At 40.2% G+C, this 72089-nt stretch overlaps 1 protein-coding gene across 1 annotated transcript; it reads right to left on the reverse strand.

Moving 5' to 3' along the window:
- Positions 1-32923: 32923 nt before the first annotated feature.
- Positions 32924-50502, reverse strand: Gabre (gamma-aminobutyric acid type A receptor subunit epsilon). The gene is made up of 9 exons (XM_036175100.1): positions 50375-50502; positions 45447-46627; positions 45053-45120; positions 40432-40652; positions 39654-39736; positions 38242-38379; positions 34378-34530; positions 34046-34245; positions 32924-33794 (listed from the first exon to the last, which is right to left on the reverse strand). Exons 1-9 carry the CDS (start codon positions 50428-50430, stop codon positions 33399-33401), a joined length of 2496 nt encoding a protein of 831 aa, XP_036030993.1. The 5' UTR covers positions 50431-50502; the 3' UTR covers positions 32924-33398.
- Between the last annotated feature and the right edge of the window lie 21587 nt (positions 50503-72089).

Genomic DNA, 72089 nt, shown 5'->3' on the forward strand with positions numbered 1-72089 from the left:
TTTAGGAGAATTTTATTAGTATTTGATAGACAAACAAAAACAGGGCAGGTAAGCAATAAATCTCAACAGCTCCTGGGAAAGGGGAGATGGAGGAAAGGATAAAAGGCCTTTTGCAATCGGTCAGCAAACAGTAGCATGGCAGAAAGGGGATGGGCTTCACAAAATTAGTAAAAGAATCCCAGAGGCTCCAGAAAGTATGCTCAGACTTTGGCCAGTATAGAAAAAGGAAAAAAGGGGGGCATGCTTCTCTGAGTAGGACTCAGTGGGCAGACCACATGATGGAGGATCTAAGGTGCCACCTAATGAGGGCTCTGCAAGCTGCTGCAAAGGGAAAAAAGTACATTATTCCATTAAAGGGATAATTAATCCTCCCCTCTTCTTAGCATATACTTTAGTGATCAGCTTTTCTAGGCACTGGACTCTAGGCCAGTGACTGACAGGCCCATGTGCATTAACTATAAATAGGAGAAGGCAATAGTATATAACATTTTGAGTAGCTTAGAATATCAGGTCTCTGGTCAGACCAGACATAGAACTTATATTGTATTCAGGTAAATTTATGATGATTTTAACTTTTTTCAAAATATACTATTTAAAATAAAACATGAATACTACTATTACTAATAATAATAATATTACTGCATGAGTCAAACATAATTTGGGGATTGTAAATGTCTGGGTCCTGGATAGCTGAATGTCCAGAGGTGGGCTTTTCTGTCCAAGTCCCAACAATTACCTTCTTTGATGCCCCTTTCCTGGTCATGTCTCTTGTGCCTGCTGGTCCATCTATGCTGCTTTTTGTAGCAGAAATCTTAAAATTTCTTATTAATAAAATCAAACTTGAGGCCAGTTATTGCGGTGAATGCTGGAAGATCAGAGAGACAGAACAGGCCACAGATTCCTCACCTCGCCAATTCCTCAGCTGATTCTGTTTCCTCAGACTGGAAGCATCTGAGTCCTTATCCAAATGGATCTCAGTTGAATTGTGCTGCTCAAAGCCTGAGTGCTTAACCAGCCAAAAGCTTAACCAGCCAAATGCTGCTAGTTTCTGGTCTCCACGCCTTATATATCTTTCAGCTTTGTGCCATCACTCTCTGGAATTAAAGTTACCATGCTTGGATGTTTCCTTGAACACACAGAGATTCAGGTAAATCTCTGCCTCTGGAATGCTAGGATTAAAGGCGTGTACTACCCCTGCCTATCCTCTATGTTTAATATTTTGGCCGTCCTGTTCTCTGACCCCAGATAAGTTTATTAGGGTGCACAATATTTCGGGGGACACAATACCACCACAGCTTTTCCTCTTGTCTGACCTTTCTGCTGCCGCTGGAAACTAGAAAGATTGCCCTGCCTTCCTTGCAACACTGGGCATTGCTGCTCCCTGCAGAAGTTTCTGGCCCCACCCACAGGTCACCATCACACCCCTGAGTGCACCATAGTCAGAGATACTAATACTGGACTGAGTTTTAGATACCTCAGAGCCCACACATTCTATCTCCCTGGTGAGCTAGGAATACACACTGACTTGGTAGATAATTTGCTGCTTCCAGATCTGTTACCCTGATAGTGGGAGACTGTTTTTGTTGGCTGAAGGAGGACTTTTGTCTCCCTGGAGAGACTTGTAATTTATCAGACTTTGAAGGAGAGATTGGAACTGATACAATGGTGGTTTGAGGAACTATACTGTGCTGGCTTGTTTTATGTCAACTCGACACAAGCTACAGTTATCTGAGAGAAAGGAACCTCAATTAAGAAAATGCCTCCATAAGATCAGTCCACAGGCAAGCCTGTAGAGCATTTTCTTAATGTTTGATGGGGGAAGGCCCAGCCCATTGTGGGTGGTTCCATCCCTGGGCTGGTGGTCCTAGGTTCTATAACAAAGCAGGCTGAACAAGCCACAAGGAAGCAAGCCAGTAAGCAGCATCCCTCCATAGCCTCTGCATCAGCTCTTGCCTCCAGGTACCTGTAGCATGAATCTTAAAAGTTCTTATTAATAAAATCAAACCCAAGGCCAGTTATTGGGGTGAGTGCTGGAGGATCAGAGAAGCAGAACAAGCCACAGCTACCTCACCTCACCAATTCCTCAGATGATCCTGTTTCCTCAGACTGGAAGCTTCTGTGTCTTCATCCCAATCTCTGCTGAACTATGCTGCTCAAAGCCTAAAAGCTTAACCAGCCAAATACTTCTAGTTCCTGGTCCTCACGCCTTATATATCTTTCTGGTTTATGCCATCACTCTCTGGGATTAAAGGCTCACTTTCTGGGATTAAAGGTGTGAGTCACCAGGCTTGGCTGTATCCTTGAACAGATGGATTTCTGCCTCTGGAATGCTAGGATTAAAGGTGTGAGTGCCACTGTCTATGTTTAATATTGTGGCTGTTCTGTCTCTGACCCCAGATAAGTTTATTATGGTGCACAATATTTTGGGGAACACAATACCACCACAGGTTCCTGCCCTATTTGAGTTCCTGCCCTGACTTCCCTCAGTGATAAACAGTAATATGGAAGTATAAGCAAAATAGACCCTTTCTTCCCAACTTGATTTTTGGTCATGGTGTTTCATCTCAGCAATAGAAACCCTAACTAAGACACATACCTAGACACAACTGATTAGTTACACAGACTTTTGCTTTCTATTAAAACCTTACTCTCATTTTAGAATTGTGAAAACAGACTTGGAGATGTAGTCACTGGATCTCTTTGACTGTCTTTCCAATAGCCACAATGAGTAAATATCCTTGCTCTCCTTTTAACTATTAAGTTTTCTCATTAAATGCCCTATTGAGGATGAATGTCAAATCTCACTTGGACATGCTAAAACACAAGCTTTGATACTAATAACTCTGGTAACATTATTTATATGCCTTCTGGCCTCCACACTAGTCACACTTGGCTTTTGAGAGGTCTTGGGAATCTTCCAGGCTCCCATTTCACCCAAACATCCATGACTGTCTTGATTTACACCATTAGGTTAATAAAAAAAAAAAAAGCTCTGTAACAGTTGTAGGCAAAGTGTGTTGCAACAGTATGCATGTCCCCATAGGTTTCCTTGCAGGCAAGAAATGTATACTCTCAGAGGGGATGACTACTGACCTCTAGGACTAGCTTACCCTTTCTGCTTACACATCAACTGTCACCCATTGTTCCTGGAGTTTTCTGGGTTGTTGTAGATTAATATAGCTCCACTATCTATCAAAGCCAAATGTTTTCACATGGGCAAAGCATCAATGAATCTACTCTGGTTGCCCTGTGTTATCTTCAACTGCATGCAACTTTGACCATGCAGTTAGGGGAGGAGCAGGAGTAGGTTGTAACTCATGAAAGCTCCTTCCTCCAAAGCAGGGGTGTAGCATGAATCTTTAAAAGTCTTATTCATAAAATCAAACCTGAGGCCAGTTATTGTGGTGAATTCTGGAAGATCAGAGAAGCAGAACAAGCCACAACTAACCTCACCTGGCTAATTCCTCAGCTGATCTTGTTTCCTCAGACTGGAAGCCTCTGTGTCCTCATGCAAATGGGTCTCAGCTGAACTGCTGCTCAAAAGCCTAAAAGCCTAGTTCCTGGTTTTCACGCCTTATACATCTTTCTGCTTTTTGCCATCACTTCCTGGGATTAAAGGCATGTGTCACCATGCCTGGCTGTTTCCAGTGTAGCCTTGAACTCACAGAGATTCAGAGGGATTTCTGCCTCTGGAATGCTAGGATTAAAGGCATGAGTGCCACCATGATCTCTGTGCGTTCAAGGATACAGCCAGCATGGAGAAACATGCCTTTAATCTCAATACCAACCATAGAAGACCTGGAGGTCTATATAGACAGGCAGTGATGAGGAGGTCATGTGGTTGGGTTTACAACCAATGAGAAGGCAGAACAAAAAGTCAATAAAAAGACAGATACACAGGAAGTAGGTCTCTCTGGGAGTGGGAAGGATGATAGCAGCAGCAAAGGTTAAGAAAGGTTTTTTTGTATCAGCTCTTAGCTAGTGCTCTGACCTCTTGGGCTTTTAACTCTGCATTTGGCTCTGTGTTTCTTATTTAATAAGACTGTTATATCTACACAGGGGTGCAATGGGCATCAGTCTTTTTCCCTTTTATTCATGCCTCTAGTGAACTATTGTTCTGGATTCAAAGCCTTCCAGAGACTCAGAAGTACAGCATTAGATTTGTCTGTTTGTGTTTCTAGGAATTGTGGTTTCATGTAAATCTTGCCACATATGCATTTGTTTCACCTGAAGGGCTCCTTTGTCTGTTTTTCTTTATGTTCCTCACTTTGAAAGTCAGAAACATTGGTAACTTCCAGATCGTTCTCCTTCTTTATGCATTTTTTATGTTGTATCAGATGTAAACAAGGAGGATTACTTCCCGTGTCTATTTCCTATTGTAGTTCTCATTAAGTAACTTCAACTTTAGTAGATAGTAGCTCAAAGTCAACTGCATAACATAATCTGTAGCAGAGGCCACACAATTACTAACATAACTAGGAGATATGCCATTCCATACCATAGAAAAGAGACTGAGCATGCTTTCAACTTATCTTTAATTGTATCAATCACTGATTAGTCCCTTGTATCACATGATTTTTTGCTGAAAAGATGAGAAGAAAGGATTTTCACCCCAGATATAGAGGACACTGATAGACAAAAGGAATATTTCCACCTGCTCAACTGTTTGAACCAATGAGTTTATTGAGGTCACTGCAGAACCATAGATGACTCAAGGTAGCTACACTCCTAGGCAGTACCCTGACTAACCAAGGAACAGGCATATCCCTGAAGCATATTATTCCTATCATGGATGAGCCCCCAAGGAGTTAAAGCAGAATATCACCCAAGAGCTTTGGACACACAAAAAGCCACACAATGACGAGTCCTCTTGGGAACAGAGAAATAGATGAGATCTACATGAGCAAACTGTGGGGGCAGGGTGCTCAGCTTTTTAATAAACTTATCAAAAGGACACATCTTCACAGTGTACAAAAAGATTATTCCACAACAGTCTCCCCTAACAAACACTAGAACTGAGTGGCCACTATTTGTTGGGCATTCATAGTAGAAGCAAAGGCAGCTCAGACATTCTTGCGGGATGTTTAGTGGCCTGAAATCCAGAATATGCCTGATGGCCAATCAGGGTATGAGTGTGGACTATGCCACCGAGTTGTACCTACCTGTTGGGCAAGAGCCAGGAAGAGAGACCTCGTCTAATTCTTCTTCTGAGACATGGATGCATTCAAGAGAAAGTTTGTTGAGGTAAGGTGACTGAGTCGGGACACATGGTCGAGCTGTCCAAGAGAGCCTCAAGCCTCAAGACCAAAGCCAATGTACAGCCAACAAGGAAGATAACACCAACCTCCTCAGTTCTCCATTTGCCAGGAAGCTAAGGACCATAGCACAGAATGAGGTCTTCCAGTTTGTGAACTGTAGTGATGATGGAGACAGCATCATGGTTGAGGTAGACCCATTTCAGAGAGAGGTCCTTAACCACAGGGGCACAGAAAAGATTTTTCAAATGGAAAGCTTGAAGAGTTATTCACCAGCTCAACCTATATGGGTTCGAAAAGATTCACCCAGAGGATTCTGCCCTCATTTCTGGAGAGAACAGGAAAATGATGATAAAGTACAAAGTTATTCTTTGTCTCCTGTGGATATTACTCTGTATAAATAAAGTGCTGATTGGCCAGTAGCCAGGCAGGAAGTATAGGCAGGACAAGCAGAGAGGAGAATTCTGGGAAGTTGAAGGCTGAGGCAGAGAGACACTGCCAGCTGCTGCCATGAAATGTGAGATGTAAGGTACCATTAAGCCATGAGCCATGTGGCAACTTATAGACTAATAGAAATGGGTTAATTTAAGATAGAAGATAACAAGAAGCCTGCTATGGCCATATAGTTTGTAAGCAATATAAGTCTCTGTGTGTTTACTTGGTTGGGTCTGAGCGGCTGTGGGACTGTGGGTGAGGGAGTTTTGTCCTGACTGTGGGCCAGGCAGGAAAACTCTAGCTACAGTCTCCCACTTTTTGTGATGAGAACATCTTCCTATCTTCATAACGCAAGAGCAATTTGCTTTAAGCTCCTCATTTATCAGGGGATGTTGTTTACTGAATGGTAAAAGTAATAGACTTTGACATTAAACTCTGGCTGCCCCTTAGATGCCGGCAAGCAGGCAGCCCCGGAAAAGCCAGTTAGTGTCACATACATTAGTCACCACCTTCACCTATGAAAAATTTCTCTTTACTGGGGTCTTATTGCAGCACATAACACCTCTTGCCAGCCACTTTAGTCATTCTATTTATCACAAAAATGACCAGTATAATGTGGTGGGGGGTCAGTGTAGCTGTTTTTCCAAATGGCTAACCTAGTTCATTTTGTTTCAGATCTATCGCAACTTCAGCTTTCAGAGAAACAAGCCAGAGCTCCTAGAGACTATTGGGAGAAACAAATTGAGAAACCAGCTCTGGCAAGTGAGGCATAATCTCTTGTCACAAGTGCTGCTGAGCAAGGGCCAAGTCCAAAGAAGGTGAAGCTTTTACACAAGACAGAGGAAGAGGATGTGAAGTCCCAGCAGGGGGTTCCCAACAACCAGACACCTGCAGGCAACCTTTCCACTGTGCCATCTAGTGCATTAGAAAAGATCAGCATCCCTATAAGTGCCCCAGTCAACTGTCCACCTCAGGAGAAAAGTGGCCCACATAGAGAGGGCACAACTGATAAAGATACAGTTTCTCCTTTGACTACTGTTAAAATGGAAGAGGCTGGGCATGTGCCCAGTAGCTCCTTGGGGTACCTCAGATATGGGTATGTGATGTCTGTGTACAACACTTGCCATTCCATCCTGAAAGCTGCCCTCTCAGCCATATCCCTAAGTGTATCTGCTAAGGAGGAAGAGGAGCAGGAACAGAAAGAGGAGGAAGAGGAAGGAATCATAGTCTTCATCCAGTAACTGATGAAAACAGATGCATAGATCCACAACTAAGCACCAGTCTAAGCTCCAGGAGTCCAGTTGAAGAGAAGGAAGAGGGATTCTATGAGCAAGGGAAGTCAGTATCATGATGGGGAAAGCTACAGAGACAACTGAATCAAGCTCAAAGGAAACTCACAAACTTTAGTCCAATAGATATAGAACCTGCATGGGACCAGACTAGACCCTCTGCATACAGGAGACAGTTGTGTAGCTGGGTCTGTTTAAGGGGCCCCTGGCCATATGATAAGGATCTATCCAGCATGAGCTGGCTGGATTCCATTACCTATGGTTGGACACATTTCCACCCTTGATTCAGCAGGGAGGGGCTTGGTAATACCTCAACTGAATGGACCAGGCTTAGCGGTCCCCACATGGGAGAACTTATCTTGTTGGAGTAGGGGACAAGGGAGAAGCTGTGGGGAAGGATCTAGAGGGTGGATGAGGGGGGATCTGTGGTTGATATGTAAAATTAATTTAAAATTGTTTTTAAAAGGAAAAATCCACCAAGATGAAGTCTCAATCCTAAACATCTATGACCCAAATACAAAGGCACCCACATTTGTAAAAGAAAGATTACAAAAGCTTAAATTGCACATCAAACCCCACACACTAGTTGTGGGAGACTTCAACACCCCACTTTCAGCAATGGACAGGTCTGTCAGATAGAAACTTAACAGAGAAACAAGAAAACCAACAGATACTATTATTCAAATGGACTTAATAGCTATCCACAGAACATTACACCCTAACAAAAAAGAATATACCTTCTTTTCAGCACCCCATGGAACCTTATCCAAAATTGACCACATGCTTGGTCACAAAGCAAATCTCAACAGATACAAAAAAAAATGGAATAATCCCTTGTATCCTGTTGGACCACCATGGGATAAAGTTAGAATTCAACAACAACACAAACTACAGAAAGCCTACAATCTCATGGAAACTGAACAACCCTCAAATGAACCACCTCTGGGTCAAGGAAGAAAGAAGTTAAAGACTTCCTAAAATTCAATAAAATGAATCCACAATATACCCAAACTTAATGAGACACAATGAAAGCAATGCTAAGAGGAAAGTTCATAGCACTAAGTGCCTGTATAAAGAATTTGGAGAGATCTCACACTAGAGGCTTAACAGCACACCTTAAAGCTCAAGAACAAAAAGAAGCAAACTCACCAGGAGGAGTAGATAACAGGAAATAATCAAACTCAGGGCTGAAATCAATAAAATTGAAACAGAACAATACAAAGAATCAATGAAACAAAGAGTTGGTTCCTTGGGAAAATCAACAAGATATAAAAACCCTTATCCAAACTAACCAAAAGGCAGAAAGAGAATATCCAAATTAACAAAATCAGAAATGAAAAGGAGGACATAACAACAGACTCTGAGGAAATTCAGAGAATTATCAGGTCATACTTCAAAAACCTGTCTCCACAGAATTGGAAAACCTAAAAGAAATGAACAAATTTCTGGATAGGTATCACTTACCAAAATTATATCAAGACCAGATAAGTTATTTAAATATATCAATAGACCCTGACTTCAAGCTATACTATAGAGCTGCAGTAATAAAAATACCTGGTATTGGCATAAAAGCAGATACATGAAGTTGAATCGAGGACACTGACATTAATCCACGCACCTATGAATACCTGATTTTTGACAAAGAAGCTAAAACTCATCTTTTCTTCCACTGTTATGGCTTTTATCTGTGCCTGTTTTTACAGTTGCTGTGTTTTGCATATGTTGCTATGTAGTCTTCTGGATTTGTGGGGGAGTGCTAGCCATTGGGAGAGTCCTGATGATAATTCTTCTATGCTACCAATGTTATGCGTTCATCTCACACTAACTTTCTGAAACCAAAATACCTTTCTTTTAAATATTTTTATTTCACAGCATCCCCAAATATTGTTAATAGTGATTTAGCTCCATGCTTTTTTTGTGCCTCATGAAATTAGTTATTACTATATTAAATTTAAATTTTCCTTCATAAAATATATATCCTTTTTGTGAACACTTAATTTTACACATAGGTTTTTCTCTTAAATCCATGATTCCCTAGATTTCACGAAATTATTTGATCCAGAATTGTTTCCATAAATTTTCTTATATCAATTGCATGCACAAAGCTTATCTCTTTTATCTCTTTAAAATGTAATAATTATTATTTTTATTGTTTTATTAAAACATGGATTGAATCATCATTTTATATTCATGAAAATTTTTCTCCTTGTGAAATAAAATTGATTTCTTATTGTTTCATGTTCTTGTTATTTTGATGTGTATTTTCTCTAATGTAAATGATTTTCTGGATATTCCATACTTTTAAATAACTGAACATTACTAGGAGATAAATTTATTGACTGTATGGTTAACATTACATGATTAACTCTTTAAGAAAACTCCTGTGCCATGTATACTTTTCTCTGTAAATGCACTCTCCTATATTTTGAACTCTGTTCTACAGCCATTACTTCTAAATGGCCCTCTTTGTAAAACTTCTCAGGCTAGCATTGGATAATTCACCTTCTCCAATCTTTTCAAAGAACGCAGTTTTGGTTCCACAAGTATTAATTTCATTTATAATTTTAAATTTTTAAATTTTTGCTCTCATCTCTCCTTATACATATCTTTTCCTGTTTTATCCTTAGCCTTACCTTACATTTCTTTCTATGAAAAAAAAGAAGCTTAAATTGTTGATCTATTATTTCTAATATAAGCATGTAATGAGACAAATTTCCCTGTAATTATGAGTTTTGTGTAACCCACAAATTCTGATATGCTGTATTATTTATGTGTTTATAGAAAGGGGCTCATGTATCCCAATGTTGACTGCTAACTCTCTATGTAGTTGAGAACGATCTTGAACTTTCGGTTCTCCCTGCCTCTTCCTCTGTACTAATGGCATTATAGGCTCCTGCAATCCCACTTAGTCATTTCTGAGATGTGAACCCAGGACTTTGTCCATGCAAGGCAGGCACTCTATAAACCAAGATACACCTTCTGCTCCTGACAAATATGCTGTATTTTAAATTTAATTTAATTAAAAATATTTTCTAATATCCTGAATTTTGAAAGATGGATTCAGTAAAATGTATTGGATAGTTTCTGTGTTACCTAGCATCATGTCATTGTGACAAAATACCTGAGCAAAACAAATGAAAGAGTTGGTAGACCTTCTAAGTCTCTTAGGTGTACTTTTCTAACATTCTTGGTGATTCTAAATCCAGTTGGGTAAAATTGATCAGCAAAGATTTAAAATATTTGAGGAGTTATAAATTTGCTGTATTATTTATAAATTTAACTCAATTGTGGCTAGACGGTATATTGATTTAGTATGTTTTACGTTAAGATAGCATAACAAAACCAATTGCCTAATTTAAAGTGAATTTTTAAAAATTATTCTTGTTTCATAAAATACATCCTGACTACAACCACCCCTCCCTCCTCTCCTCCCAGTCACCCCCACCACCTGCCCCTCTCTCATATCCACTTCTTCTTCAATTTCCTTCAGAAAAGAGCAGGCCTCCCAGGAATATCAACCAAACATGGCATAACAAGTTATAATAAGACTAGGCACAAACCCTCATACCAAGATTGGAGGAGGTAACCCAGTAGGAGTCAAAAGGTCCAAAGAGTCAGAGACAACAGCAACAACAACAACAAATAACTGTCTGGTTTGTTCTTGTACCTTTGCTTTTCTATCTAAATTATGAATAATCTTGCCTGAATTTAAAAGCTCTGAGATTTTGATAAAATTTAAAATAAATACAGGGGAAATATTTTTCCTTCTTTTACTTTATGCAGTATTTTTAAATTTTTATTTATGTTGAGGTCTTTGATCTGCTTGGACTTAAGTTTTGTGCATGGTGACAGATATGGATCTATTTGCAGCCTTCTACACATTGACATCCAGTTATGCCAGCACCATTTGTAGAAGATGCTTTCTTTTTTCCATTGAATATTTTAGGCTTCTTTGTCAAAAATTATATGCTCATAGATGTGTGGGTTAATGTCAGGGTCTTCAATTCGATTCCATTGGTCCACATGTCGGTTTTTATGCCAGTACCAAGCTGTTTTTATTATGGTAGCTCTATAGTAGAGCTTGAGGTCAGGGATTGTGATGCCTCCAGAAGTTGTTTTATTGTACAGGATTATTTTGGCTATCCTGGGTTTTTTGTTTTTCCATATGAAGTTGAGTATTATTTCCAGGTCTTTGAAGGATTGTGTTGGTAATTTGATGGTGATTGTGTTGAATCTGTAGATTGCTTTTGGTAAGATCGCCATTTTTACTATGTTAATCCTGCCTATACATGAGCATGGGAGATCTTTCCATTTTCTGACATCTTCTTCAATTTTTTTTTTCAGGGACTTAAAGTTCTTGTCATATAGGTCCTTCACATGCTTAGTTAGCATAACCTCAAGGTATTTTATATCATTTGTGGCTATTGTAAAGGGTGACATATCTCTGATTTCCTTCTCAGCCTGTTTGTCTATTGTATATAGGAGGGCTATGGATTTTTTTGAATTGATCTTGTATCCTGTGATGTTGCTGAAGGTTTTTATTAGCTGTATCAGTTCCTTGGTTGGATTTTTGGGATCACTCATGTATACTATCATGTCATCTGCAAATAGGGAGAGCTTGACTTCTTCCTTTCCAATTTGTATCCCCTTAACCTCTTTATGTTGTCTTATAGCTCTGGCTAGAACTTCAAGTACTATATTGAATAAGTAGGGGGAGAGGGGACAGCCTTGCCTTGTTCCTGATTTTAGTGGTATTGCTTTGATTTTCTCTCCATTTAATTTGATGTTGGCTGTTGGCTTGCTGTAGATTGCCTTTATTATGTTTAGGTATGTTCCCTGTATTCCTGATTGCTCCAAGACCTTTATCATGAAAGGGTGTTGGATTTTGTCAAATGCCTTTTCTGCATCTAGTGAGATGATCATGTGTTTTTTTTTTTTGAGTTTGTTTATATGGTGTATTACATTGATGGACTTTCGTATGTTGAACCACCCTTGCATCCCTGGGATGAAGCCTACTTGATCATGGTGGATAATTGTTTTAATGTGTTCTTGGAGTCTGTTTCCCAGGGTTTTATTCAGTATTTGTGCATCAATGTTCATGAGGGAGAATGGTCTGTAGTATTACACAGAGAATCTGGTTTATGTTGTCTTTGGGATTTTTAACTACAAAAAATGATTTGATCATAAAAGCTATTTAGTTAAATAAATATGTAAATTTTAAAGGTACCTTGACTTCAAAATTTGGATATAAGGATATGTTGCTTTGGAAAAGAGTCTCTGCTTTTGTTTCCACAGAAAGCCAGAGGCTATGGATTTGTTCCAGATTAAGATACAACCGGTTTGATCAGCCAAGACCACCTGAAAGGTCTCCGATGACACAATGGCCCAGATGATTTGACATCCAAAATGGTTTCAAGTCAACTGGCTCAGAGGTTTACCCTTACAGACTACTCCATAATCCTAAAATTTTCTTTCTGTTCCCATAAGATACAGCGCCCCCCTCCAGTAGGAAGTAATAAGAAAAACTACGCCCAATTTCCCAAAATTATCAAGCTGGCTTTGGAGATGGAACTGGCTCACTCCTTCTCTAAACCCAGGCATATTGTTAAAAGAAAAGGTTGAGATTCTTTTGTCCCAAATCAGAACAGCCCTCTGGTGTGGAACATACAAAAACCAATATTTTTATTTAAACCAGGTGGTTATAAATATGATCTCTTTCTAAAGAAGAAAAGGGGATATGATATAGATATCGTAGTCTGTAAAGGTAGATTAAGGAACTTACTTCTAAAGAGCAACAACTTGTTTAAAATGTTTTACATTGGTATAGATTTTAGTCTATTGATACAAACTTAAAGTTAATTTTGTTATACTGTGTGTATATTTCTACTCTTGTTTAAGGTATTATGTTTCTACAACTCATTTAAAATTGTAATGGATAATTAAAAATAGATTAATAACAGGTCATCTATGATAATCATACTCATAGTCATGTTAGTTAAGTCTTCTAGGTATACACAGAGATATTTCAGATAGACAGGTAATCTTCAAACACTTCAAAGGTCTACAGAATATGGCATTTAAGATATTTTTAAAATTTAGACTTTCTGGACAGTGAGACATGTCTGCTCCTGGCAGCACCAGATTTACTTCAGAGAGGAGGATGGGCATTGAAGACACTTCATATGGAGTTTATCTCCACCTTGGCAAAAATAGCCATTTGGGCAAGAAACTGTTCTTGCCTGGACTGCTTGATCAAATGGACATGCAGGACCCATAGAAAGGTGACCACTGAACTTTGCTTGACAAAATGGTCCTTCAGGTTCCTGCCTCACAGAGAAAACTGCCAGACATTCTACAGGACACTGAAAAAAGTGACCAAGAGACTCTAGCCCTGTGGGCTAAAGACAAATGCCTCAACTTTACAAAGGAACATTAGGTGACTGTCCAGGCTGCCAGCTGTCTCTGTCTACCCTACAAGACTCCCGAAAGTTGCTTGCAACCTTCTCCTGGTTCTCAGGTAATATTATATCCTTCTGAGGTCTTTGATGTGGTTGAAGACTAGATAGTTATAATTTCCTCAGTTATGAAACAACGTAAGTTAGATATAAAACTTTAGACTCACAAATATAAGATAGATAAGATATCTTCTTTAATATTGTAACTATAATTCTTGCTTGATAATTGTTTTGTTATCTGTAATTTTACTATGTAAAAGTTAACCCTCCTTTTTTAACAAAAAAGAAAAGGGGAAGTGCTGTGGATATCACTCTGTATAAATAAAGTGCCGATTGACCATTAGCCAGGCAGGAAGGATAGGGTAGGCGGGACAAGGAAGAAGAGGAGGCTGGGAGCAGGAAGGCTGGGGACAGACACTGCCAGCTGCCACCATGGGAAGCAACATGTAAAGACACTGGTAAGCCACAAGCCATGTGGCAAAGTAGAGACTAACAGAAATGGGTTAATTTAAGATAAAAGAAGTAGATAACAAGAAGCCTGCCACAGCAATACAGTTTGTAAGCAATATAAGTTTCTGTGTATTTACTTGTTTGGGTCTGAGCAACTGTGGGACTGGCGAGTAAGAGAGATTTGTCCTGACCAGGCCAGGCAGGAAAACTCTAACTACAGTTCTGTTTCTTTGTTGCATCTTTGTTTGGTTTAGGAATCAGGGTAATTGTAGCCACAAAGAAGGAGTTTGATAATATTCCTTGTGCTTCTATTGTGTGGAACAATTTAAAGAGTATTGGTATTAAGTCTTCTTTGAAGATCTGGTAGAATTCTGCACTGAAACCATCTGGTCCTGGGCTTTTTTTGGTTGGGAGACTTTTAATAACTGATTTTATTTTCTTAGGGGTTATTGGACTATTTAAATGCTTTATCTGGTCTTGATTTACCTTAGGTATGTGGTACCTAGCCAGAAAATTTTCCATTTCTTTTAGATTTTCCAGTTTTGTGGAGTAGAGGTTTTTGAAGCATGACCCACTGATTCTCTGGATTTCCTCATTGCCTGTTGTTATGTCCCCCTTTTCATTTCTGATTTTGTTAAGTTGGATGCTCTCTCTGTCTTTTGGTTAGGTTGGATAAGGGCTTGTCTATCTTGTTGATCTTCTCAAAGAACCAACTCTTTATTTCATTGATCCTTTGTATTGTTCTCTTTATTTCTATTTTATTGATTTCAGCTCTCAATTTGATAATTTCCTGGCATCTGTTCCTCCTGGGAGACTTTGCTTCTTTGTTCAAGGGCTTTCAGGTGTGCTGTTGAGTCACTAGCATGAGATTTCTCCAGCTTCTTTATGTGGGCATTCAGTGCTATGAATTTCCCTCTTGGCACTGCTTTCATAGTATCCCATAAGTTTGGGTATGTGGTGTATTCATTTTTGTTTATCTCTAGGAAGTCTTTAATTTCTTTCTGTATTTCTTCCTTACCCCATTGGTGATTCAGTTGATCATTATTCAGTTTCCATGAGATTGTAGGATTTCTGTAGTTTTTTCTGTTGTTGAAATCTAACTTTATACCATGGTGGTCTGATAGAACACAGTGGGTTATTCCAATTGTTTTGTATTTGTTGAGATTTGCTTTGTGGCCAAGTATGTGGTCGATTTTAGAGAAGGTTCCATGGGGTGCTGAGAAGAAGGTATATTCTTTTTTGGGGGGTGTAATGTTCTGTAGATATCGATTAAGTCCATTTGAGTCACAAAAATTTGATTTCCAGATGGCAGCACTACTTTGTGAGAAGGTTACTTACTTTTGGAGGTGGAGCTTAGTTAAAATACATCATTTCCTGCTTGTACTGTTCTCTCTCTCTCTCCCCTCTTCCTCATCTTTGTCTCCTCCTCCCTCTATCCTATCTTCTTCTCCTAACTTCTCCATTCTGTTTCCTCTTCTGTCTTATTTGTTCCCTCCTTTTCTATCTACCTCTTCCCTCACTACATACTCATAAATAGGAATTCAAGCAACCATAGACACAAACTCCTGACACTGAGCCAAAGGAAATTCCTTCCATTTAAGCTGTTCTCTCTAGTATGTGGTTACAGCTAAGGAAAGCTAACACAAAGATTTGTATTTTAATTCCTATTAGTTATTTAGTTGTTTTACAGTTCATATTATTATTGAAAACTCTGAGTTTAAGTAAGACATACTGGGTTTGCTTTATTTTAATTTTACATATATACACTAGCCAGGCGGTGGTGGCACAGGCCTTTAATCCCAGCACTCAGGAGGCAGAGGCAGGAGGATATCTGTGAGTTCGAGGCCAACCTGGGCTACAGAGTGAGTTCCAGGAAAGGCGCAAAGCTACATAGAGAAACCCTGTCTAGAAAAAAAATACATATATACACATTCAAACATTCATAAACAACTATTCTGTTATTTTTCACACAAGGTCTCACGTAGTTCAGACTGGACCTGAACTTGCAATAAAGCTAAGGTGACCTTAAATGGCCTCTACCCCCTAGGAACTGGGATTACAATCTTATGCCATCATGCCTAGTTGTTTGTGATGCTGGGGATGGAACCCAAGATTTTTGTATACTAGGCAAGCAGTCTATCAACTGAAATCTTTTTCCAGTCTTATTTATTTAAACATAACCATAAATTTCCCATTTCTTTTGCTCTTTCTTACTTCCTGAATTTATCAGTCTTCAAATGAATGTATGTTGTAAGGATAGTTTGTACAGTGTTGAATGATCTCATATTTGTTTGTCTAGAAATTTCATTATTTCATCATCATTCTTTATATTAAAGAATATCATTAGTTATATTAAACTGTGTGTGTTAGGTTTCACAGTTGATGTCCAGATATACATATACATTAAAAAGATAATTATTTATCTCAACTATCAAGTATGGTGCTTAGAGCACAAGATATATTCAGTAAATAGTAGTTTTTGAACAATAAAGAAATAATTACCACACAATCAAGTGAATTAATATGTCTATTTTTAGTCACCTGACTTTATAAAAGTGAAAATTATCCAATATTGGTAAGAATGTAAGTAAAAAAGTACTTTCATGCACTGTTAATGTGAATATAAATTGGCACAGCTTTAAGAACAATGGTTTTGAAAGTTTTCAAAAAGTATAAAATGGGTCCAGAGAGATGTCTAGGGAGTCAAGATATTTGCCAAAAAGCCTGACGACCTAGCCTTTGATTCCCTGAGTCTACACAGTAAAAGGAGAGAAAACTTCCACCAAATCTATCCTCTGATCTCCACATAACAAAGTGTGTACATACACAACATATACCAAATAAATAATAGATTGATGCAATAAAAACTGTAAAATAGATATCCTATGTAATTCATCAATTAAAAAGAAATAAATTTCCTTGAAAGAATTATATGTATACCTATATGCCTTACAGTGCTATATTCCTAGCAGCCAAAACTTATATACAACCTAATTGTGCAAGTAGAGAGATGGACAAATAAATTCACACACACACACACACACACACACACACACACACACACACAGAGAGAGAGAGAGAGAGAGAGAGAGAGAGAGAGAGAGGAGTTGTGTAACTCAATTTCATTATTTATATTTATTTTACTTTATATGTGTAAGTGTTTTGCATGCATGCCTAGAATTTGAGTAACAGATGGTTGGTTATAAGCACAATATGGTCTTTGAGAATTAAACCTAGGCCCTATGGAAGAACAACCAGTACTCTTAACTACCAAACCACCTCCCAATTCTTTTTCCAAGGATTTGTCTTTAATGTGTGTGAGTGTGTGTTTACGTGTGTGTGCGGGTATTTAGAGAAACCAGAAGAGGACACCAGATCCCCTGGAGCTGGGGTTGTGAGCTCCAATGTGGTTGCTGGGAACTTATATGTATGTTGTAATTGCTGTAACTGATTTTTTCATAGCTATATTTTCATGGCTTTCACCGGGGAGTGCAGGTTTTCAGAATTCTTCCTGCTGTCACACAGGTAGATGACTTCTATACTCCATCTTCCATTTTGTAGAATGTTATACTCTTGAGTTTACTAAAGCTTTTCCAGCCTTATGTAAAATTTATGTTCATGAAGGCAACTCCTGTGAACTATTGATCAAAACTCTTCCCTCAATTAAACTCTCATTTCATGTTTTTGCCTCATTTTCTCTTGAATTGGGATCAAATCTATGTATAAAAATAAATTAATATATGCTTGACTACTTTCTTGTTTGTTTTATGACATTTATTCTAAGTCTCAAGTCCTTTTATGGAAACACATATGTTGAACTTTGTAGAAGGTATAGTGTCACATAGTGCCTGAGTTTATACTATTATAATTGGAATTATGTATCAAATCAATTCACTTCTCTGTCTGCAGTTTATCTCCCTATCAACTTTCTTGGAAATAAGGCAAAGCTATATTTTAGGTATAAGCATACCATATGGTTATTAAGCTCAAAGCAAGAGTGTATAAGTAAAACTCAGTTTAATGTGCTCATGTGTGTTTATTTCTGGTAATTTCTGTTTCTCCCAAAAACTAATACAGAGACCTTACATGACCTGCCTGCCTCCCTCTCTGATCTTGCAATATTTCTAATTTATGTATTGTAATATCATCTAGTCCAACCATTATGCTCTCAAGGTACTTGAACTTCTAGTTTTCCATGCCAGGAATACTCTTTCCCTAGAATTCATTAACATAGTTCCTTGTATCATTCAGAATTTAATCCTTCAATGAATCCTTTGCTGAACTTTCAAAATACAGAGGTCTACCCAGCTCCTTATTCTGACCATTTTTTCATTTATACATAGGTTCTGATACCTAGCAAGAGCTCAATGTATAGCTTTTAAATGACAAAAATAAAATTTTTGTTGGGAAAAAAAAACACATGAGAAATGAGACAAATCTGGGGCAATAATTTCAAGATACCAGGCTAGCCTTGGCACTTCATACAATAAGAGCATAAGGCCTGCCTTTAGGGACCATTAGTCTGCTGTTAGTTTCACTCTTCCTTTCCAGATAACCCAAGAGAAAGATGATGGTGAAAAGAAAAGGGAGCTCAGTTTCTTTGAAACACAATATTACTTATCGTCTAGAAGTCCATTACCAAAATGCAATTAGAAATTTAGTCATACTTAAAAACTCCAGATATCCCACTTTTTAAGGTTAGATAGGCAAAGATGAACAGGCATCTCCATTTTTGACTCTTTTTAGATAGCTGAAGCAGGATGGAGTGGTAATTTCAAATATCCCTACATCTTCAGCACATTTATTTTTCCCATTCCTCACAAATCTTACAGTTCACACAAAGAGTCAGCTACTCTTCTGTTATAGCATTTGATTGTGAGTGACTAATTTTCATGGAGGGTATAAATATCTATGAGAGCATGGAAAATAATGTCAGTTGCAAAACCTCTAAAATCCTTGTAAAAGATTCTTTCTCTGAGAATCAGCTCAGGAAAAGGGTTTGGCTGGACTCGGCTTGTGATGATACATTGTTTACTCAATAACGTTATTGATATCTTTGTCCCTCAAGTTGTTTAATTCTTCAATTACATTTTTTTTGAGTCTCAATTTAAGAGCCAGAATAAGTCCTGGAAGTAATTGCATTTTCCTTGTTCTGGTGACCTGAACACTCTTTTCTTTTCTTCTACCAATTCTGGGGCTTTTCTGAGTTTTGGAAATCTAAAGGACAATGAACAACTTGAGAACTGTTGTATTGTCATATATGCCATTGTGTATTCTCCATAATACTATGGAATTATTAGACAAAGGTAGCTGACTTATTTTATGGCTATGCATGAATAGCTGGGGCATAGTTCAAATACACATTCAGAAAAGGAATGGTAGATCTGAATTAACAGAAAGGTAAACATTTTTCTGCCCATCCTTGTTATATTACACATCTCAGACCTCAGGCCCAGATGAAAGTGCATCTAATTCATGTGTTCAAACAAATAAAAAGAGGTTCATAGATAGACCACATTATAAAGCTGAATCTGTTGCAAAATTCAAACACTGAAGGTGCAGTCACAAGAACCACAGAGTATCACTATCCTTAGAGACAGGTCATCAAGTTAATCAAGTTATAGTGGGAATCTAATTCTGTGACAGAACACTCACTAAGAATTCACAAAGACCTGATTTCCATATCCAGTACTGAAGAGAGAGAGAGAGAGAGAGACAGAGACAGAGAGAGACAGAGAAATGAGAAGAGATTAGGACACAAATATGTTGGAAGACAGAAGAAAGAAAACAAAAACAAAAACAAAAACAAAAAACAAAAAAACGCCCAACCCATCTACAAATCAAAAAAACCTCCAAAGTAAAAACTTCGCTGAGAATATGATCCATGGTACTTTGTAGTGGAATCCATTGCAAACTATAGAGATGATTTCCTGAGAGCATTAATGAATTGCTAGGTTTTTTTTTCTGTAAATAAAAAGACAGATCCCATCTGATTTTATAAAATGCAAAACCTTCCCTGTCACACATACTCATGATGCTGATGAATTTTTCAAAACATTCTTCTGCATATTTCTCCACTAAACTAGGAATTTCTAAGTAGTTTTCACTGTTTATATATATCATGTCTTTTGTAGGTAGTGATATCAGAAGCCATAAAACAATGACATGAATCTACAGTAACCTTTTTTGCTATCTCCCTAGGTGTACAGAAGTAGTCAGGCCCATGGAACTTTCCCCACTCCCAGCTAGGTTTTGGGGGGCCCATTTTTCTGGTCTTTAAGGAGGAGAATAGATGAGATGAGACCATCAAACCGCAAATCAGAGAAAATACCTGGGAAATAAATACTCAATGGCAAGGCCATTTAAATTGTGTCCATCCTTGGGACTCTGTGCTTTGAACTATCTGAAGGGAATGTGAGCATTAGAGCAGCCAGCCTGTCATCTCAGGACTTGAAACAAGTTAGCTAGGTAGACTAGCAGAAATAAATGAACTCTGGATTCAGCATGAAATCTTGCCTCAATAAATACAGTGGAGAGAGATTAAGGAACATATTCAGCATCAATTTCAGGAATCCACAAGCATGGCACATACATGTACATGCACCTGTATAAATATTTATACACCAACGTGCACCACACACATTCACATGCAAAAAGCTAACCAACCAAACAAAATCCCAAGTAACACAGATACATGTATACCAATGGCTCATTTCAGTGATAAAATACTAAATTGGGTACATTGCAGTTTGATTTCTCTTTGACTTAGTAATTATGTATTTGTGTCCATATAAATGTGTTTGAGACTTTAAATAACAGCTCCAAAGAGGGTTTTTGCATGGCTATATCATGAATGGATTCAAACTCCTAATTACTTGACAAGAAACTCAGTCAATTTAATTGCACTCTTAAACTCGATTGTGATATATAGTTTATTTATGTATGTGTATACTCATGTGCGTTTGTAATCTCTATGAGACTGATTTCCATGGCTGTCACAAACTACTTAGAAAGTGATATTATATTTATATCTTAATATATATATTGCTAGATACCTTTCCAACATGAATGCACCAGTTTATACAACCATGCAGAAAATTCCCTTTTCCTGACACCCAATATTCAATACCATTAATCTTTTTCTCCCCTGTCCAATACATAGCTGTGTTTGTATATCTTAGATTGCTGGCAAAATTGAGTATATTTATACATATATTTGCATTCATGTTATTTTTTCCTTCATATCATTTACCCAGTTCTTTATTGTGGCTTTTGACCTTAGTTTTGTTTTTAAGCTGGTTAAAATATTTGCATTTTAGAACATTCAATCTTTTGTGTAAAAGACTCATAATTTCACCTTTATATGTCTAATATTCTAACTGCACATCAAGTGTAAGCTACTGTGATGATCTTCACCCCTTTGCCACTGAAACAGGATAAGGTCTCTGTGATGAATGTAACACAGATCAACCTCTTCTGTTTGATTGTGATTCTTTTCTTCCCCATCCAAATGTTGAACTGGAGGATACTTCCTAATAGATTTCTCACATGCAGTTCTTTGCCTCATAGTGTTTCTCAACCAGCAGCAATTGGTGCTAGAAATGGTTTGAGAAATAGAACTGTAAAAGAGGATGCTGACTTGGATCACCCACACATGGGCTGAGTCCAATTGCATGAACTTCTGGTTCTTTATTGGGAGCCTGAGTAAATTAGAAAGAACATCCCATTTGATTTGCTCAGTTGTCTAGATCCTCAAATTTCTGAATCTCAGAGGCATTCAGAATGGGTCCCCTTTTCCATGTTAAATACTGCTCTGTATTTATTTTCTTGAAGTCCATGCCGCTTTGTAAGAAAACATGTTTCTCTCTCAATATTTGTCTTTAGTCATTCCCTCATATTTCCTACATAACAATTAGTGGGCTTAAGATACAATATACTGTAGTCAAGTAAGTTGTGAATCTGCTAATATGTAAGACAGACCATATTGAAAAAAAGATGCTACAAGCTTTTACCAGCGTGTTCTATCAAGAGAGGAAGTCTAGGGCTACTGTAGCATGGATGTCTGTATAATGGCTTTGGAATTTACACTTTTTCTTTAGTGATGCTCACACTTAGTTTAGGGGAGTGTCTTTAACATATCATGTGTGTGTGTGTGTGTGTGTGTGTGTGTGTGTGTGTGTGTGTGTGTGTGTGTTGGCAATCAGACTCAGTCACTTAGCATCTCATGAGCCATCATTATGTTTCACCAGATTCAGAAACACATCAGAAGTTGCCTCTATAAAGGCATATAATTGCCTAATACAAATGGCACAGCTCATTTCCAAACGCTCAGGATGCTGCATGGCAATCCTCTCATAAGGGCTAACCTTAAGCCATACATAAAGACCAAGATAACTCTGATGCTACAAGGTCTGTAAAACCAGATGATCCAAGAGCTGCTTGCATCACAACTTGACATTGCTCAAGTCTCTCTACTACTTCTGGCCTGTCAACTTTTTGTGCTATGTAACACATGGGCCAGAGTACTCATCCTGAGGTGTATATTTGCTCCTAAGAATCCCAAGAGACCTATAACTCCTCCAATTACTTTTTATGCTGGGGACATCAAAATGCAGCCATTTGTCTTATACATTGAGTGGGCCATCTTGGTGTGTTTCTGACAAGTAGACCCCTAAAATCCTCACGGAGTTGGGCAGTAGGTCCCAATGCTTCTAGGATTTATCATATACTTTCTAAATGATTTTATGTGTCCTGCCACAGCCTCTAATATGCTGGCTTCTGCATAGTTACCATTTCCATTATGTGCCCTCGTAATAAGCAGGAATGATACTTCTCATTGATACTCTGGCAGCCTAGACCTTTTTGGACTACATTATGGCTGGGGTGTTAGAATTAACATGGCCTTTGGGAAAAATGGTAAATATTCTTATACCCTCCACTCTTTTTGATACATCCTTTCATGGAATGAAATGCAATGGTAATATCATTAAGAACTTAATAAGTGGCATTAATTGTCCATTCCTGACTTGTGCATTCCTTCAATTTACTCTCTTTAACTTTATCACTACAGTAGCTCTTATAACAGAGGATCACAGATGCTGCAGAATAATCCTTCTATACACTGTAAATATGTATTGCTCTCATTGTTAATAAAAAGCTGATTGGCTGATAGCTGGGTAGGAAGAGCTTGGTTGAGACACCCTGAGACAGAGAGAATGCTGAGGTGAAGAGGGGCAGAGTCAGAGGAGTCTGTAGAATACAGGGAGAAGCGAGATGAACATGCTGTACTGAGAAAAGGTACTAAGCCACATGGTAGAGCGTAGATAAGAAATATATCTTAATTTAAATGTAAGAGTTAGCTAATAATAAGCCCGAGTTATTGGCCAAGCATTTATAGGTAATATTAAGTCTCAGTATTGGTTATTTGGGAAGTGGCTGCTGGGACAGTAAAACTCCACCTACACACAGACAGTATGGGAGTCAATCTAAATTTCATGAATGTCAAGAACAGTTAAGTATGCAAGTCTGCAAAGATAATGACTGGGTGTGTGCCTGATGGGATTTGTGTGATAGTTAATTTTGATTGTTAATTGGATAGCATGAAGAATCACCCTGGAGACAAATCTCTGGGTATTTAAGTTATAGAATCTATAGATTAGATTAATTGAGATGGAACAACCCACCCATGAGCTGGGGTCCTAAGCCAAATAAAAAAGAGAAAAGGGAGCTGAGCAGCAACATTCCTTTCTCTGTTTTCTTCCTGGGGATATAATGTCACCACCTGCTTCATGCTTCTGTTGCCATGTATCTTAAACTGTGAACCACAATACCATGAGGTATTTTATCACAGCAACATGAAAAATAACTTTATTTATTAATTGCTGCCCATACTTTCATCTACTGTACAGTGTTAATTCAAATTGCTATGTTTGTAAGCTTTTGAAATGTCTGTGTGTCCTGTCTTTAAAGCATGATGTCATCTGAATTACTATCTGAAAAGACTTTGAAGAAAGAATTGGGATATAATCACAGTATATACTTACCATTGTACTTCATGATACTTCTTCCTTGAGACCTAACCACTTACTTTGTATATAGTTTACAGTTCTAAAACATGGATCAGATACAAGAACTGAGAAAAACATTATGACTTTTTATTTAGAAAATCACCAGCAGCTTTCTGTTTCTGTGCTATACATGATTACATATTTTAAGCAGCACCAGTGTTGTCTGGTCATCATTTTTGCCTGTACTTTAAATCACTGCCACCATCACCACAGCTTCCTACCTATTGATCAAGCTCCCTAAGCTACTCCTCCAACTTAAAGACTTAAAATAATTTTAGACCTTCATTTCTGGCAATTAAACAATGAGACCTGATTTTAATTGTTCAGAGGTACCATTATCCCCATTGTTACTAGCTATATGATACAGAATGAATGTTTCTGTTTCCAGATCCCTGAGTTTAAATCCTAACTCACAGTTTGATGATAGTAGGAGTTGATGCCTTTGAGAAATGATCAAATCATAATGGTGAAGACCTCATGGATTGCATTAGTACCCTCATAAGTCTCAAGAGAGACATTCCTGTCTTTGTAGTTACAATGAGAAGGCTACCATATATGAACCAAGAAGCAGGCACTCACTAGACATATCTGCCAGCATTTTTACTTTTAGCTTTACACTCTTCATATATTTCAATAATTAAATGAATTTTCTTGTCTAGAAGCCACCAAGATTGTGGTGTTTTTGTTATAGAAGTTCAAACAGACCATGCAAGTTGCTATCTCTGCAAAAGAGAGCCATAATTGAGCTTTGTGGTAATGTTGGTGCTTCCTTAAATAGTATATTCCTAAAACTTAGATGAACTGTACATATTCTAGGTCCTCTCACAGAACATAGTCCTCTCTGGAAGGTGAAGGAGTCTTATTGTTGCTGGCTCTGCAGACTCTGGAAGTTTGCAAGCAATTTCATTTATTAAACAAAGGGCTGAGGTATTTATGTGTGGGCTGTTTGGTGGGCTTTTGCTCTCAGCTGCTGTGGCATTTCTTGATTGGCTCTGGGCTGCATGTCATTATTTTATGGTTCAGAGCTTAAGGGTCAGTTTTCCTCTGGCCAGAATGCTCTTTGCACATGCCACAGCTCATTGTTTGCTTAAGGAATGGTCCAGTGCTTCAGCTTCACCCAACTCATCTTCTGAGCTCCTTTGTAGCATCTTGTTTCTAAGCCTTTGCACCCCTTCCCTTATGGTCTGTCAAGGAAACTCAGACTTTCTGACTTAACTCAGTTTCCCTAAGCCTTCCAGTGCCACTCTAACAAAGATTTTGCCACATCTCTTGGTTTTCTTACTAGACTCAAATAATATGTCTTCCGAAACCATTCTCATGTAGATGAATTTCTAGTTACTTACTTTTGTGTTCTAGCCTTCTTGATAAAGCATCCTCAAATGTTTGTCACTGATGTCTTCCCCACAGAAGCTAAGCTTTATAGCTTATCTGGAAGATTATCTCTTTCCTCCTTTATCATAACTACTATACTTAGAAATTCCTATTTATTTTACTTGTATTTAACTCCAGTTATTGGCTTAGCATGATAAAGGTCTCTAAAAGATCATCCAGTCATATCTGAATACTAGCTCTCAATTGAGAAGGGCAGACTACTTCTTAAGGTTTTGAATTTCCAGGGAAGTCTACAAAGCTTTAATTCTCTGTGTACCCATTCCTGTGACACAACTCAGTGTTTCAGAGTAATGAGTTTTCCTAAATAGGGCCCTCACTTTAATTTAATTAACATGATTTAGCTGAACTTTTAGTTCTTCTCTGTAGATTTTCAAGCTTAACTCTTATGTTCTGGGTTTATTGCATTTCTGTGGCTGTAGAAGAGAAAATACATTTTGTAAGTTTCTGAAGAGGCCCTCTAACTCATACTTATCTGTTAACTGTTGTAAATGATTTTTGGTTTCTCTGGATCCTTTTGTGGGGTAATAATAGTAACTAGAAATAACTAGTCAACTCCAACTCCAATTTCTGTATACAGATTTTACTATTTCAGCCTTCAAATGTATGGCCCAGAAAACAGAATTTTCTACATTGTATTGCTTTCACAGGGTAGCCACCATGAAATTTTCAGGATCTGGGCTTATTAACAGTGTGCTAGGTACTGTTTGTGACCCATGCACCATTCAATGAAGGTTTGTTTCTTACCATGATATGACAAATATCCCAGAATCCCTTCTTACAGCATGCTTTTTAGAATCATTCTTGGTATCAACAAACTCAGTTTAGATCATTTGGGAAACACATGCCAAGATATGATGAGAACAGTAAGGGATGTGCTGGGGTATCTTTGAACAATAAAGGAGGAGGGAGCTGTGCTCAGCCTTGGATTAGGAATATTCCTTTAAAGGAAAGTATGGCTTTAAAATAATCATATTTGTGCCGAATTTTATCTGAAAGTGAATGTAACTGGACAGTGATTTGACTTGCAGGACTAAAGGTTTAAAGTGAATCCCATAGCATGACTACTTTCTCACTAAGGCTTATTTATCCATCACCATTATCAGGACAAAATACCAGTAGTAGTAGGATGTTATAAGTCTTGAAGGTATTCAGTAGGCCATTTTGGAAGCACTTTGGCTACACCCAGTTTCTTAAAAACTTCATTTTGACTTCTTACCTAGGTTTGCTTTCCTTTACCAGAGAGTCTCTGTTCAGTAGATAAAGATGCCTTCCACCAAACCTGATGACCTGAGGTCAATTCCCAGAATTCACATGGTAGAAGGAGAGGGCTGACTCCTGCACAAGTTTCTGATTTGCGTTTGCACAACCTGACAAGAGCACACATATGTATGTTCATGTACAAACACATGCATACATACATACATACATACATACATACATACATACACACACACACACACACACACACACACACACACACACACACCCCATAAGTAAATAAATGCCGTAAAATACAGCATTAGAAGTAATGGTTTTCATTATAGTGTTTTCATATATATGCATTTCTTCATACTTTGTCAGAGTTCATCCTTTTGCCCACTGCTGTCCTCTTTCTGGCTAGTTTCCTTTCTTCTCTCAGTTTCATATCACACACACACACACACACACACACACACACACACACACACACACACATTATTTTGTACTCCTTCCTAGATCAAGCCATCCACTTTCATGATTTCCTTTCTAGTTTAATAACCTACACTCTCCACCCCCCACCCCTACATATAAAGACAAATGTAAAATTTTAAATCTGTCTTGAGCTTAGAAACTATTTCCACTGAAAACTGACTTGTGACTGTGTATTTATTTAATCCTATATACTTTTTGTTTTGTTATTTTTTAGTATGACATATTTTAAGACATTTCCTTTGAAGTTTCGGGTATTTTATATCATGTTTAGATGGGATTTTGTCTTTTAAAACATAGATAAAATAAATTTTAGTCATCTTCACCTCCTATTCCTCTTTCTCCCTCCTCCTCTTTATCACTGAAACAAGCACCTTTTATTTGTGTTTCAAATGTCTAAGTAGTTGTCTTTATATTTTTTATATTATAAATTCTTTCTTTCCACAAACTTCTGTGATGTAGTGTTTTGATCCTTTTTAGTCTCTAGATTTTGATGCTGAGCTCCTTTGTCTTCCACTGTATTTAGTAACTAAAATGCCTAAATTGTGACTGCCTTCTGTAGATTTACTATTGGCTACGTCCCATGGGTTTTACTAATGTAATATTTTCCTCATTAATTTTTCAAGTGTACAGCCAGTTACTATTTCAATTCCTGTATTTTTAAACACCTGATTACATGATTTTTAAGACCTACAAATAGTAGCAATATTATGTATCATAAACTTTTTTGTAGAACAATTACAGAATCTGATTTATGCTATTTCTATGCTTCAAAGCACATTTAAATGCCTGTGCTCACAATTTACATGCCTATTTTGCTTAGGAGCCAGACTATAATTTTCCCTTGTGTCTCTTAATTTAAGAAGCGAAAGGATTATGCTATGAGCAAATAGGGATACTTTGACTTTTTTCTTTTTTCTTCTCTACATGTATTCCTTTAACTTCTTTCTCTTGTCTTACTGCTTGTGTTTGCTCAGACTTAGGCAATATATTGAACAAGAATGGAGAGAATGATACCCATGTCTTATTACTGATTTTAGTCGGAATGTTTTGGTTTTCTCCATTTAGGATGATGTTCAATTGTAGACTTTTTAAAAAAGATTTATTTATTTATTATGTATACAGTGAGTGTTCTGCCTTCAGGCCAGAAGAGAGCACCAGATCTCACTGTAAATGGTTGTGAGCTACCATGTGGTTGCTGAGAATTGAACTCAGGACATCTGGTAGAGCACTCAGTGCTCTTAACCTCTGAGCCATCTCTCCAGCCCCAATCCTAGATTTTTACTTGAGTTCTGATGCTCAAACTGAGGCTCTAATGCTTACATCACAGACAATTTACCAATTAAACTTTATCCCTAGAACTTCAAATAATTTTAATTTTTAAAAATGTAAAGATACATCATTTGAAATTTACAAAGCCATCTGTACTATTATTTACAACAACAATGGGAAGACAAGTAAATTTTTCTAGGAAGATAATTTGTAACAAAAGCCTTTATATGTCTCTGACCCTTTTATTGTGTTAATATTCTATAAAATAACATATCAAAAACGATACTGTGAATTTTATTTTATTTTATTTTGTATTAATTACAAAAAGCTCAGCCAATAGCTCAGGCTTATTACTAACTAGCTCTAACTTTTAAATTAACTTTTTTAAAAATCTGTGTATTGCCATGTGACTTATGGATTTAGCAGTCATCTAGCATCTTGCTTCCCTAGTGGCTGGCTCACATCTCCCCCAACTCCACTTTGTTCATCCTTGTCCTCAGTTTAATTGTCCGGCCTAACTTTATCCTGCCTTGCTATAGGCCAAACAGCTTTTTTTCTATTAACCAATGAGAGTAATACATATTCACAACATACAGGATTATCCCACAACAATTTTTCTCAGTAAGAAAAGAGAAGCAGAACTTGTGTTCTTAGATATTTTGAAGTTTGACATGATTTTTTTTTAGGTTCTATAGTTTCTATTTTATTTTTTTCATTATTCTTTATTAAGAAATTTTATATTCACTCTACATACCACCCACAGATGCCCCCTCCTCCTTCATCTCACCTTCCAGCCTTCCCTTCCTAGCCACCCCAAATCAAGGTCTCCTAAAGACACTACCAAATAACTCATCTGATAAACACTTTCCGCAAAATTGCAAGATACAAAATTAATCTACAAAAATCAGTAACTATCCTATATACCAGTTACAAATACACCGAGAAAGAAATCTGAGAAAAAATTCCATTTACAACAGCCTCAAAAAAAATACCTCAGAGAAAATATAACTAAAGAAATAAAAAAAAAAACCTCTATAATGAAAACTTTGAAACGATAAAGAAAGAATTAAGGAAGATGCTAAAAAGTACAAAGAATTCCTATATTCATGGATTGGCAGAAGCAACGTTGTAAAAATGGCCACCCAATCAAAAAATAATATACATATTCAGGGCAATCTCATCAAAAATTATACTGAGTGCAGTAACTGAGGCCCAGAAAGACAAATGCCTCACATTCACTTTATAGAGCCCACCTCTTAAGTCTTTAGATTTGTAGGGTTAATGGAATAATTATAGAATATAGGGCCCCTAAGAAAGATCATTGGTTGAATACCTCAAGGGAGGGAGTATGGCAGAATGCAGGTGATATGGAAACAGATAAGAGAATACCCGGGATGGGGGTGATTAAGAAGGCATGGATGGAGGGGATGGAGGGGGCAAAGAGGAAATAAAGGAGAGCTAACCACAAAAAAAAGGGTATATGACCAAAACTCATATGGAAGCTATTACTTTGTAAGCCAACTAAAATGTGTGTGAGTTAGAAGGATGATAACCTGCATGGTTAAATAAGAGAAGCATGGCAGTCTTTCTTCAGGTGTGTGCATTTAAGTGCCTTCTCTCAGCTCCTGTGTTATATTTGCATATTTCTGTAACATTTTTTGGTGGAACTTAGACTTAATTTTATTTGATTCCAGGCTTATGACACCACCATGATATATATGTAATACTGTTTATACTAAACAAGAGAGTGACCAAAATAATAAAATCCACTTGAAACATTAGGAAAAAAAAGAAGCAGCAGCAAAAGGGAGGAAACATCTCCTTTGTTTCCAGTGTTACTTCCTATTTGCAGTGTGTTAGGACATTAGAAAATAGACAGTTGGGGTGGGGGTACTTTTTCCTTTTTGTAGCACAGGGACTAAATCTAGGTCTTTGTGCATGTTATGCACCCATGTAGCTGGTGAGTTTCTCCAGCTGCTGCCAAGCCCTGGCAGTCCCACAGCCCACTTATAAAATAAGCATACAGACTCTTATATTTCTTATAAACTGTATGGCCATGGCAAGCTTCTTGGTAACTGTTCTTATATCTTAAATTAACCCATTTCTATTAGTCTATAAGTTACCACGTGTCTCGTGGCTTACTGGTATCTTAACATCTTCTTATGGCAGTAGCTGGCATTGTCTCTCTCTCAGCCTTCCACTTCCCAGAATTCTCTTCTCTGCTTGTCCTGCCTATAATTCCTGCCTGGCTACTGGCCAATCAGTGTTTTACTTATTAACCAATCAGAGCAACACATTTAGCATACAGAACATCCAACAGCACACACACTCTAAAACTAAACCGTATCTCCAACCCAAGGATAGAGGGCTTTTTATAAGAAAAAGTGGTTGAACATCACAGTAAAGATGTTATGACAAAAATGCCAACTATTCACAGACACTTTTGTCTCTTCTAGGTTTCTGTTATTGCTTGATATAGAAATGTCACAGGATACCAGAGCTAACACTTTTCAATATACCTCAGAAACTTCTTTTGAAAGGTAAACAACTTAGGTCCCCAGCTCAACAAATTATTTTTATTTGGGGCAAGGGTATTAAGATTTCTGGAATATTACTTCACTCCACTACTGGCAGATTATATGAAAGACTCTACTACTGGTGGGTTGTGTGACAGGAAGAAAACGTCTTCTTTGTGCCAAAGCATCTCCATCTTCACAGGAGTCTACATCAGGGTGTATGTGAGAAGGACTGAACCTGGTAGCATCTTGGGACTTTCTAGCTCTAATAAGGTAGGAGCAGGAGTGAAAAGCGTAACAAAAGGAACATGGAGGGGATGGAGGCAGGTCAGGAATGAAGGCAGCCATATATACTGGTTGATGCCATTGTCCCTTTTATCACTACTAATGAAAGAAGCGAACTTGGTACATGTCTGGTGAGTGGATAGGAGATAAGAACAATGGTTTAGGGAATTGCTTTTAAGATTTAAAACCTGAGCCAATTGTAGGAGCCAAATGATGGATCAGTGCTGTGAGATGCTGTTTTCTGCCCATGACATGACCTTTGCACTTATGAACTCAAAACAGCTGAGAACACATATCCTGGGCCTGCACAAGGCTGGGCCTGTCAACATTCTTCATGGATAAGGGAAGGGCTCCTGGGATCCTGCCCCTCCCCAGGCAACTATTGGCTGTTGAGTGCAGCTGATAAGGAATCAGGGATTCATTCTTTTCAGATGTGTACTTACTGGTGCGTCCTTCACACTCCAGAGAATATGCTCATGTCAGGTAAGGTAACCCTCGTTACTTACAGGATCATAAAACCAAACAACCAGAAAATACACATGAAAATGGGAGAGAAGTGGGTTTGGCAGGAGCAGAAGGAAGATAAGGGAGGGCATGGGGGGCAGTGACTGTGATCAGATTTATATATATATATACTCATATCAAACAATAGATTTAATTAAAAATAAGCTTGGATTTGGTGGGGGAGAGAAAACCAGCCACACCTTGAATGCTTTGCTGATACCTTTATTCATATATTTCCCCTTTACAGATGATGGTGACTAAAAGCAGCTGGATTTACCAATCCCACCCACCCCCATAAAGTACAGACACAGTTTCTGCTCAGTATGTACAAGCATTGGGGCATGTACAAGTTAATCTCACTGGGTTACTAGAGGCAAAAGTTCAACCTGTGGAGCAGTCTGAATACCTCAGGCCTCGTTAGGGAGTAGGCCCATGCTTGAGGGGCCTGTCACTACTCTATGCCTGGCCACTGGGGTGACAGCAAGAGAAACAGAATTGGGTCATGGTGATCAGAGCTGCCTAGCCCTGTCATGTGCTTTACCATGTGACTAGGGGACTCCAGATTGGCTTCCAGCAAGATCCACAGTCCTATAGAAATCTGTATCTTAAGGTTGCCATCTGCATAATGGAGAACAAACTATGCCCAAAGATGTCACCGGGCTATAAGAAGACTCCAAATAGAAATGATTTGTCAAAGGTGCTTTGACAAAGGGAAAATTCTGTATAAATTTAAGGGAATTCAATTGATTATGATTGTGTAAGTGCCCCAGGGATGGCAGTGGACTAGCTTACAGGTCCAGAGGCCAAGAAGGCAGTCAAACATTTAGACTGTCCCTGAGGTGAGCACCAATCAGTGGCAGGTAATGGCTGCTGCCAAACAGAGAATTCTCAGTTTCTTGGCCCCAGGGAGTCACCAAAGCCTAGCACCTGGATCATGGCTGGGAAAGTCACTGGGGAAGTTACAGAACAAATCACAAGGGTCAAAGAGGAAGAAGGAGGCATACAAAGCAGGGAAAATTACGAACATTGCACACACGAATAGATACCCATTGGATGAAGGGAACTGAATTGGTACTGCAGATGGAGGCAGGTGGGGAGAAGGAGATGGCATAGCAGCAGAGAGGGGTTATTTCTCAAACAGGCCCACTTGCCAGCTCCTCACCTCCTACAAAGATTGTGTGTGTGTATGTGTGTGTGTGTGTGTGTGTGTGTGTGTGTGTGTGTGTGTGTGTTGTGTGTGTGTGTGTGTGTGTGTGTGTGTGTGTGTTGTGTGTGTGTGTGTGTGTGTGTGTGTGTGTGTGTGTGTGTGTATGTGTCTAGAGGAAGGGAGGTCAGGAAAAAAAACAAGAATCTAATGGTCTGACTTAAAGACTTATGGACGAGAACCCTCCTTCTGCTAAACTGTTGGCTCTGTGCATTCTGGGGCTGAGCCTGAGCTGGGCCCCTTAGCACCACAAAGGGAACCATGGGCTTCTGGGGGAAAGACAGTAGCTGTAAACACCATTGAGAGATAACTTATCTGCTCAAATGTGGGCACACTGAACATCATGAATGCTCTTTGAAGAACAGAGGAGTGGTCTGTCACTTGAGAAGGACTGTTGAGAAGATTGAGTGAAAAGGCTAATGGAAAGAGGGCTAGCAGAGACAAACTCTCCACAGGCTTGTACTGGGAACCAGGGAAGGAAAAACACTCCTGCTGCTGTTGCTGTTGTCTCCTAACTCCCTTGGCAAAGATGCTTGGCACCTCCTGGGGAACTTGGAGGCTGCCCCATGAGCTACCCGCTGGAGCCTACAAGTTAAGGCAAATCAGCCAGTAGAGTACATTGAAGAAGAAGAATGTAATGGGGAACAGCACCCGCGAGTAGTTATCTAGGTGGTAAACATGGATGCAGAGGCGGCCCCGCTGCCAGGTGCTGCCCCCACAACCAGGAGCCATGCAGAAATACTTCCTGAGAACCTTGAAGCACACATAGCTTCTGCCACATCGCCTCCGGGGACACTGGGGTCTTCTGAAGCTTGAAGACTGCTCGACTGGGCAATACTGACGTTCCTCTTCAGCATTCCCCTCATAGGTGACGATCTCACACACAAACACTTCCTGCTGCTGGAGGGCACGGGCGTGGGCGCGAGCACGGGTGCGGGCACGAGCACGAGTACGTGCATTAGCACGGCTACTGGTTGGAAGCTGAAATAGAAAAAAAAGAGACACAGTCAAGGGGATGTGAATCAAGAAGTAAAGGTTGCCTAGAATTTCCTAGTAACTTCACTTGCCACACCAGTTCTGGGCCTCCAGGATTTCCACCATCACACCAAGGGGTTTATTTCCCCCATGACCCCAGGGAACTTTCCATCACTTGGGAAGCTAGCCACATGTGTGCCATAACCCTAGTACCCTCTTCTAAAGCTTTGCTTCCCACACCAACACCGGGTTCTTACATGGTAGAGGTTTGGAGAAGCCTGTTGTTTCGTCTCATTGTAGGTCAGGAAGTTGAGCACAGCAAACTCTAGTAGAGCACAGAAGCACAAGACGAAACAAATGGCAATATAGTAGTCCAAAGCTGTGAGATAGGAGACACGAGGGAAATTCTTACGGGAAAGGGTGCCCAGCGTGGCCATGGTGAGTACAGAACTGACCCCTATAAGAGCAAGGAGTAAAGGTGGGCTAAGCTCCTGACCCATGCTTTACACTGCTGACAGGATAGCAGGAGAAGGCAGATATTTCCCTTGGTCAAGATATGCCCACAATTACAATCACCGTACTTTCTTACCTACAGAGGCCCTGGCTGCAGCTGCCTCTATCTTGATCCAGAAGGAGACCCAGGAGAGCATTGTGGTCACAGAAGAAGGGACATAGTTTTGAAAAACAATGAAGCCAAACCGCCTGCTCACATTGAAGAAGAAAGTCATGACCATGAAGTCACCTAAAAGACATAAAACACACCACTGTACTGCAGTACTGGTCTGATGTTTAGCACTACATATATATCATGGATTCCACTGTCCAGCTCATGGGACACCCTATCAGAGTTCTAGAATAAAGGCACATTATTATTTCAATGCAGCCCAGTAGAAGCCCAGAAAGCAGACTTACTCTAAGACCCCTGGCCAGTTGAGAGATAAGCCAGCATAAGAATATTAATGAGTCTTCTTTCATTTAATTGATTTACTCACCCTAAGTCTGTTTTTCCAGAGTATCAGCAGTGAGAGAATTTTTTTTTAAAGTGACCTTGATATCAAGAACTCACAGCTGATGGCTAGGCTAGCTGAGACTTGCCTACTTAGAGAAATGCCATGTATAGTTTGTGATATCATAGCACTACATCTGCACTGCTAACCCTCACACCATGCCCTCTTGGGTTAGCCAAATATGACATATTATGCTATATATGAGCTACACAATAAAGGCTACAGTCTTTATTCTGATGCTAAGGTCTAACTTCTTCTGGATCTGACTCACATACATGCATGCACACATGCATGCCTTACCCAAAACTAATTGAAGCTGATAGCCTACATATTTATCCTGATAAGCAAATCCTAGACTCCTTGTTCTTAATATATTATTCCTAATCTAGGAAAATAGAAGAATTAGTTGAAAATGAACATGTCAGTCAATCTCTAGATGTTAGCTCTATAGAATATCCAGTCCCAAGGCAGCTTAGGCTTTCAGATTCACTTGGACATGCTGATCATTTCTTGTTCTTACTTTAGATAGGAATGGATCTGTCAGAAGCTGATCAAACCTGTATTTCCAGCTGGCATACTTTGTTACACATGCTGTTCCTAACACTCCTCGTGGTATTATGACATCATAGTTGGTTTGCCCAGAGCATCATTTTCACTCTCCTCATGACACTGGACATTAAATTGCTTCAACTATAGCTTTTCTGTGAAGCTAAGCCCTGAATTTCCACCTCTGTGATGCTATAGACTTCTGTGACTTTGAACTAAGAGAACCTTCAAGTCCCTTCCAGGAAGGGCTCATGTAAAGCTTTCAGTTTAACTCCTAACCAACCAAGCCTAGAATGACATGGAAGGCAATGATATTCAGTGATGTTTGCTACCCATGGGGCAATAGCCTTGGAAAGCAGACTCAAACACTAATTGTCTACACTTTAGACTCTACAGGAAACAGACCAGGTGCCTGGCAAGTCTGGGCAGGCAAGTGCCGAAAGAGAGCCTATTCTCCAGGGGTTAGAAGCACTGACCTTGGATGAACAAAGATTCTTAGATTCTTCAAAGAAAAGACAAAAAGTGGTCTAGGGTCAGTGGAAACTTGTTTATTGAATAGTAGTATCTTTAACACTATAATTCCTCCAGCACTGTACCAGGGACCACCCTATGCTACTAGCCAGAATAGTCAAATTATTAGTTCTTCTGCCCTGGAGTCTTGACTAAGATTTAAAACTCCCTTAATTGGCTGTAGCCACTTCACATCTGAGTTTATATCATTGTCACAAGATTTATTATGCTGTTGGATTTCTCATTCTTTAAATTTTATTTATTCTGACTAACAAAACTTCCTCATTTATTAAAAGCTAGAAATTTGCCAAAAGAAGGATACTAACATGTGTTTCCTTTCTGATGAGTGAAGAAGCAACACCAATGTAAAAAAGATGTCTAGGGCTGAAAGCCAAGACAAAATGAGAAGTATTAAAGATGATTTTTGCTCTTACCTGCTTTGTCCAGATCAGGGTTGGTAGTAGCACTGTCAAAAAGACACAATTAAAAGACTGTCCAGAGGACTCATGAACTGATGGCACTGAAGAGAAAGGGAAGTAAAGGAATTGGGGAGCATAGTCTCGAGAGAATACAAATTAATGCTCTGACAGTAAGTAACACTAGGCCTTTAAATTTGACTTATTGGAAGAGTGACTTCAGTTAATGTAAATTGGTAGCTAAAAGGGAAAAGAACTAGGTTGATGGGTAAATGTCCCAGAGACTCTCGTTACAAATGAACAAGAAGAATTTTCTGATGGGAAGAATTGTCTAGAAAAGGAAGAAGTCACCTTGCAAGACAGTGAACTCCTGATCATGGGAAGATTTCCTCAGAGGCTCAACAACCATCAGTGAAGGATGGTTCGCTTACTACAGGCATGGCTGTACTTTTTGAGCAGCTCCTGAAGTAAAGACTCTAAGGTTTAAGGCTGCCCAAGTTGCAGGGCACTGCTGCATTCTAAACCCTGAAAAATGAGTACATTTGTGCTCTAGCTGGAAAGAACTGTCCCAGGCTTGAATTGGGAGAGTTAGGACCTGTTTCAAAGATAACTCTGGCAGTGGAGAAATCATGAATTAAGAACAAGTAGTCTCTAGCAGAAGAGGAAAAAAGACCTATTCCTTTCTCCACAGGAAGAGCTATTGCTTACCTACTGCCATTGCTTCACCGATGATGCAGGCTCTGGGGCTTTGTAGTCACTAGGGTACCATTTTGAAACAATGTGCAAACCATCTACTAAACGGAACCACTAGTGACTTGAAAGCCCCTGGGCCTTGTCTCCTCTGCCAGTTCTGATGATGGATCTCCACCTATCTGGAAAAACTGAGGTGCAGAGAACTAAGAGGCAGACTCATAGTTATCTAGTAAAAGACAAGGATCCCAAAGCCACAGGAAGTAAAGTGGCTTTCTCAGAGCACTCCCCACCAAGGAAAAAGGAAAAGCATTTGTAAAGCCTCATCCACCCCCTGCCTAGTACTGTGTAAGCAAAGCTTTAGCCAGATGAGCATATGCTTCCCTCATCCAGTGATTAACAGTAGCAAAAGCAGATTTTGTGTCATCACACAGAAGCAAAGCAAAATGCTTCCCATGACAAAAGGATGGCTGGGTGACCTGCTCCATCCAAATTCTTGTCAATAAATGTGAAGAGGGTCCAGGGTTGCCTCAGAGCTACCCTGGGAAGATTCCTTGGCTCCTCATTCAGATCACCCAGGAATACAAGCAAAGATGCTCACATCTATTTGGGAGTTACAAGTTAAGAGACCCAGAATCTGCCACTTTCATCTTTGCTAGGAACAATATCAGAAAATAAAAATATCACCATGACTATGATTATTTCACTACAAAGCCTTTGGTGGCAATCTGTGCTTTTCACAGTTGTTTCTTTAAAATAATGTTGCTGCTGCAGCCATTGCAACTGAGTAACTACCTGCAGACTCCCATAACCTTCACTAGCTACCATTATTATACTAGCTTCTCCTTTCCCCTCCTCCTAGGGTAGATCTTGCTTCCCATTCATCCAGCTTGGATTGGTTCTGGGTTAGGAGAAATCACACAGACATCCTCTCCAATGTTGTCTAAGTATGTCAGTAACGTAAGAAAGACATTGAACCCAAAGGGTCTAAAATACAAAGGAAGATGAACATTCTGAAAGTCACAAAAATGTATCCACTTACCTCATCTTTCAAGGGGCTTGGCAAATCACTTACTTCTTTGTAGATGAGACTGAGACATAGTTATAAAGTCTCAGTTTCCTCTGCAAACAGATGTAAGTACTTAGCATATGTAAGAGGGAAGCAATGTTCTACACAGTATTTCCATGTGTTCTTTACACAGCATTGGTACAAAGAGCCACTTCCAGTTATTGGTACTATTTCTGCAGGGTCTGCCCAACCTGAGCTTCCCACTGCACACCTACCAACTGGGGTTGAGAGGATTTCAGTTTTGTTGGTCACTCCTATAAAATCAAACTCAAATAGCTTCCAAGTGTTCTTCTCATTGATTTTGAGCTTGAAATTCTCCAACTTGTAGATCATCTCATGTGCATCATAGGAAACTGGAAATCAATGTGCAAAAGAGGAGTGAATTAGTCTAGGAAGCCAAGCTGAGTGCCCCACAAGCATGGTGTTAGCTTGAGCCATGTTTTGGAATTTTTCACCAGCTTTGGGACCTTGACTCTGGCCTGGTTGTTGAAGTCCATTCCATAAATACATTTGCCCTGGTATTTGAATGCAGATTTGAGTAAGTTATGAACTTACCCTACAGCATTAACATTTCACTGAGTAAGGCCATAGAGCTGTGATTTTTGGAGTTGTTCTGAAAAAAATCTCTGCCCATGGATCAATGGGCAAGTAGGGAGAGATCCTTTGGGGACACACTCAGAAAAGATTTTGTACAACAGGGGGCATTCACTTTAAATTTTGAAAGTAAACATTCTCCACATAGATGAAACTGAAGAGAGTGAAAGGAAAGCACAGGAAGGTGAACATAGAAAATTTTAGGGCAACTGCTTCACAGATGGGTTGTATAGCAGGAAACAGCAGGGTCAGGTCATGAAGGGCTTTGAAGTTCATTCTAAGGAATTTATAATTGATCCATAACATCTAAGAAAATATTAGAAATGAAGAAGTGACCAGGTTTATATGGTGCTTCAGCTAGGTCACTCTGATTCTAATGTAAGTGTACTATGTTGGCATGGTGCCAGTTATGGAATGCCAGTGCAGTATTCTAGACACAATAAAAAGCAGCAATGAAAGCTCAGGATGCAGAGAAATAGGTGTGATCAATAAAGATTTGGAGGGAACACCAACAGCATGTGTGGAATGAGTAGATGTAGGAGGCTAATGAGAAGGGAATGTCAGAGCTTTGGGCTTGAACAACTGGGTGGGTGATGGCACCCTTCAATGAGGCCAATGGCAACACAGAAGCAACACATTTGCTTTGTAGGCAGAAGTTGGGAAGAGATAATGAATTTAGCTTAGGGCATGTTCTGTTTCAAAGTGAAGATGTTGCAGAAGTCCAAGCAGAAGATGATAAAGCCCTGCATCAAGGCAGAGATGGAGAGGAGCAGACATACTTCAGGTACATTTCAGAAGCAGATGACTAGCTTAAGGTAGAGCAAGGGTGAGGGAAGAATCCAACATAAAGCCAAGGTAATGCAAACACAGCATTGTTGGCAGGAAAGAAAGTGAGGATGGAAGATGAAGGTTTGTAGCAACCTTGGCACTATCACGGGAAAACAAGGAGAAGCAGAAAACATAAAAGGAAAAGATGAGAAAAAGAGGGGCCCAGCACATCTCTGGATCCCCAGAAACCTAAGAAGGTACTCACAGCTAGAGAAAGACAGAGGACAAGAGTGAGAATCCATTGGAAATTTGAGCATGTGGAGTGAACATCTCGCATCAATGGTCATCCTGGAAGGGAGAAAGGAGCCGTATTAGGCTGGCTTGGAGCACTTACGTGTTCACTCAACATTGACCAGGGGATCACCTCTAATGAATGGCATCAGTAGAATTTAAGACAAAAAGCTCAAAGTAGTGATACAAAGAGAGGAAGAAGAGCTTCTAACATCTGACTACTGGACTCCATCATCAGAGAAGTATATGGAACCATTTAGATTGATTTTTCTTCCTTGCTTAGCCCAGTACTCTTGTCCTGCACTCTTCTACACTCCACCACCTCCATACCCCACACCGCTGACACAAGAATCTCTTTCCCAGCATTCAAGTTATGTAGCCTAGTCTTGGATACATTTCCAACTGCTGTAGTTCTACTCTGCCTGGACAATTCCACCACCGTGGACATGTCTTTATATACAGTGCCCACTTGGGATAGAATTGTCCAGGCAATGCAGTCATGTAGGCACCTTCTATACTGTGGGGGCCTATAACAGCTCCCAAGTTTGCCACAAACTTAGAATGTCTTTAAGTAGTATCTTTTATTTTAAGATCTCAGTGTCTATATCTACACAGGAAGAGGTTGAATTCCTGGTCTAGAAAAGTTGCACAGGCTTTTAGGAACATTATTCAGGATTATATATCTACATAAGAGTCCTTAGCTAAAGGAGTGAGAGAGTCCTAGGAGATGAAACACCAAAGGCTTGACATACCTAACTGAGTACAACACCTTTCCATCCTTGTGGATGAGAGCCATCTGGTTGGGTATGGTGATATCATATTCATGAGTCCTCTTAGAATTCCTAAAAACAGTATCTGGGATCCACAACTGGCTCACCACGTTGCCATGTAGAACAAGGGTCTCAAAGGTGTCATTGTAACGAAGACGCTCATCATACCAGGTCTGGTAGAAGATGATGTCAATGGAATATTCCTGGTGAGAAGGGACAGAAAACCATATAGTTGAGGCTAAGTAGACAAGGGATAGTCACATGCAAATGTGGTGTTTGTCACTACTTAACAGGGAACCCTGAAGACAGCATAGTAGAATACATAATACACTGGCCGAAGAAGCAGAAGAGGGATGGAGTTCCTTCTTTTTATCCAATTCTTTCAGTGTCAGGACTGAAAGGGACTCAGACATTAACCCAGCCAAGAAGTCAGTCACATCCTGCTCAATTGCCGCAACTAAGGGAGCTAAGTACCCATGTTATGTAGTGATTAACACCATTCTTCCACAGCCCAGAACTGTAGAAAGGTTTGCCACAAATGAGTTCCCTACTTTCTACTTTCTCATACAAAACTCCTTTGTGCCTTGTAGAAGAATATAAAGAAAGTCTAAATTCTGTTCTGGGGAATTAATCTCCAGAAGTGACATTTCATCATTTTTTATTTTGTTGTTTGATTTGGGATCTTATTACGAAGGCTGGGATAATCTTAAACTTGTATGTATTCTGCCTCATCTTCATGGGAAGTTCCCTCAAACAGCTCTGCTTCCTTTTGTAGCTGATATTGTGGCCTCTCCTCTCTCTACCAGTAGGCAAAGGCCTCCTGTCATTGACAGATGGTTAGGCTTGCATCCATTGAAGACTACAAAGAGTAAAGCAACATATGTTTGGTGCAGAAATTTTCCATTGTCATATGGTCTGAAAAGAGTAATATTCCCAAATAGGTAGCACATTGCATTCATCAATAAATCCCTGTGCTATGTTGGATCATTACACAGCTGAACACAGCATGTCATTGCAGTTATATAGGACCATAATGCTACTCATACTATGTCAACACTCTTTCAGCCACTACACTACAAATAAAAAAAGCCCAGCTCAAAAGTGCTCAGAAATATATAAGCACATACAACTCATTGTACACAGGAAAGGTTCTCTTTCAGATTTTATTCATAGCACACAGCTATTAATTAAACCCAACCTTTCATTCCACAGAATTATATTTTAAAATGAAATGATTTGATCCACAAGGAAGATGTCTATTTATTGTCGTTTTTTTTTTTAAACAAGAAGAATTACATTTGTGCTTTGTTTTATTTTTCCTTTCAAATAAGTGCCCATATAATCTCTGAAGAGTGTGTGCACATGAATAGTTAGTTCCATGATTATGTGGTCTCTAGTTATTATGGATCCCATAGACTGTTAAACATCAAGGGGAATGTTTAATAAGAAGCACAAGAATCAAGAAGTTCGCATGGCTAAAGCTTGTAGGACAATACGCAGATGGCAATACAATTGTAATCAATTTGAAGCAAGCACCAGAGCTATGCCACAGCACAATTAAAGGTGTCAAGGTCCAACTTCACCAGGACTTTCCTGAATAATCTTGCACCAAAGAACAAGTATCAGATGGGCCTGATGACACAGGCCAGTAATCTTAGATTCTTGGGAGGCTAAAGAAGGAGAATGAAAAATTTAAGTCATGCCTGGGCTGTACTGAATCAAGGCCAGCTTGGGCAAATGAGTAAGACCCTGCCTCAAAAGTAAAAAAAAAAAATACAGAAAGGGTCAATAATATACCTCAGTGGTAGAACATTTGTCCATCATAAGTGAGACACTGTGACCCAGAAGCTAAAGGGCATTAGCACCCTCAGAGAAAAGGGAACAAAATCCCTGCTGGCTTTTACGACACTGGGGCAATAAGTGTTGGAAGCAGCCACCAGACTGCCAATAGCCAGAAAAGAAAGTAAAGGGCAAAGTGTTTAGCACAATGAACTAGAAAAGCAGACAGATAATGGCAGAACTCCTGATCCTGCCCAGCCCTCTCCTGTTATGTTCTGTCCTGTCCTACTCTATCTATGCTCACAAAGAACCTTCAAAGAATTTGCACCTTCCCAGTAGCTGGCAAAGTCTTATCTGCATCCTAGCACATGAACTGTATGGTGGCTGATGGGAAACCTTCATCTCCAGCCATGCTGGAGGTCTGCTATACAATATTAAAAAGAAACATTTTACTGCTGTTTAAGAAGACACTAATTATAAATTCCTCATACATCAACATATAACTAATGGGTTGTGATTAAATTTTCCCCTAGTTTGACAGGGAACTAGAGGTGAATCTCTTTTAGTTTAGCTGAAATAGAAATGCAGTGTTTCAGAGCTGGCTTAATTAGAATCACCTGCAATAATTACCATAGTAAGAGCCAACATTAGCAAGTGGGAAAGCTGTGACCAGGCAGTTTTTTCCAGACTAGTCACTGCTTTGAAGGTCAGACTGGGTGTTTTCAGAGTTAAAGAAGGAGGGGAGTAGAAATACTTGATTACAATGTAATGCTTTTTTAGCTTTCTCTCTACTATTCTATCTGCCCAAGTGACTGGTGCCAAATGTCCACTTAACCAACTCCACTGACTGGGTTGCTACTCTTTTGACCAACAAACCTTGCTGAAACAATCAGTTGCTTCAAATGTTGAGGTCAGAAAAGGATACTTGGCTGCCACAAAGAGCAGAGATAACCCATTCTAGAGCATTGGCATGATCTGTGGCTCTGTGGAAGACATCTATGTTCTCCTCAGCAGGCTGAACAAGAACAGGGACTTGAATTATGTGGAACTATGCAGAAGCTGAAACTTCAGGGGAGACTATGTACCATATAGGGCTTTGGAAGGTTAAAAAAAATCTTATCAGTTAGATAAATCAGGCTGCTGATCCCCATCCTGAACAAGTTCCATATATGATATCAGGTTGAGTGACTTCTAGGTGATTAGATTGTGCATAAATAAAAGCTCAGGTGAGACTAATGCTAGAGGGATTAATAGATGTTGAACAAGGAGAGATAGATGGTGGATAAGTGGGGCTAATAGTCTGCTGCCACAAGGACTCTTGCAGAGGATAGAAGCTAGTTCCCACAAATTATAACTTACACAAATTTCCTGAGACGTTTTCCACTGCTTGTTGGTTTTATAGGACACTCATTCAGAATACAGAGCCAAACAACTTAGGATCATTTGTTGTATTTATCAACGTGTGTGGTTTCTCCTCTAATAAGTTTCTTCTATGAAATTTAGCCAGCACTAACTAGGTGAAGGTGGGAAGCTTACTAGTAAAGAAGCAAGCCAGCTTGCTGGAATGAAAATGACACAATCAAGAGGAAGAAACAATTCTGAGCCGCGCTCACTCATTCTACGCAAACAGATTGACTTCCACTAAGGTTACCTACCTCTGAGTCTATCAGGAATACCCACCTAAACATCAGTCCTCTGAACTCAACCAGATCACACAGTGCTTATTAGAATTAAGTATGTTAAAACGGGCTCTACCTTTGGACAAACTAAGTCCATGGCTATTATGGATCTGGTTACCACAACCTTTCTTTGTCAGATACTGCACATCTAAATTTTGCAGAGCATCTTTTGTAATTCATTTTGTCAGATACCATATACTATGTTCTTAATATCAAGTATTTCATAACAGAGAGAGTAAGACCAACATAAAACAATTAATTACCATGAAATGAGCTAGGGAAGATAAGCTACTTGTAAGCCAGAAAAATGTGAATGCCCAGAAAAGGGCATTGTGTATGAAGGCATCAATTAGTTGCTATTCGAATCAGAGAAGTTGTCACAAACAGGTGTTATCTGAGCTGCACCCTGAATGAGTGAAAAAGTAGAGCAATGGCATCTCAAACTTGAAAAAAAGCCCACCTCTGAGGTACAAGGTTGTCCTGATATTTGCATATCATAGTGTGGTCATAGTCTATAGACTTCAGTGGGATGAAAAAAAAGCAGAGTCATAGGAGAGGGCATGCTTGCTGGATAGATTGTTGGGTTGAACTATAAATGTAAGAGGCACATCACTGAGAAAGTTTGCTCAGTAGGGCTGGACAGGGAAACATTTGCATATTTCAGGTAGAAGATGATGATGATGGTTAACTGAGGATCATATTGATAATAGTGGAAAGGAAAGGAAACAAAAGAATTAAGACAAAATTATAGGGACAGGTATATAGCAAGAAATGCCATCTGTAGATTTAAGTTCATATAAATAATCAGACAAAAGAGAGGCATTCCATTGTGGTATTTACAGTTGTCTTATAGTTTTAATTTTGAATGAAAAACTGAAGATTAGAATCACAATTTCAAAGGTCCTCTTCAGGCAGTAAAGGACTTAACTTTTCCATTCCTGTTCTTACCTTAATTATGGTTAAAAATCCCCACCTGACCCTCAAAACAACAACAAAAACCAACTTCCTGTAGTAGTAGTAGTAGTAGTAGTAGTAGTAGTAGTAGTAGTAGTAGTAACACGAAGAGCAGAAAGCAAAAGTATGTGGCAGGTCCCTTATCTTGGTGCCCAGTCTAGAAAAAACTGTCATCAATGCTCAGTACTCACCATGTCCAGGGTGGAAATAGGCCCGAGGCTGTTGACAAAAACTTCAACAGTGACCACAGTGGGCTTCTCTGCAAAGCAAGAAATAGTATAGGGTGAATGTCACATAGAGGCATGCCACCAAAGAGGGAGTCATCAAAAGGGAGGAAAGAGGGCCAGTCCTACTTCCTTTGTTCTTCCACGGAAAGCCCCGGATCATTCATCTTATTTTGGAATTGAAAAATCTGAGGGGAAAGTATTGACCTAGAGGAGTCATTATGGCTTACCTCGTGGATCAGCTCCAGTTGTTCCTGTCTGTATGTGAAACCTTCATCTATAACTCATGTTAGTGCCCACTACTACATATGAAATCTGCTTTTCCTTCAATTGAGGAGACAGCTTTCTTTTGTAAACTCACCTCCAATGCCAGGGCGCAGTTTATGGTCATAGTTACTCAGGATGGTGCTAAGGATTCGAGAAGCTCTTGTCAGGTTCTCTCCTGAGTGCTCAGTTGTGCAATCAACAGTGAGTTCTGTTTCTTTTTCTGTAAGCTTCTTTCCACTAGGCTGAGGCTCCTGTTGGGGCTGGGGTTCTGACTCCGGCTGTGGCTCGGGCTCAGGCTCAGGCTCAGGCTGCGGCTCTGGCTGTGGCTCCGGCTGTGGCTCGGGGGGCTCAGGCTGTGGCTCAGGCTGTGGCTCTGGCTCTGGCTCCGGCTGTGGCTCAGGCTGTGGCTCTGGCTCTGGCTCCGGCTGTGGCTCGGGGGGCTCAGGCTGTGGCTCAGGCTGTGGCTCTGGCTCTGGCTCCGGCTGTGGCTCCGGCTGTGGCTCGGGGGGCTCAGGCTGCGGCTCTGGCTCTGGCTCTGGCTCAGGCTGGGGCGCAGGCTGAGGCTCCGGCTGGGGCTGGGGCTCTGGTTGGGGTTGGGGCTGGGGCTCTGGTTGGGGTTGGGGCTGGGGCTCAGGCTGGGGCCTGGGTCGGGGTTGGCGCCCAGCCTGGATGTGGACTGGGATCTGGGGCTGAGGCTCGGGCTCAGGCTGAGGTTGGGGCTCGGGCTGGGGCTCAGGCAAGGGTAGGGGCCAAGGCAGGGGATGGGGCAGAGGCTGGCGCCCAGCCAGGGGCTGAGGCTGGGGCTCGGGCTGGGGCTCGGGCTGGGGCTCGGGCTGGGGCTCGGGCTGGGGCTCCGGCTGGGGCTCGGGCTGGGGCTGGGGTTCTGGGTCAGGCTGGGGCTGAGGCACTGGCCAAGGCAGAGGATGGGGTAGAGGCTGGCGCCCAGCCAGGGGCTGAGGCTGGGGCTGAGGTTGGGGATGAGGTTGGGGCTGGGGCTGGGGCTGGGGCTGAGGCTGAGGGTGGGGCTTTGGCTCTAGCCCAGGCTGGGGCAGGGGCAGGGGCTGGGGCTGAGGCAGAGGCTGGGAGCTAAAGACTACATCATCATCACAGCCAGGGGATTTGGGGTGTGGCTGTGGCTGAGGGCCGGAGACTACATCATCATAGGTAGGAGATTCAGGCTGAAGTACAGGTTTAGACACAGGCTGAGGCTGAGGGCCGAAGACTACATTATCTTGGGCAGGAGGTTTATTCTCCAGTTTAATGTGAGGTCCAACCCTAGAATACACAACCAAAAAATTAAGTTCTACCCTTTAATCAGGCTGATGCCTTTTGGGACAGGAGAAAACAAAAATATTTGCAACACAAGGCTTAATTAGTGAGTAGTGATAGTAAATGAGGAGATACTAACAAATTAAACTTGATAATTCCTTTTAAACTTTATTGCTCTTTGGAGACTTTGTATGCAATCCTTGTTTCATAATTCTTTACTTTAAAATAGTCAACAACAGCCGGGCAGTGGTGGCACACACCTTTAATCCAGCACTCGGGAGGCAGAGCCAGGTGGATCTCTGTGAGTTCGAGGCCAGCCTGGGCTACCAAGTGAGTTCCAGGAAAGGCACAAAGCTACACAGGGAAACCCTGTCTCGAAAAACCAAAAAAAAAAAAAAAAAAAAAAAAAAGTCAACAACAAAAATTAGACTAAATTTTCAAAGGCCATTTCATGTGAAAACAAGTAGGTAGGCATCTTTTCCATGAACTCTGGCCAATCAGTTGCTGTGCTGCCTGCTGTTACTAACCTTGGCCTCACATCTGCCTGAGTCACAGCACCTGAGAGAACAGGGCAGACCAAAGGAAAGGGCTGTTGAGGAATGCTTGCAAGCAGGTAGGACTGAAAATTCCTGGGATTCTCATATTGAGGCTCTGAAGTGGAGGAAGGCAGGCTATAGAGCAGTGCTTTGTGGCTGTCTCTATACTGTGTCCTGCACCCAAGAAACGGATAACCAATAGGAGACCATATTGGGTACCAGGGCCAACAATGACTATAGCAATAATAATAATAATAATAACAACAACAACAACAACAACACTTTAGAAATCCATCTGCTAATGTATGAAAGTCCCCCACAGTGTTTGAGGTTAACATGACAGGTAGTGATGAAAGGGCCCCAGTATGGACATTTTGTGATACTTCATCAGTTATATGCTTATTATTTGGACAACGTTCCGTACATGGGTTCTAATTCAGTAAAAAGGCATTTTAAATATCCCACCTGCTAATATATAGGTCATACTTGAGTCCTGATTTTTAAAACCAAAACTGTCAAAAACACATGGTAAAGATTTTAACACTGAATCACTGAAGCATGAATAAATCATTCTTAAATATCTGGTGTAATGATGATATTTTTATTGGCGAAGCCCTTAATGACTACAATATTTACTTACAAAATGATATGAAGTCTGAGATTTATTCTTTAAAATAAGACCCTAAGTTAAAATGGGTAGTAGGTATGTAGGAGGCAAAGAAAATAAATTATCATTAATTTCTTCATTAATGTTAAGGCTATGTGGAAATTCAGTTTACTATACATCCTTGAAAAAATACAGTTAAAAGCATTTGAAAAAGATATCAGCACTAATTAACATTTGATGAGATGGTAAGAGAGCAGTTTCCTTTAGGATGACTTCACATTTGGTGAGGCTTGGGGGTGGCGGGGAGGGGATGCAGATTGCTTCTTTATCATCTAGGTGCTGGTTACCTGATCATGCTTACTTTATGAAAATTCACTGAGCTGTTGTTCATTTATGATTGCTGTGTTTACATATTTGTGTACTACACTTCTAAAATGTTATTTTAAATCTACCAGGCAACCTTAATCCCTAAAATGAGAACAAGAGACTAGGGTGAGCAGGTTGCTGTGCTGCAGACCAGGGGACTAGCAATTGGACATCAAAGTGCATATTTTTCCTGAAGTGTTCCAAGCTTTTAGAATAGTTTAATTGGCATAGAGATGTGCTAAGCTGGTGCTATTTCTCATTTCTGAAACAGCCTGCAAGGAAAATGATGAGTGAGGGGTGGAAGTTGCTTTGGTCCTTCAATTTGATTTTGCCAGTGTAAACAAACATATAGCCACATCTTTAGATCTTTGGGGTTAAGAAGCTCCTGTGTATACATACCCATCTCCAAAAAGCCACCAAGCTTTTTTTTCAAGGCTAGAAAGAATAAAGCCTAGAAAAATCACATGGCCTAGTAGGATTTTCCAAGGAAGCTTTTCAGACATCCACAGCTCTCTATATGTGAAAATCCTAAATGAGACTGAAGCTCTGAACTACCACCTTCCAAATCTGGCTGAAGAGGGGAGCAAAGAAGCATGACGAAGGCCCTGGGTTTCTTTCTCAAATATGCTAGCCTTTTCAATTTATTAATAGATAAACCATATAAGGGGAAGGCTATGCTCAAAATCACATGCCTGATTTGAAGATGAACCCGGATCAAATCTAAGTTTGGTCCAACATACTCCACTGCCACCTCCCTTTTCTTGACATCACAGATTGCCATGCTGACAGTGTGTGCATGTCAGTGTCTGTTCCTCCCACCCCCACTAGATGGGCTGTTTTCCCCTCTCATCTCCCTCCCTTCTTCTTCACCTCCCTCCCTCATCCTCGGCCATCTTTTTTTCCCAGAAACAAAAACCATCTAAAGGGACATGGATAACAAGAAATTGCTAGTATGCACTTAGAAATATTTACCAACGCCCTGCTGAGGAGGCCAGCCTCACCTTGGGCACCAGGGAGCCAGAAGAGAGCCACATATGCCTCTCTGAGGAGCTACAACCTGGAGTGGGAAGAGAAGACATATTGCCCCTCCTCAAAACAAACTAATGACAAGACACAAGCCCAATACCATAGAATCTTCTAGAAACCTCAATAGATCAGGAAGCTTAAAAACTTCTGACAACTCATACGCCACAAAAAACAGTCTCCAAGAAAAGGAAGGAAGGAAGGAAGGAAGGAAGGAAGGAAGGAAGGAAGGAAGGAAGGAAGAAAGAAAGAATGAAAGAAAGAAAGGAAGGAAGGAAGGAAGGAAGGAAGAAAGGAAGGAAGGAAGGAAGGAAGGAAGGAAGGAAGGAAGGAAGGAAGGAAGGAAGAAAAGAGAATTTAAAAACACACGAAACACTCATCTTCCACCATAAAACGCCAGAAATCCTAGGAACATCCTTCTTACTAATGCTCAGGGTCAGGGAATTATGGGAGGGAGACTGGCTGCTCAAGAGAAAAGAGAAAAGGGGAGGGGGCTAGAAATCCAGGCCACAAACCACAGACCTCAGGAAAGAAAAACATTCTGGCTTAGGTCTGCCCCTAAGACCAAGCAGGGTGCCTTGGGGTGAGAAGGGAAAAGGAAGGCAGATGGGATGGGAACCCTGAGATAAGCAAGGCTCAGGCTCCTCCTGTCTGGGACTGGAAGGAAAACGCGACGCGACGGGATGGGGAAACAAGTAAAGTCAGAGTTGTCTGGCATCATGCCTGGTACTCAGCAGGCACTCCGGGAGAAAAATGTGAGCATGAGTGAACAGACTAGGAAACACTCAAGCATTTCGTAGCACTTCAGGTCCCCTAGCCCAGGAGCCACCTTCCCGAAGTCCCCAGCACAACCCTGAGTTATATGCGCTAGCCCTAGCGGTTTCTGCGCGCCCTTTTCCCTCTCCCTGCGTCAGACTCCGAGAGGGAACCAGGTGCTCTTGCTGCCTGGCCGCCGGCTCCAGGGCTTTGAGGGCCAACCGGAGTCCACGACTCCAACAGAAGAGGGTCCCACCTCCTTCCCCGCGCTCCCCGTCGTCACTCCAGGACGCCCTCCTACAAGGGGGCACACGGAAGGATGGCGTGCATAGAGGGGACAAGTGTCCAGGCTGGCCTAGCCATCAGGATAGCCCCAGGCAAACCCAGAGCTGGGATAAGGAACCCTGGGGAGTCTGGAAGCCTCCTAGGCACAGAGGGCTCTCAGGTAGTGGGACGGAGACTCACCTCCACTGGAGGGCCAGGAATATGTTGAGGAGAATCAGGAGAACTTTGGGCAACATCTCGGCGGTACCTGGCACGACCACCTGTGTTGAGTTCGCAGCGCAGATCTGGCTGGTCACTGAGATGTGGAGGGATTTGTTGGGCTCCAACTTTCACTCCTCCCACTCGCCCCGCCCCAGACAGGGCTCTGCACCATGGGCCCGCCCCCTGAGCCCCGATGGAAATCTCCAACGACGTGATCACTGCGGCAGCGGGAAGCGAGGCTGGGGCGGGCAGGCGGAGGAGTGGAGAGGAGGGAGCTTTGTCGCCGAGGCCCCCAGCCGCCAGCACTGCGGCTGCCAGACAGCCAGGGCGGAGGGGGCGGGGAGGGGGCAGGAGGAGTGAGGAGGAGGCGAGCCTGCAGCGTGAGGCCCTGGGCTTGGGGAAAACGCACTAGCGGTTGTGGCTTGGGGAGACTCCACTGGCTGGGCCAGGGTAGGCTCACACAGGCGAGTGGGAGGGGGTACTTTGCTGTGACCCCTTCCAGACCCCTGACTAGCTCTGAGGTCCTTATGTTCTTCCTTACTACCTGTTGAGCCCCATGCTGTTCCACATCTTCCCCTAGCATTGCTGATTTTTCCTGGTCTTGCTCCACACCCTTCATACATCTGATGCCACCCTTGGTACAAGGTAGAAGAGATGCTATAAGTCAATTCCATGTGTACCCAGGAGGCAAGGGAACAGTCACCAGCAGAGGATCAGGCAAAGGCATTCACTGGAAGACTGAATCCCATAGGGGTACCGACTCAAAATTGTTTCCTGCTCAGCCTTGGGGCCTGGGTCTCAGAGTAGGCTTTGGAAACTGCCTCTCTGCAATAGGGCAGGCAAATTTTTCTTAGGTCTCTGCTCCAGAGAATACCAAAAGAAGAAATGAGAAAGCCAATAGGTGGGGTTGCACACCAGCATCCTTGGAGTACTTCTTTTGCATAGACCCTCTGAATTGATTTCAGAGCTTTGCATAACAAGCTCTTATTGATCACTAGCATCCTCCTCCTTCACCTGTTGCTCTAGAAAGCACTGTGGACCTGAAGGCTCTGTGAGAGATTTTGCTGTAGCACACTAATCTAATAAACCCTCTGCATCACTCTCCCTACTGCATGACTCTGCTTTGTCATGTTCTGAGCACTGCTTTCTACCTGTTTATTTTTATGGGCATTTCTTTCTTTGTTTATAGTGAGTTGTCATCACTGAAGTAAGCTCTGTCTTTGTCTCTCTCTGCCTCTCTCTGTGTGTCTCTATGTCTGTGTCTGTCTGTCTCTGTCTGTCTCTGTCTCTCTCTGTCTCTCTCTGTCTCTCTGTCTCTCTCTCTCTCTCTCACACACACACACACACACACACACACACCATATATCTCAGCTTTTCAACTACATCCTTCAAAGTGAGAAGACATCGAGTACACAGAAGGCACTCAACAAACATTTTTAACTGTCCTGCGTAAAACTTTGTGTGGCCTACTACCACTGAGCCCAGCATAAATAGGGCCTTCCTTCAGATGAGTGGTTCTCAATCTGTGAGTCATGACCCATCTGGGGTTGAATGCCCCTTCCACAGGGGTTGCCTCAGACCACTGGAAAATTACATATATTTACATTCTGATTCATAACAGTAGCAAAATTATAGTTATGAAGTAGTGATGAAGATAATCTTACGGTTGGGGGTCACCACAACATGAGGAACTATATTAAAGGGTCACCACAGCATTAGGGAGGTTGAGAACCACTGCTTCAGACTCTGATGCAGCAGAGGAGAAATGACTACAGAGCATGGTTATGCCTCTCCTGCTTCATAGCTGTTTGGAAGAACCACCTTGGTCAGCCTATGGCCTCTGTAATTTCACAGGGTATCTCCCTGATCCAAACACTGTTGTCACACTCTTAAATTTCTTAAGACTTCCTAAACAAGTGGCCTTATGCTTTTTGTTTCCTTGGCCCTTTCAAATGATGTATCTATCTGGTATTGTCTGTCTTAAGGAGATTTTGTCTGTGTTCTTTTGGGCCTAGAATACTCTCCAATGTCCACTAGGCATTACTGAAAGAGTTACTGAATCTTGAGTAACCAAAATAGGCAGGTCTTCAGGTCCCCCACCAGAGAATCCCAGGCACCTTTTTACAGGTTGAGATTTAAGCACTTTACCAACTTTCTCATATGAACAACTGTAGTATACCTACAAGGGCTTGTGCAGATTACTCAATGTTATTATTGTTTCTCTGTCCTCCAAATGTTTGCTGTGTAGTCATCTTTACCAGGTCCTAGCCTGGGTGATAAAGGAATATACAAAAAGAACTCATATACCACCTTGACGTTGTATATAAAGCATAGGCTAGATTTGAAATATAAGACTAAGTTTCAGGAGAACCTCAGTACTCCAAGGAAGAGTCTTTTTCATAGGCTGTGTCTATCATAAGAAGAAGAGGGACTTCCAGGTTGCCAAATTGCAGACATGGGCAGCCCCAGGAAATTCAAAACAGAAAGGTGGAATGATTGACCAAGAAACAGGAGTTTGTCAGAAGTGTTTGTGTGAAGAGTAAATACGGGAAATTAAGGTGGATTGGGAGGCTGCCCAGCCTAATGCTAACACTGAATCTTGCCAAGAGACTGCATGCTATCCTGTGGGCAACAGGGACATTTCATAAGGGTATCCAGTATCAGAACTGTACTTCAAAAAGAATTTCAGGAAGAAAAAGCTGGAAGAATCACAGGAGAGAGCAACTGCAACTGCAGGAATTTCTAATAGATAAGATGAACAGCTTATTAGACTGAATGTAGGAGTAGACAAAGGGGAGAAGGCTCTGTCCAGGTGACCAGGGTGACAGCAGAGAAATAAGAACTGGAGAGACGGAAGAGGAACTTTTAGTTACTGCTGTGAGAACAGTTCCCTAGATTGCATTGTACTTCTAATGCTCCATTAAAAATAAAAATTTACATTTATTGCTTAGTTGTGTGTGTGTGTGTGTGTGTGTGTGTGTGTGTGTGTGTGTATGCATGTGTATGGAGGTATATTTTTCTCTCCCTGGCAATTTGTGATGCAATTTATTATTCAAGCTGCATCTAAACAAAATGTTAAAATAGCAGCTGTGTTTTCATAAGTGAACCAAATTAGCTATTGATCAGAATAGCAGCAAGCACCCCTTGTCAGTTGTGAATTATCAAATTTAATAACAAATATCAAACTGTTGTGTGCCTTGTTTGCTATGTGTGTGGTTTAAGTATTAAATCAGAGATGCCTGTCATAAAGTCTGTGTGTTCCTGCTCTAGCTTGGACCCAACTGTAGCACACACAACATGCTTTCCCTCTTAAGGTAAGAGAAAAAACACTAATTTATACAAATACAAATCATGAGAGACCATTTACTTGTTAATTATATAGGATTTCATAATACCAAGATGTTGGGTACAGTTGAGAGTGGTGACCTACAGATAGTGTAATCTATATGGCTGTGCCAGGTGCTGAGGCTGATGAAGGGGCAAGCAGAAGACAGTCTGGTTCAGAACATCTAGACTGACAGTGGAAGTAGAGGCAGCATCAGGCAGAGACCAATCCTTTGTGCTCTCCTATAAATAGGGCAGGGAAGGGTTGAATTCTAGATCCCCAAATAGATGGTAGATTAATATTCACAAATAAATTAGTTCAGTGTCCCTAGGCCCTACATACACGTAAAAATGAGATTTAGAACACTTCCAACTTCTTGCATCCTCTTAAAACTTTGTGTAGTGTCTCACACATGGTCAGTATGCAACAAGACTTATCTGCCATTCTTATCATTAATAGCATTGGGAAATAACTGGTAACTGTTAGAGTAAGCACATATGTTACTTCTAAGAACCCAGGAGGTATCTGGTCACGAAATAAAACTCCAGATCCATATATACACTGCAAGCAAGGACATGTCAACAGAAAGTGGAAACAGCGTGTCTAAAACTTGACTCTATATTTTGGAGCATTGAACAACTGAACAAATACTCTTGTCTGGTGGACCCAGCCTACAACAGAGAAGAGACATGTCTGTGATAGAGACTGAGGGTTACCAGCAAATGGTGGTAGATGGTGTTTCAAGACTATTGACAGCTTCATCCATGTGTCAGCAAGGCAAAAAGTAACAGTGACCATTGGCTGAATCAACAGAGAGGCCATTAGTGAAGTTTGCATGGAATATTGCAGTGAAGCAGTAGGGCAATACTGGTTCAAATAGAGCTGATGGGAACATGGAAGACACAGTACAAGAGAGATGGATAGCACTAAAAATTGACCACTAGGGTAAATGACATGTACACTGTGGGTGTCCATGCAAGAAAAGTTTATAGTAATGTGCACATGTGCACATACACACACTGTCCCTTCCTGTGTGTGTGTGTGTGTGTGTGTGTGTGTGTGTGTGTGTGTGTGTTCACCAGGGTGGAGAAGAGAGACAAAAGGCTGATAAAAGTGGATTCAGATGTGAAGGACATGGTATGTGGAAAATATGCCCATTTAAGTGGCACTGAGCTAATGCCTAACTGCAAAGTACCAATTATATAGTTTCAATATAATCTCATATTAGGAGGGGTGGCTTTGGTGGAATGAATATGGCCTTTTTGGAGGAAATGTGTCACTGTGGGGGTGGACTTTGAGGTTTCCTATGCTCAGGATATCACCCAGTGTCTCAGCCAACTTTGTGTTGCCTGCAAGCTATAGAACTCTCAGCTACTTCTCCAGCACCATGTCTGCCTGCAGGTGACCATGATCCATGCCATGATAGTGGACTGAACCTCTGAAACTGTAAGTGAGCTACCCTAATTAAATGTTTTCATTTATAAGAGTACCGTGGTCATGGTGTCACTTTGCAGCAATAGAAACTCTAACACACTCCCCTGTGCTTGATATATTGTGCGCCCAATAAACTTACCTGGGGGTCAGAGAACAGAAAAGCCACTAGATAAACATAGAGGACAGAAAATGGTAGCACACACATGCCTTTAATCCTAGCATTCTGAAGGCAGAGATCCATCCAAATCTCTGTGAGTTCAAAGCCACACTGGAAACAGCCAGGCATGGTGACTCATGCCTTTAATCCCAGGAAGTGATGGCAGGAAGCAGAAAGGTATATAAGATATATAAGGCATAAGCTTTTAGGCTTTTGAATAGTAGTTCAGCTGAGATTCATTCTGGATGAGGACTCAGAGGCTTCCAGTCTGAGGAAACAGGATCAACTGAGAAGTTGGCAAGGTGAGGTTAGATGTGACTGGTTCTGCCTCTCTGATCTTTCAGCGTCCACCCCAATATCTAGCCCCTGAGTTTTGTTTTGTTTTTCAAGACAGGGTTTCTCTGTAGCTTTGGAGTTTGTCCTGTGCAGACCAGGCTGGCCTCAAACTCACAGAGATCCACCTGCCTCTGCCTCCCGAGTGCTGGGATTACAGGCATGTGCCACCACCGCCTGGTGAGTTTGTTTGTTTGTTTGTTTTTTGAATTAATAAGACCTTCTAAGATTTGTGCTACACCCCCCCCTAGTAAAGACTATGAAGAGTTAAAGCTATACAGTCAAGTGGGTTTCCATAAACACTGCCTCATCATTCTCCCTGCCTCAGATTCAATAGCAGACAGGTAGACACAAAGGTAGTCACCTTTCTTCATGTCTTGGAGGCCCTGGAAGTGACCCACCTCACAAGCAAAGTGGACACACTACATCAACAAGGAAAAGACTTTTCGCATTAAACCTCCAGGATTTTATTTCTCTTTTAAAGGCTTTTTTTTGTTGTTGTTGTTGTTGTTGTATTTTTTAAATTATATTTGTTTTTTTAATTTTACATATCAGCCATGGGTTCCCCTGTCCTACCTCTTCCCGTCCCTGGCCCTGCCTTCTTTCCCCCTTCCCCCTCCCCTCCATTCCCATCTCCTCCAGGGCCAAGACTCCCCTGGGGATTCAGCACAACCTGGTGGATTCAGTACAGGCAGGTCCAGTCCCCTCCTTCCAGACTGAGCAAGGTGTCCCTGTGTAAGCCCAAGATTCCAAACAGCCAGCTCATGCACTAAGGACAGACCCTGGGCCCACTGCCTGGGTGCCTCACAAATAGTTCAAGCTATTCAATTGTCTCACTTATCCAGAGGGCCTGATCCAGTTGGGGGCTACACAGCCTTTGGTTCATAATTCATGTGTTTCCATTCGTTTGGCTATTTGTCCCTGTGCTTTTTCCAGTCTTGGTCTCAACACTTCACACTCTTACAGTCCCCTCCTCTTTCTCGACAACTGGACTCCTGGAGCTCTACCTGGGGCCTGGCTGAGGATCTCTGCATCCACTTCCATCAGTTATTTGTGTATGAGGGAGTTGCTTGCATGTATATCTGTGCACCACTTGCCTGCCTGGTACCTGTGGAGGTCAGAAGAGGGCATCTGATCCTCTGGAACTGATGTGGATAGTTGTGGATGCTGGCAAACAAACCTGGGTCTTCTGTAAGAGCAGCTAGTGATATTAATCTTTCCAGGCCTACTTTTAACCCCTTATACTTAATAATTAAGTCTGAGATGGACCAGAGGTGGAGCCAAGACCCTTTTGTTTGAAGCAGGGTTTGGAAGGAAAGGATCTCCAGATATCAAAGCTTCTGTGTAAAGGAAAAATTGTCATTTTCTTAAAGCACTTCTGCTGTTCCAACACCTGCCCTCTGGTATATAATACAGCCAGTTTCTGTCTCACTTTCTCATAGGTGCCCTTCTGGCATATAATAAAAGTTGGATAACTCTTTGTTTTTAGGACATTCACAATTGTAAAACAGGAAACAGGCAGTGCACAGACAAGAAAATAGTTCTGATTATTTCCATCACTAAGTGCTATAGAGAAGTTGAAATTGGTAATGTAGCCAAGAACTACAGCAGGAGATAACTGGGAAAACTCAATCTGGCCAAGGTGCAGGGGACATTTTGAACTCCTGTTGGGCTTCCTAGGCAGTTAAAAACAAAGGTAAGACTATCAGATCTGAATCCACTTTTGCTCTGTATAATTCCAATGTAGAATAAAGAGAACAGGAGGAAGGTAAAATGACAAGGCTATTAATGCACAAGAGGCTGCCAAGCCATTATCATTTATTTCAAGTAGTGGTAAAAGATGACTCATCCTTCAGAGCTGCAGGACTTTGCACCAAATATTCTGGATGGTTTACTGGGTTGCCTATTTTCCTGAGCCTGGAGTTCAGGGGACAAGACTTCTGAGCTTAACTCAAAGAAGCTGCAAGAAAGTCTTTTCCAAAAGGTCCCATGGGAAGAAAAATGTGTCAACCGTGTCTTCAAGCAGAGAGTTTTCCAGGTAAAGATGAAGCTGTGTGGCCTTGCTTCCTTATTTTGAAGGATAAGGACCAAAGATGGAATTCTCTTGCCTACATTGCCAGAAGGACCACTTTCTCCTAGTGCCCTGGCCAAATACAGCTCACTTAATGAAGTGTTTTTCCTCCCAGAGCTGTGGAAACTCAGTTACTGAGTTCGTAATGCCCATGGACCTAGCTGTTGATCAGTAGTAACAATTGAGAGGGTTGAGCATGATCAAGAGCTGTGATGTGCTTGCTGTAAAAGAATACTCATATGGAAGCTCTGCCGTCAAATTCAGCTCTATGAAAGGAATTTGTTGTAGAAGACATTGGTGTGTGCTCAACAGGAAAATACATAGTTTCAGTATAGATATATCCTTGTAATTAACAAGTAATTTATCTTTTCTGATACATCATCAAGTCATATCATCAGTTGAACTTCAGTTCCAAATCAATAGGGCTAGTGCACTCTACGAAATTGAAAGGGTTCAGGGGAAGGCTGGAGACAGATAAATGTCTCTATCTATGCACAACTGGACCACAACAGTGAAAATTTCCCTCTCCAAGAACTTAGTATGATGGGCTATAACAGGGCAGTAAGGATTTGATGAAACCAGCTCTAGACTCCTACTGACATAAAAGTTCCTTCCAGTCTGTCACAAGTGATCATTCAAACCTGGTTGGAATCAAGAATGCAGAGCCCACTGTAAGTAATCCCTTACCCATGAGTCTGTATGCAGTGCCAATAAATGCTTTGGTTCACAGAGATAAACTTGGGTAGAATCATTTCTTTTATACATCATCAATCAATGCCATGTCTAGGGTGAGTAGTTATTTGTTCATGTCTCCTAAAAAAAAAACAGTCACAGAACAAATCCTCCCTTGCTTTTCTATTCAAAAATTTCTAGGATAAAACATTTAAACTTGATTGACATTTGTTCCTGTCCCCTCCTACCCTAGTACAGACATGGTTTCTCTTTCCCTCTCCCTTTCTCCTGTCCTCTCTCTCTTCTCTCTCTCTCTCTCTCTCTCTCTCTCTCTCTCTCTCTCTCTCTCTCTCTCTCACACACACACACACACACACACACACACACATACACATACATACAGAGATCCAGTAATAGTCAATATGCATTTTCACAAGAAAAATAAGCAGTTGGCATATCCTAACCCTCCTAACACCTCTTAAATGTGAGTGAAAGATTATATTCTCCAATTTCTTCAAAGGCAAGCTCTTGGATATCCACTCGTCCAATTTATACTTAGTTTACACAAAGTTGTAGCTATCCTGTGAAAAATATGGATTCCCAACTCACAGTAACAAAACAGCAAAATCAGAAGGTAGGTAGCAGGACTTACTTATTCCATCCAGTAACCCAAACTACACATATTACAACGAGTGCAATAAGCTATAGGATTTCAAGGATGTTATTTGAAACTTGCTCTTCTCTTCTGAGTGCCAGTTTTTGTGTTTGTTTCTTTAATGAGAAAGATGATAGTTCCTTTGCATACTTAGCCTATGTCTCTGCTCATGTCAGCTATAGTGTCAGATCATTTGTGGTGTTTTTGCTGCAATAATGAAAACTCTTACCCGCACAGACTACAAAATATTTATAACAGGAAGCAAAGTGTAGACAAATTTTTTAAATAAAAACACGGAGCCATATATAGGGGTAAAAACCTTAGGGAGATCAGAGAAATAGGGAAAGTCACCAGCCAACATTATCTCAGCAGCTCTACAGCTTCCAAAGAGAGCAACTTCCTGTCTACTCAGGTTTATATGCCTTGCTGTTCTACCATCTGATTTGCTCTGTGTCTATCTACATCACTTCCTCTTTCTGGCAAGCTCTGTCACTTCCTGTCTATATACAGGCCTCCAGAAATCTATGGTTGGTACTGGGATTAAGGGCATGTATCACCACACTTGGCTCTGTTCACTAGTGTGGCCTTGAACACACAGAAATCCTGACTGCTAAGTGATAGGATTAAGGGCATGTGCTACCACTGCCTGATTTCTTTGTTTACTTAAAATGGCTTGCTATTTCCTCTGATCTCCAGGCAAACTTTATTTATTAAAGCACAAATAAAATATCACCCAATTTCAGTACAAATAAAATATCACCACATTTCAAGAAAAGATAAAAAAGGATATAGATAAGAGGTAGATTATTGAATCTACTCTGAAAAAATATAGAAATGATAGAATAAAGGGTAGATTATTGAATCTACTATGAAAAGAAAAAAGACAGGTTATAGACATGACAAATAAAAATCCTTAAAAGTTATTACTACCAACTATTAGGATATAAAGAAATGAAAGTTAGTAGTTAGACATTACTATAGAACTTATAGTCATACTACGTATGTTTTCAAGTTCAAGCAGAGATATATTTTAATTAGACAGGTCATCTTCAAACCCTTTAGAGAACTTTCATTGTGGCAAAAGTCAGCCACTGGGCAACAAAGTGCTCGCGCATCAACTGCTGACAGTATGCTATCCAAAATAAACAAACAGGACACAAAACAAAGGACGATTGATACTTGCCAAAACAAGTGTGGTTGCAGCTTTGGCAACAAGCATCCTCTGAGGCCAGAAAAATATGGCACCATTACTGAAGTGGCTTTTCAATCCAGAAAAGTTACAGTGCCCATTCCTTCAAAGGTAGCTGAATAGGCAGTGGGCTGATGGCTTCTGGTGTGTAATGGAACGGTAGCTGAAATATGGTGATATGTTATTTGTGCTAAAAAATTATTTTATTTGTATGTTAATAAGTAAAGTTGTCTGGGGGTCAGAGCAAGCCATAGCAGAAGCGGGCACACCTTTAATCCTGATCACATGACAGGTAGATCTCTGTATGTTCAAGGATACAGCCAGCATGGAGACACACAACTTTAAGCTCAATGCCAACCATAGAAGACCTGGAGGTCTGTATAGACTGGCAATGATGAGAAGGTCATGTGGTTGGGTTTACAACCAATGAGAAGGCAGAACAGAAAGTCAATAAAAAACAGATACACAGGAAGTAGGTCCCTTTCTGAGGGGAATGATGGTAGCAGCAGTGAAGGGTAAGTAGTATTATCAGCCCTTAACTACTGCTCTGACCTCTTGGGCTTTTAACTCTGCATTTGGCTCTGTGTTTCTTATTTAATAAGAATATTACATCTACACTGAAACAATATATTTTGAAGGAATAACTAGGCTAATGGAGCCTAACCTCTCAATGGTAGACTAGCATTTAATAAAAGAGATGAAGCTACCCACAATCTGGGAAGAATGGGAAGCTGAATTCCAAAAACACCAGCAATATTCAGAATTTAAAATACTGAATCATGACAGGACACTGGCAGAATTCAAGTTTACCTGGTACATGGAATATTTGCACTGAATGTGAAGTTGAACTGTAGGCCTTGTGTACATCCTACTTCACAAATGAGTCTGTTAGATATGCTAAGCCTGTAGGCAGAAGCTGATGCCCCAACATTGCAGAGAAATGTTGGGTGAATGTCCATGCATGCTGGCTGTTTCTGTCATTCATCATATTTCTTGGAAGTCGCTTGTTTGCACTTCCTCTTTTACTAGGTAATTTGATTTCCTTCTTGAGCCTCTGAGAGAGTTGAAGATTAGATAGTTATAGTTTGCCTTGTTAAGAATTTCAGAAAAGAGAACTTGGCCCCAGTCTCTGGCCAATTGGCAGGCCCTGTGGGACAGCTCCCTTATTCCAAGACTGAAGGCAGACCCTGCAATCTCCACAACCTGCTCCGACACCCATTTGCCCAAGACCCCAGCCACTTCCTGAGACTCAGAGACCAGCCCCCAGCTCCCATCCACCCCGGAACTCCCATCTGGATGAGAGAGACCGTCTGGTGGACACTACAACCTTAACACCTTGCCCCCACACCCATCTGCTGGAGACCCCAGGCACTTCTGGAGACTTAGAGAACAGTGTCCAGCATTCCATCCTGCTCCAGAACTCCCATCTGGACCAGAGCTTCCATACTGTCCCTGAACTCCCATATGGACAAGAGAAGCTACCATCTGGACAAGATAAGGAGACCCCAGGGACTTCCTGAGACTCAGAGTCCAGCCCCCCAGCTCCAATCTGGCCAGCACTCTCATCTGGACCAGAGATTCCATCTGGTCCAGAGCTTCCATCTGGACCAGAGACAGGCTCCCTAAATCTGTCAGCTCTGTCTGGACCAAGTACACTGATAAGACCAAGAATGAACACACAAGGAGATGGGCAGAAGCTGAGGCAGAAGTACATACAACAAAATAAAGAGCAATACAGCATCACCAGAACCTAGCCCTTCTCCAACAGCTAGAACTGAACATCACAGAATGGAAGAAGAAGAAGAAGAAGAAGAAGAAGAAGAAGAAGAAGAAGAAGAAGAAGAAGAAGAAGAAGAAGAAAACAACCATATAACAAACATCATGAAGAAGCTAGAGCCTTATATAGAAAAAAATCAAAAATAAAGTGTAAGAATAGACAAACAAAAAATGGGAAGAATGCCATAAAAACTAGAGGAAAGAACAATTAAAGCAGAAGAAAACAATAAGTCCCTGAAAGAAAATCATGAAAAACCAAGGGAAACAGTCCAAGACCTGAAGAGGGAAATAAAAAAAAAATGAAGAAGACACTAGCAGAAGGAATGCTGGAAATAGAAAATCTGAGTAAACAAACAGGAACTTCAGATGCAAGTATAACCAATAGAATGCAAGAGATGGAAGAGAGGATCTCTGGTGTTGAAGATACGTTACAAGAAATAGATTCATCAGTCAAAGAAAACACTAAAACCAAAAAAGTCATGACCCAAAATGTCCAAGAAATATGGGACACCATGAAAAGACCAAACCTACAAATAATAGGGATAGAGGAAGGAGAAGAATACCAACTCAAAGCCACAGAAAATATATTTAATAGGATCATAGAAGAAAACTTTCCCAACTTAAAGAAAGAAATGCCTATGAAGATACAAGAAGCCTATAGAACACCAGACTAGACACCTCCAAAAAGTCCCCTCGCCACATAATAATTAAATAACTAAACTTACAAAATAAAGAAAGAATATTAAGGGCAGCAAAGGAAAAAGGCCAAGTGACTTATAAAGGCAAACCCAGCAGAATAACCCCCGAATTCTCAATGGAGACTTTGAAAGCCAGAAGGACCTGGACAGATATAATGCAGACACTAAGAGACCATGGATGCCAGCCTAGACTAATGTACCCAGGAAAACATTCAATCATCATAGATGGAGTGAACAAGATCTTCCAAGACAAAACCAGATTTAAACAATGCTTATCCACAAACCCAGCCCTACAGAAAGCACTAGAAGGAAAACTCCAACCTAAGGAAGGCAGATACACCCATGAAAACACAGGCAATAGATAACACCACAGCAGTAAACCCCAAAGAAGAGAAGTACACACACACTAACACCAGTAAATAAAAATAATAACAGGAACGAACAATCACTGGTCATTAATATCCCTTAATATCAATGGACTTAATTCACCTATAAAAAGAATTCACCTATAAAAAGACACAGACTAACAGAATGGATATGAAAATAGGACCCATCTTTCTGCTGCATACAAGAAACACACCTCAAATTCAAAGATAGACACCTCCTAAGAATAAAAGGCTGGGAAAAGACTTTCCAATCAAGTGGTCTTAAGAAGAAAGCTGGTGTAGCCATCCTAATATCCAGCAAAATATACTTCAAACTAAAATCAATCAAAAGAGATGATGAAGGACATTTCATACTCATCGCAGGAAAGATCCACCAAGATGAAGTCTCAATTCTGAACATTTACACCCCAAACACAAGGGTACCCACGTATGTAAAAGAAACATTACTAAAGCTTAAATCACATATAAAAACCCACACATTAATAGTGGGTGACTTCAACACCCCACTTTCACCTCTGGACAGATCAGCCAAATTGAAACTTAACAGAGACATAATGGTCTTAACTGATATTATGGCTCAAATGGACTTAATCGATATCTACAGAACATTCAACCCAAACAAAAAAGAATATACCTTCTTCTCAGCACCCCATGGAACCTTCTCTAAAATCGACCACATACTTGGCCACAAAGCAAATCTCAACAGATACAAAACAATTGGATAACCTCCTCTGTTCTATCGGACCACTATGTTTTAAAGTTAGATTTCAAAAACAGAAAAAAAACTACAGAAATCATACAATCTCATGGAAACTGAATAATGCTCAATTGAATCACCAATGGGTTAAGGAAGAAATAAAGAAAGAAATTAAAGACTTCCTAGAGATCAATGAAAATGAATACACCACATACCCAAACTCATGGGATACTATGAAAGCAGTGCTAAGAGGGAAATTCATAGCACTAAATGCCCACATAAAGAAGCTGGAGAAATCTCATGCTAGTGACTTGACAGCACACCTGAAAGCCCTTGAACAGGAAGAAGCAAAGTCTCCCAGGAGGAACAGACGCCAGGAAATTATCAAATTGAGAGCTGAAATCAATAAAATAGAAATAAAGAGAACAATACAAAGGATTAATGAAACAAAGAGTTGGTTCTTTGAGAAGATCAACAAGATAGAAAAGCCCTTATCCAAACTAACCAAAAGACAGTGAGAGAGCATCCAACTTAACAAAATCAGAAATGAAAAGGGGGACATAACAACAGACAATGAGGAAATCCAGAGAATCATCAGGTCATACTTCAAAAAGCTCTACTCCACAAAATTGGAAAATCTAAAAGAAATGGATAATTTTCTGGATAGGTTCCACGTACCTAAGTTAAATCAAGACTAGATTAACCATATAAATAATGCAATAACCCCTAAGGAATTAGAATCAGTCATTAAAAGACTCCCAACCAAAAAAAGCCCAGGACCAGATGGTTTCAGTGCAGAATTCTACCAGATCTTCAAAGAAGACTTAATACCATTACTCTTTAAATTGTTCCACACAATAGAAGCAGAAGGAATATTACCAAACTCCTTCTATGAGGCTACAATTACCCTGATTCCTAAACTAAACAAAGATGCAACAAAGAAACAGAACTACAGACCAATATCCATCAAGAACATTGATACAAAAATACTGGCAAACAGACTCCAAGAAAACATCAAAGCAATTATCCACCATGATCAAGTAGGCTTCATCCCAGGGATGCAAGGGTGGTTCAACATATGAAAGACTGTCAATGTAATACACCATATAAACAAACTCAAAGAAAAAAAAAACACATGATCATCTCACTAGATACAGAAAAGGCATTTGACAAAATCCAACACCCCTTCATGATAAAGGTGTTGGAGCGATCAGAAATACAGGGAACATACCTAAACATAATAAAGGCAATCTACAGCAAGCCAACAGCCAACATCAATATAAATGGAGAGAAATCAAACCAATACCACTAAAATCAGGAACAAGGCAAGGCTGTCCCTTCTCCCCATACTTATTCAATATAGTACTTGAAGTTCTAGCCAGAGCTATAAGACAACATAAGGAAATTAAGGGGATACAAATTGGAAAGGAAGAAGTCAAGCTTTCCCTATTTGCAGATGACATGATAGTATATATGAGTGACCCCAAAAATCCAACCAAGGAAGTGATATAGCTAATAACAACCTTCAGCAACATTGCAGGATACAAGATCAACTCAAAAAATCCATAGCCCTACTATATACAATAGACAAACAGGCTGAGAATGAAATCAGAGATACATCACCCTTTACAATAGCCACAAATGATATAAAATACCTTGGGGTTACTCTAACTAAGCATACAAAGGACCTATACTACAAGAACTTTAAGTCCCTGAAATAAGAAATTGAAGAAGATGTTATAAAATGGAAAGATCTCCCATGCTCATGGATAGGCAGGATTAACATAGTAAAAATGGCGACCTTACCGAAAGCATTCTACAGAATCAATGCAATCCTCATCAAATTACCAACACAATTCTTCACAGATCTGGAAAGAATAATACTCAACTTCATATGGAAAAACAAAAAACACAGGATAGCCAAAAGCATCCTGTACAATAAAACAACCTCTGGAGGCATCACAATCCCTGATCTCAAGCTCTACTATAGAGCTACCATAATAAAAACAGCTTGGTACTGGAATAAATACTGACATGTGGACCAATGGAATCGAATTGAAGACCCTGACATTAACCCACACACCTATGACATTTAATTTTTGACAAAGAAGCCTAAAATATTCAATGGAAAAAAGAAAGCATCTTCTACAAATGGTACTGGCATAACTGGATGTCAATGTGTAGAAGGCTGCAAATAGATCCATATCTGTCACCATGCACAAAACTTAAGTCCAAGTGGATCAAAAACCTCAACATAAATCCAGTTACTCTGAACCTGACAGAAGAGAAAGTAGGAAGTACTCTTGAATTCATTGGCACCAGAGATCAATTTTTAAATGTAACACCAGTAGCACAGACACTGAGAGAAACAATCAATCAATGGGACCTGTTGAAACTGAGAAGCTTTTGTAGAGCAAAGGACAGGATCAACAAGACAAAGCGACATAGAGAATGGGAAAAGGTCTTTACCAACCCCACATCTGACAGAGGGCTGATAGCCAGAACTCAAGAAATTAGACAACAAAATGCCCAATAGTCCAATTAAGAAATGGGCTATAGAACTAAACAGAGAATTCTCCACAGAGGAAGTTCAAATGGCTGAAAGACATTTAAGGAATTGCTCAACGTCCCTAATTATCCGTGAAATGCAAATCAAAACGACTCTGAGATACCACCTTACACCTGTCAGCATGGCTAAGATCAAAAACACAGAAGACAGATTATGCTTGAGAGGATGTGGAGCAAGGGGAGAGTAAAAGGAACCAGATAATAAAGTGTTTCCACAGCTAGTAGGAAGATATTAATTTACACTATGAATGCAATGGGGGAACTGTAGTGAGTAGCCATTCCAGCTTTGACCTGGAAGTTCCAACCCCCATTGAGTCTTTGGTTATAGTCACACCTACAAGGTGGGGCTGAGAGAGGATGCTGAAGACCTGAGATAGAGATGGGCCAGCTCTCTTGGTTCCTGGAACCTGGACGCTGGAGGTAGACCAAGCAGAGTTCTCCAGAGAATATTGCCAGACTGTGCCACACCTTTCCCAGACCCTGTTACCTATCCCTTCACTTGTAAGTTACCCCACAAAATAAACCTCCCTTTTAACTACATGGAGTGGCCTTACTAATTACAGCAATAGGGAACCATTAAATAGGTTTTGAGCAGAACAGTATTATCATAAGCTGTATTGTGTGCCCCCAAGTTAGTATATCTAAGTCCTCACTTGGAAGACATAGAAAGATTAATTTTAAAGATAAGTTATTTAAAGAGGTAATTACAGCAATATAAGGTCATTAGGGTCCAACACATACTTGGTAAGTCATTTGTCCCTTTCAAAGTCATGTAAACCAACATGACTAATGTCTTTTTGAAAAGAGGAGATTAAGACACAGATCAGCACAGAAGGAAATGGCCACATGAAGATTCAGGGAAAATACAACCATGTACTAATCAATAAGGCATGTCTTAGAAGAAACTAACCTTGAATACACCTTGATCATGGACTTGAACCTTTACAATGACAAGAAAAATGAATTTTTTATTGTTTTTCAAGTCACATCGTTTATGACATTTGGTTAAGGCAGTCCTAGCAAACCAATACAAATGACATAATTAGGTTTTACTTTAAAATTAGCATTCTAAATTATATGTAAAAAGGAACTGCTTGGGCACCAGAGAAACTATATATCCTTTGGATATGAATTTGAAGGACCAGCACAAATTCAGTATAAAAGTATGTGCTGGTCCCAGAGTTGAAGGGGTTGTGGAACATTGCTAGAAGAGAATAGGAAAGTATGCCAAGGAATGCCATGGTTCAAAGAAAAGAGTTTTTTTGCCCAAATCTATATCCCCTTAGAAGCACATGACACTGAAAAGATGAAGAAAAATCCAATTTATGTAGGGTTGTGTCATATCCTCAGAATCCTGTGGACAGTAGTAAATAAACAAAATGAGGAGAGCTAAGAAATATATATCTGGTGATTTTTAGAAGAGAGAACATACAGAATTTAGGATGCTGAAAAAATCAGATGTTTGAAATGAAAAGATTGGGTCACTAAACTCAAGCTTGCTATGCATTTAAAAGGCAAGTTTAAGTTCTGCTTAATTTCTATTTCCACTGAAGCTCCAAATTCACACTATGCCTACCTCACAGTGATGTTGGGGGTTTAAGTTTGATAAGGGCCAAGGACATGTTTGCTAAGGTAAGCTGTAGCAATATCTTTAGTTATAAATGGAAATAAAAGGTTCAGACTAGCATCATGTGTGGCAGAAGAAAAGTGGAATTGATGTGGCCCAAAGTGCTAACTCTGCACTCAAATCTTATTTCCTTTCCTTTAATGCTGATAAAATTGTAGCTGAGCAAGTGACTGCCCACATGACCCACAGGCCCAGGAATATTTTACACTTAGATATTCTCATACGAGTACATTGCCACTAATGGGGTGTAAGGAAAAGTGATGTGTGTCATTGCAAAAACTGAATCCTAAGGTCGCAATGTATCTTCTTACAATCTTTTTCATTCCTACCAGTTGGAGTTCTTTTATGGTGGACACTCACATTGAACTAGATGATATCAACATCATAATAAATATTGAAGTAACAACTTGGGAAGAACCTGGATTCCTAAATGACTGCAACAGTGCAAAAGCACTTTTCAAGAAGTCTTCTCAAATCAAGCCTATTGGGTGTGATAGAAAGAAACCACTTGGATGTTTCAGCCAAGCTACTGGTGGATCTCTTGTATAACAGCTTAGTTTTACCTTAACTAAAATGGAATTCTATCTTAAAGCAGTGTGCCATTGCAGCAAATTATTAACTGCTATGTGGATGTCCTAGGGATGCTGTGAATGTGTTGCTCTGATTGTTAGATAAATAAAATGCTGATTGGTCAATAGCTGAGCAGGAAGTATAGTGTAGGCGGGATAAGGAGAGAGGAGAATTCTGGGAGGTGGAAGGCTGTGTCAGGAGATGCTGCCAGCCACCATGATAAGAAGCAAGATGTAAGATACCGGTAACCTACAAGCCATGTGGCAAGGTATAGATTTATAGAAATGGGTTAATTTAAGATAGAAGAACTAGATAGCAAGAAGCCTACCACGGGCACACAGTTTATAAGTAATATAAGCATTTGTGTGTTTATTTGGGTCTGAGTGGCTGCAGGCCTGGGTAGGACTGGAGATAACTCCAGAAACATAGATGAAACAAAGATATTTTCATTATAGATTTGAAAACTAGTAATTATGTCATGGCAAAGCATGGGAAAAGTGTCACTCAAAATAAATTGGTATTGTCTAATGACTAGTAGTATGGTAACTTAAGGAATACAACTTTGATGTTCTCAAAGCTCTCATAGAGTACTTAGTCAATCAAATATTTCTTTGCAAAGATGAGACTCAACTGGAAATGGACTCAAGCACACCAAAATTTCTATTTCAAATGTTGTGAGGGAAATTTTACTACATAAAATATAGAAGAAATAGAGTTAACTTCTGATTTCCTACTTGACTCAATTCTAAGAACCATGAACTCATGACAAATTTATGGTCTTGTATCATCCTTCATTTCCCCTACTTCCATGAGATTAGTAATAAACATAATTAAAACCTTGTTGTTGAAGAACCAAGACACACAGAAAAATTAAAAGAGCCAATATAGTTCAATGAATATAATCTTATTCCCAGTACCTACCTCAGGATACAGATCTGATCAACTCTCTAAAGTACCTCTTATGGTCCATTCCAGTAATTGTATATCCCAAGCAAATAATCACATTATAGAGGCTTCTATCATCATTGAAGAAGATGTTTTGTTTTATTTTTTATATAAATATTGAATATGTAAAATGTGTATTCTCTTGCATATGACTTTCTTGGTCACCATAGTGTCTTCTGAGAACATGTTAAGATCTTTCACTGGGACCTAGGATTAGTCAATTAGGCTAGGCTAGCTGTCCAACAAGGCCTAATGACCTTCCTTTGTCTGCCTCCTTAGCACTGAGATTATAGATAGCTATGCCTGTATTTTATGTGGGTGCTAGAAATTGAATTTAGATCCTTATGCTTGCATATCAAACACCTTTACCAACTGAGCCATCTCCTCCAACCCCAATATCCCAATTTAAAGATACATTTACTTTTACTGATTAAGTTTCTTCTGCTCACTTTCCTCCTAGCTTTCTGTATTTCTGTTATGATAATTAAAAATTATATTCATGAAATTCTCAAAAAATAAAATTAAAATATTTATATATTCCGTGTATATATTGATGAGTATGTTATAAATATTTTCTACCATTTTGTGGTATTTTAAAATATCTTCCCTGTGCCCTGGTTATGAAGATTTAGATTATATTCTGAGAATGTAGAATTGTATTATTCACATTTTAGATGTATTATTTCTCTGAAATTGATTTACATCTCATATTTAAATATGCAGTCCCTCTATAATGGATTTAACAGTGTGATATACATATTAATTCATGTTTTTCCAAATAGATATCAAGTGGATCCAACATTGCAGTAGAACTATCATCATAAATAAAATGACAATATTTGTGTATATTAACATCTGGTGCCTACAGTATGTACTCACTCATAAGTGGATAATAGATGTAAAGCAAAGGATAATAAGACTACAACCCACAAATTCAGGGAAGCTAGCTAACAAGCAGGACCCTAAAAGGGACACATGGATCACTGTGGGAAGGGGAAATAGATGACATCTCCTAAGTAAACTGGGATCAGGGTAGGAGGAACAGGGGAGGAGATGGGGAATGAGAATATGAGGGAACAGGATGGTTAAGCTGGGTGAGGGACAGCAGGGATGAGCAATGAAAGAGATATCTTGAAAGAGGGAGCCATTAGAGGTTATGGAGAAACCTGATGCTAGGAAAATTCCCAGAAATCCACAAGAATGACTCCAGCCTAGACTACTAGCAATAGTGGAAAGGGTGCCTGAACTGGCCCACCCTGGTAATCAGATTGGTGAAAAACCCTAACTGTCATTATTCAGCCTTCATCCAGTAACTGATGGAAGCAGATACAAAGATCTACAACCAAGCTCTGGGCTGAGCTCCAGGAGTACAGTCAAAGAGAAGGAAGAGGGATAATATAAGCTTGGGGGGGTCAAGATAACAATGGGAAAATCTACAGAGTCAACTGAACCAAGCTCATATAAACTCACAAACTTCAGATTGACAACTGTGGAACCTGCACGGGATAGGACTAGGTCCTGTGCATGTGGGAGACAGTTGTGTAGCTTGGTCTGTTTGAGGAGCCCCTGGCAGTGTGATGATAATCTATCCCTAGTGCATGAGCTGACTTTTTGGAGTCCATTCCCTATTGTGTGATGCCTTGCTCAGCCTTGATGTAGCAGGGAGGGACTTAGTCCCTTCTCAATTGAATGTACCAGGCTTTGTTTACTCCCCATGGGAGGCCTTACCCTTTTGGAGGAGTGGATGTGAGGTGGGGCAGGATAGAGGAGGAATGGAAGGAGGGATGGGGGAACTGTGGTTTGTATATAAAATGAAAAAGCATCTAACGCCTATTCTTTTACGTTGGTCTGAGTTATTATATACTATATCTTTCATTGTTATCCAATGTTGCTCTTATTCAAGGCTGCTTTAATTATTATTGTGCCTTTGCATCTCTCTAAATGTGTTAGAATTGTATTTTCAATTCAATTCAATGTATACTTTGTGCCCTTGGAAATTAGATAGGAAATTATGTTGAATATATAAACAATTTTAATACATATTTACATATTTTTAAATTTTTGTTGTTTTTAATTGTGTCAGAGGATATGTGCATGTGAGTGTGGTGTCAGAAGAGACCAGAAGACAGCTAGAGTTCCAGGCAGATGTGAGCCACCTGATTTGGGTGCTGAGAACTGAACTCAGCTCCACTGTAAGAATAGTACCCCTTCTTAACCACTGACTGGATCATCTCTCAAGCCCACTATTTATATATTTTATTAAAAAAACAAATAAAGAAATCACAACCATGTAAATTTCTATCAAGTGACCAATGTATAAACAAAATATATTATTTCACACAATATAATTTTATTGGCCATAAAAGCAACAAAGTAATATTCTATGCTGTCACATAGATGAGTTTCATAAATTTTATATTAATATGAAATAAGAGCAATAAAATACCTCATACTATATTATAATATTAATATAAAATGGCAAAAAGAGTTTATTTGTGGTGCAAAAATTAGATAGTGATTGCATATGGCAGGATGGGATAGTTGGAGTAGGAGTTGGTGATATTTAAATGGCAGAGATTTCTTTTGAAATT

Source organism: Onychomys torridus, chromosome X, assembly GCF_903995425.1.
Source record: "Onychomys torridus chromosome X, mOncTor1.1, whole genome shotgun sequence".
In the NCBI taxonomy this organism is placed as follows: Eukaryota; Metazoa; Chordata; class Mammalia; order Rodentia; family Cricetidae; genus Onychomys; species Onychomys torridus.

What these genes read in the sequence shown, in the direction of transcription:
- Gabre (XM_036175100.1), bottom strand. Translation starts at nt 50,430, where the DNA reads ATGTTGCCCAAAGTTCTCCTGATTCTCCTCAACATATTCCTGGCCCTC. An exon ending in ACTGCGCCCTGGCATTGGAG is followed by an intron (nt 45,121 to 45,446) that starts GTGAGTTTACAA and finishes CTTGCTTTGCAG; the next exon opens with AGAAGCCCACTGTGGTCACT. An exon ending in AAGGTGTTGTACTCAGTTAG is followed by an intron (nt 39,737 to 40,431) that starts GTATGTCAAGCC and finishes TCTCCCTTCCAG; the next exon opens with GATGACCATTGATGCGAGAT.